Source organism: Gopherus evgoodei, chromosome 9 (assembly GCF_007399415.2).
Source record: "Gopherus evgoodei ecotype Sinaloan lineage chromosome 9, rGopEvg1_v1.p, whole genome shotgun sequence".
Lineage (NCBI taxonomy): Eukaryota > Metazoa > Chordata > Testudines > Testudinidae > Gopherus > Gopherus evgoodei.
Window position 1 is genome coordinate 106,794,093 of NC_044330.1, and position 71,189 is coordinate 106,865,281.

The following is a 71,189-nucleotide window of genomic DNA, read 5'->3' on the forward strand; positions in this document are numbered from 1 at the left end:
GAAATGTGCCTCTCTGGAGCCAAGAGATGAGCTAAACAACTCCTCTCCCACCATTTAAAAAGGCCTCAGTGAGAACAGGGTTTTTATATTGATAAGCAAAGATCTTGGGGACTGAATGCGGCAGTTCTTTGATGATCTGCCCATGGAAATGCACATCTGACTTGAGATGCCATTAAAACCAAGCTCTCAGACTGGCCATTGCTAGAAAAGCTGAATTCCAGCCCATGACTCATTGAGGCTCACGATGACCCTAAGTGCTTAATTTATGAATGCAGGGAAGGATTATATTTGTTGCAACATTTCTCCTCCTTATCACTTCCTCTTAACTCACTCTCCCTTCATGTTTCAAGCAATTGACTTGCTCAAAATGATGTGATTTGTGAATCTTAGTTGGAGCAGCCCCAGTCAGCTGGATCACAGATCATCTCCCATCCTTCCCAGTCTCCTTTGTCAGGTGAGCTGATCATCCTCAATAGGTGACCCTGGATCTCAAGCAGGTGACTTTGTTGCCAGGTGATCTCGCCCTTAATCAACCATTATCCTGAGTGGGAGCCAGCTTTTTGCCTAGGGTGCTTCTATTTGAAGAGAGGACCAGCAAGGTTTAATAACCCTTCTGGGGTGACCAGACAGCAAGTGTGAAAAATCAGGAGGGAGGTGGGAGGTAATAAGAACCTATATAAGAAAAAGACCCAAAAATCAGGACTGTCCCTATAAAATCAGGACATCTGGTCACCCTAAACTCTTCATTGTTAGCCCTTGGCCACTAACCCCTGAAATTACAGCCCAATCTGAAATAAACGGAGAAGTCAGACAAACCCTGTATTTAAAATGCAGCTTGCAGCTCAGTCAAGATATACACACAGAGAATTCATAAACTGTTCATAGAAAGATTCCCCAAATCGTTAGACCGCTGTGGTATCTGGTAGATACAGTTTACGGGCCAAGAGGTTTTATTACATTCTTTGTATTGCAGAGAATGAAATCTCTCAGGTTAAAAGCCGCCTCTAGGGATGTGTTTTTCAATTCCTTTGTATTTTTCATGCCTTAACAATGATCCCATTGACCTCAGAGGGCTTTGGATCAGGCCAAGTGATTTCAGTGACCACAGAAATTCCTTATCCACCATGTTGTTAATTCCTAATTGATGAGCTGAGTGCTTGCCTCCTCAGTGGCCCCTCACCACTCTGGAAGCAGCTGGCACCACGTCCTTGCGGCCCCTGGGGGGGGGTCAGAGGGCTCCGTGCGCTGCCCTTGCCTGCAGACACCGCTCCCCGCAGCTCCCATTGGCTGGGAACGGGGAACCGCAGTTCCCAGGGATATGGTGCTGGCTGCTTCCAGGAGCGGCGTAGGGCCGGAGCTGGGGGCGGAAGGCAGGGAGCCTGCCCTGGCCCTGCTGTATGCCGCTACCACTCTAGAGTCACTCCAGGTAAGCGGCGCCAGGCCGGAGCCTTCACCTCGAACCCCTCCTGCATTCTGCACCCGAACCCCCTATCCCGAGCCCCCTGCTGCACCTCAAACCCCCTGCCCTGAGCCATCTGCTGCACCCTGCACTCCCTCCTGCACCCCAACCCCCTGCCCTGAGCCTCCTTCTGCACCTTGCACCCCTCCTGCACCCTAGCCCCAAGTTCTGAGCCCCATCCTGCACTGTGCACCCCCTCCTGCACCCTGCACTCCTCCTCTGCCCCAACCCCTTGCCCTGAGCCCCTTCCTGCACACTGCACCCCCTCCCACACCTCACATCCCTCCTGCACCCCAACCCCCTGCCTCACTCTGCACTCCTCCCTGCACCACTGCCCTGAGCTCCCTCCCGCACTGTGACCCTCCCCTTGCACCCCAACGCCCTGCCCTGAGCCCCTTCCTGCACACCGCACCCTGCCCTGGCCCTACATTCCTGGCCCTGCAAGCAATTTCCTCACCCTGATGTGGCCCTCGGGCCAAAAATTTTGCCCACCCCTGCTCTAGAACCCTCTCTGCACCTCTGTGCTGCAGCAGCAGCAGCAGCAGCCTGTTGCTCAGGGCCCCGTCTTCCCCCCCCCCCCAGTGCCTTTGAACAGACTTCACTGCACCTACGGCAAAGTGCAAGGGACACAGATGCCACCTCGGCCAAAGACAGAGAATGGCATCCGGCTGAATAGGGGAAGATGGTTAAACTCCCCAGAGGGCAGCAGGCTCCCTGTCATGGTGATGGCCAAGTCAGTGTGCCCACACAGACAGCCTGAGCGTCATCTAGGATTCGTCTGGTGCGGCGAGCGTCCCTGTGACCAAGCCAACGTACAGTATCAAATAGGCAGCTCCGGGTTCTACTAGTGAAAACAATTGTGCTGTGTGTGGCGAGCGTTCCCCTGCTTTGACAGGTTGCCATGTCACCTAACCCCGTGCCGCATTTCTCCTTTGGGCAGTGCCAGTGAGGAGACAGCCAGGGTTGCAGGGTCAGATGTTTTGCTTGCACTGAGGCTCATGGAAACCCTGCTTGCAAATTTCTTAAGGTTTCTTGGATTGTGGAAATGCTTCTGTTTCTGTCAGTGCCGGCCTTTCACAGCACTCCTGAAGGGACGCCAGGACCAAGCAGGTGTCAAGTGATTAGAGAGGTCTTCATAAATTAAAAATTAATTTTGGATGTAAACTATCTGCAGCCCACAGAGCTTTCACCCCAAACACAACAGCCTGGTAACAGTATCTGTGAAGCGGGGAGGGGGACAGGTGTTTTGTATCTATATTTCAGTATTCAGGCAGAGGAAAATGCAAATGATAAACAACATAAGTAGTGACAGGTCAGGTCTGTGCTCCTCACTCAGGCAAAACTTCCAGTGACCCCAGCTAGAGAATAATGGTGTAGCTATTTGGACTGGTCCATTGGAAACAGAAATACAGTAAGCACTGGGTGGAGATTTGAGGTCGTTTCTCCTTCATGATTCCAGTAAAGAAGTGTTTTTCTGAAATCTTTTCAAAATACTCTGTTTTCTTACTGGCTGTCTGGGTAGCTGACAATAACCAATCCCTTGCAATATACATGCAGTCTCTATTAAAGCTGCCAGTTTGGCAGGTTGGGAAACACCAGCTGCAATTTTGGCCTTAGAACAGCCTCTATTGTTCCCAACATGAGAGAATCTGGAAACACGCAGACGTAACTGTTGCAGAAAAAGACCTTGAATTTGTTTTGATTCATCCAGGACACTCCAGCTCACGCAGATGGAAATGGATCATTTATACTGCAGCATCTTTGGACAGATCTCTGCAGCTTCTAGAGACACAAGAAGTGCTAGAATTTCTGAGTCCAGGGGATGATGATTATTACTGATCCCCAGGCCCCCAGTCCAGGGTCAGGGCTACAGGCGGGACAAATGAGTAATAAAAAGACATCCCTGCCTCAGAAGTACCAGAGCAGATTTATGACAATGTACCACGGGGATGAAATGGGTGACTGGAAGAGCGGGAGGGAGGGAGCAGGGTGGGGGGAGATGAAGTAACAGTGAAATGAGAGTGCATCTAACAGCTGCTCCAGCTTGCTAGCTGCACCAACATGCTCCAGAGGGGGCAGGTTTTTATGGGCACAGGGATTTGAAGGGGGTGTGTGTGAGGCAGTGGCTGTATGGATCTTTGGGGGGGAATCCCTCCCCCCCATGACTAGTGGAAGGAAGCCAGGAGGTGCTGGAGGGAGCAATGGGGGGTCACCGAGTGAATGCAGGGCTCAGGGCTGGTTGAGATCCTACAGCCGATAGGAAGGGCTGAATCCTGAGGGACCTCAGACTAGATCACCTGAAAGGGGAGAGAAGCAAATGACAAATCAAACGGGGGGGCGGGGGGTGGCAAGCTGTGTGTTACTTGGCAGCACGGTGGGTAGGGAGGTATGTCAGTGCCCCAGGGAAGGGGAATTTGAGATGAGAAATTTTAGACGTGCCGTTTGCTTCCCATCACAGTGAATAATCAGAGCACTCAAAAGATCTCTGTGCATTTACCCGGATATTTATAGCAGTGCTTAACACCAAGGCTTAACAAAAACAGGAGTTTCTGGATCTCCTGTCCCAACAACCAGCCTGGTCAAGGCTATGATCTTTTGACTATTGCAACATCATTACAATGGGTCACTCAGTTTTGCAGAGGGGAACAGATTAAAGCACTCTGACTCTGTGGAGATCTCCTAGTTCTTCAGACAACAGACTTATCAGCCACGGCACTGGAAAGAACACTCACTCCTGCTTTAGCCTCTGCTGCCAAACACACCCCAGGGCTCTAGGTAAGAATTTCTGCAGTTTTAAAATGTCCTTGAGTTTTAATGTGCATCTTAGTTTAGCTGTAGCTCATTGTACAAGTCTGTATTTCTTACAAACTAATTGCAATTATTTTTTACTAAAACCCACCTCATCTACTAAATGTTCCCTGTTGGCCATTTGTGCTTAATTCTTTAGCTGGGAAATGGAACTCACCCATGTAATTATTTCTGGTGGCTTTCTCATCTTCTGCAGATCAGTGCTACTCCCAGGGAAGGTTGTACCAGTCTCTCTCCTGACTCCTAAGTGTAAGGATCTTTCTGGTCCTGGAGCATAAGCACATACCAAGTCTGATGCGTTTTTCAACAGGACGCATTTTATCTTGTGAACACATATATTGTATTTGACTTTCCACAGACTAACTGCTCTCATTTACTGTGTGTAAATATCTGCCGGGTATTTCTTGACATCACACTAAAAATTGTACATTTCAGTGTTGTCTTCATTTAGATCCATAAACTAGAGCCACTCATATTCCTGTGGCTGTTGGCTTATGCTGGTCACTAACATTTATGTGAATGTCTTTGATTTTGGAACGTACGTGCTTCCTGGCTCTGTCATTGCATTCTCTGGCACCATTCTGTTCTCTTGTATTGTAGCAGAAACCACAAATTGCAATTATATTAGGCTTTTGATCCAAGCATGTCAAAGTACTTCACTAGTATAAGCTATCTGAGCCACACAATGCCCCTAGGAGACAGGGAGGGAATATAGAGGATAATTTCCCCACCACTGAAATGTAGAATGTAATACTTTTGAAACCAATAAAGTTACCTTTATAACTGATCTTGTTAAAAACCATTGATGTGTATTTAATAGACTCCTGCCGCTCCATCCTGTGTTTTTAACAGTAGGAATTCTTTACTGTTAGGATATTTTCTAACACCTGTCTTCAGTATCCCTTAATCTAGCATCAGGCTTTTATTTCTCTCCTACTACTCTAGTGTATAATCTCTTTCTGGCACTCTTAGATGTAAATAAATTGAGCAGAGTGCGAACTGGAACTGCCCAGGATCTGCTTTCTATTTACATGCCATCAGAGAAGCCCCATGCAAAGCAGCTCCAGGACAAATCCCAGGTTCTGGTCTGAAGGACAGCATTTGTTCAGTGGGTGGAGCGCTCTGTTACCTGCTCCAGGGGAGGTCACCTGTCGTGTGTGAGGGTTCTGGCTGCAATCAAGTTTGTTGGGTTTTTTTTAAGACAATGAGGTTTCTCCTCACTCCATCAGATACCCTGGTACCGCAATATTCTTGAGGGTGGTAGCAGAACCAAAAGGACAGACCCAACCCTTCCAGGCTCTATGGCATTGCAAGCTCTGGCTAGAAGCATACCAACCATGCCATCTCCTTCCTTTATTAGACTTGAGCAAACAAAGTTTGTGTGAATCCTTCTCAGGAGTGGCGCCAGGGTTTTTGGCGCCCTAGGCGGGGGTCCTTCCGCGCCCCCGGTCTTCGCGGCATTTCAGCGGTGGGTCCCGGAGCGAGTGAAGGACCTGCCGCAGAATTGCTGCAGAAGACCCAGAACATGGAAGGACCCCCCCCCCACCGCCGAATTGCAGCCGAGGATGGCATAATGCCACCCCCACCAAATCCTGGTGCCCTAGGATGGAAGCGCCGTCCCTGATTCTTCTACCATATCCAATCACAATGTCAACCAGTTCTGTTGTAGTGTGTGATTAGTTCATAGTCGTAAACAAGGCTACCTTAGGAAGGCAAATCCCAAGTTGCTCTGATGCTAGATTGCCAGCTTTCTAATAACCTGCCCCATGCCTCTGTCCTGTAAGTGGCTTGGACATGAATGCCTTATACACCTACGGGGAAACACTCCCCTATTTCACAGGGTTTGCAAGCCTAAATGAATTCCTGTGTAACCTTCTCTACACCCCCAGGTGGCTCTGAGGGTACAGACTCTGGGGTGCGCTTTATCTCCTCAGGTCTTGGCTCACTCTGTCCATCTGGGTCTCCCTGCTGAAGTCAGGACTTCTCCCCTGGTGGTGTCTCCTGGGAAACAATGGGTAATCCCCCGTCTCCCTGGGGACCGTACTCACTTCATAAAGCAGCACACAGTCCTCAAATTACCAAACACCCAATGAGCTTTATATAAACACTCGACATTATAAACACAAACAATGCAAAGAACAAGTGATATTAGCTGTAATACATGTGACTCTGGCTAGACTGTTAAAATATAGATACGCAGCCATCCGTGGAGTCTGCACTAAACCTTTTTTCTTTCATTTAACCATTCACGAAGTCTCCCTGACCTTAGTTGCTATGTCAGCTCTCTAACCTGCCAGCGGCCAGGCCAGGCACCTGTTGGCAGTGTATCTGTCGATGCAGTGGGTGCCTGTCTTGTCTGAGGGGTCCGAGGAACCGCAGAGGGTCTGGGTCTCAGCAGTAACTTTCCATGGGGTAGGCTACCGAGCTTAGAGATCAGCTGTCCACTTTACCTCCTGCCTGAGGCAGGTGACCAGATGTCCCGATTTTATAGGGGCAGTCTCGATTTTTGGGTCTTTTTTTTTATATAGGCTCCTATTACCCCCACACCGTCCCGATTTTTCACACTTGCTGTCTGGTCACCCTAGCCTGAGGTAACGGTCAGCGGCAGCTCAGCGGTGTGCCAGACAGCCACTCCCTGCCCAGTGGTGCGACAGGCTCTGTGGGAACCGAATTCGACCGTTTCCCACTTGAGGGTTGGGAAAACTGAAAAAACAGCTAATCGGTGAGGGGAGTGGGACGCTCCCTTCCTCTCTGTCTCTCTCATCTGTTCCCCCAGAAAGAGGGGAGGTTTCTGGGGTAAAGAACCAATCCAAGCTCCCCTCTGTTGAGACATATGGGGCTGCTCTAGTTCCCTCCCTCCGACCTCCTCTCTGTGTGGGGGAGGGTCGCCGGACAATGGGGCAGCAACGGTTCTGGGATGCCACCGTCAGCCCTGCCCAGGCCTGGGTGCGTTCTGGTGAGAGGTAAGGGCGGGTCACACTGGTAGGTCTGAGGAAAGCCCAAGGGAAAGCTATGTAAGAACAGACTGTTGTTCTTGGACTGAATCCCAGTCATGTTTGTCAGAGCCGAATATTTCAGACTGGGAGAAATTCTCAAATTCTGCAAGAAAGTGGAATTGGTGTTTACTGTAAGGACCTGGGTTTCCAAACTCTGCTGTAATGTTGCCCTTCAGTTGACTTTACAGTGGAACTTGCATCGGCTGGCACAGTAACTGGTTCCTTGCCATCAGTGCCGGTACCAGCGTAAGCAATCCTTACTAGTGTTCATGCCATCTTCTGCATTGGAATCCAGGTGAACTTTGTGGCTTTCCCCAGCGGTGGTCTGAAAGCAGTTTGCACTGATGCCATGTGGGATCCAGTTCCCAAGGGGAGTAGCCATTCCAAGAAATCGTTGGAATCAGCCTTGTGTCTCAGGGTGAGCTGGGTGATGCCTGCACCCCCTTCCCCAAAATTCCTCACCTCCTGGAGGGGGGTTGTCTGCTAAAGGGGGAGGGACGGGGGAGTGGAATGGATCTGGGTGTCTCTCCTGTTCCTGCCCTTTATTAATCCAGGATTTATTCAGGAACCCCTGATTGCTGTTCCCTTCCATCCCTACAGCTTCTTAAGTCTTCCCCTGGTTCTGCCTCCTCTGGGAGCCCCAGCTCCAGCCCCACTGTGTGGTCTGAGTGGGGGATTCATGTAGGGCAGGGGCTGGACTAGCTCATCTGATCCAGGCTATCTGGAAGAGCTGGGCAGGAAATGAGTTTTGTTTCCATGAAAATAATGATTTGTGTGTGTGTTTTGCTGAAATCTTTCTTCAAAAATGTCCATGTTTTCATTGAGAAACTGGAACCCAGAAAACAGAGGTTTGGTTTTGGTTTGTTTTGAGCCACCAAAATCTGAAATTCTGATCAAACGCTTGACGTTTTTGGGAGCTGGCTGAAATTTCTCGGTTTTCAGCTGCTCAAATCTGAAAAGTGTTCAGGTTTGGGGGTTTTCTGTTTCTGATGAAAACCCGAAAATGTTAACTAAAAATGGGCATTTTCTGCAGAAATCCTTGTGAGAGAGACAAGCTCACACAGGGCTCTTCTTCAGGTCTGTGTACACTTGAAAGGTCATCTCTTACCAACGGAAGTTGGTCAAATAAAAGCTATCCCCCCCCCCCCACCACCTTGTGTCTCCAATATCCTCTGACAGACATGGCTACAACCACACAGCATATAACATTGTAATTGGCATTTAGCATCTACATTGATAAACTGCTTGTAAGGTTGTTACTTGTGCTCACAAGGCAGGGGGAAATCTGCTTCTCTGGTGTGGCTGGTTTTACATCTTAACTAGTTTTCAACCTGGCTTATTTTGTAGGTTTCTCGTGTGCAAATGTTTTTCTGGCATAATACAGTTCCCAGTGGGAAGCTTTGAAGTCTTACACACCAATGGACATCAAATGGATTTGTGCTGTCACCATAATCCTAGCCTGGTTCTGCAGAGCTTCCTCGGCACACCAGACATCAGGTAAATCAAGGAGTGTTCATGATGACGCTATTGTCTAATGCTTGCCTCAGATTAAATAGTGTGCAGAATTTTACCAAGCTGTTTATAGAGCATAGGGCTAAAAGGGACTGCAAGGGACATCTAATCTTCCCCACCTGCCAAGATGCAGAATGTGCTAGGTCTAAAACAGTATGAGGATGATTCTTAGCTTTTCATGGCTTTGACCCTGGAAGCGGGCAGACCCCTGTGGAAGGGTTTACAATTGCAGGACTGGGCAAACATGCTACTGTGCTTAATGGGAGCTTTGCAATTAATTTCAGTGGAAGCAGGAACGGGCATCCAGTGCTGATGTACAATACATCTATTACATGTTGCTGTAATGTCTAAACACACCTTGGGTGTCCGAGAAAAATACTCCTCAATATTTCCCAGTGAAGCCAAATGTAGCAGATTAATCTGGTGGATGGGGCTAATTTACCACCTGAAGGGAACTGGCAATAAAATTGTTTCTTCTCATGAGGAATGTTTGTTTGCTATCAAAATGCAGTGCGTGCTTCCAATGATAAAAGAGAGGAACTGAAATCCTTCTGTTCCCCACTCAAAGAGAAATACCTTCAGGTGATTGAGCCACGTGACTTGGGGAGTCAGTGTTGCAGTCCTCTCCCACATGAAACTTCCAGGGGGCCAGATTCTCCAGAGCTGGCCAGGGAGGTGTAAATTACACCTGGGCACCAGGAAGGAGTCCCTGCGCATGAGGACATGTGGTGGCACCGTTATCTGCTCTGCTTCAGGGTATCCACCAAGTGGAGATAGCTCAGCAGAGGCTGCCTCGTAGCCTAGCTAAGGCAGAGCAAGCTGGAGTCTTCTCCTTCTTATGCATCACCAGCATGTAGCAAACAATTCAAGGCAATTACCTCTGTGCAACCTCACTGAAAGCAAGGGGGCTGCCCAGGAGGCTGCAAGGCATCATTTGACTATCTGAGATTGCACAAGTGTAACCAAAGCTCTTGATTTGGATGTAGGATTACTGGTGCTGGAAAGAGCCTAGCCTATCTCTCAGACCCCAGAGCTCTGCTCAGGCTGAGCGCACAGGGCTGATTTTACATCAAAAATGTCTTTCCCTGGCTGTGCGCACATGTGCTGGGAGGTGGCTGAGTCAGCCTGCAAGCATGAGAAACATTACGTTTTTCACAGGAACAGATTTAAGAACACTGGTGCCCTGTCCAAGTTACAATTACCCATGCCAAGCCTTGCCATTTCAATGGAGCCAACATTCTTAATTACCTGCCCTAAACTGTTGAGTCTTGTTTCTGAACTTTGTTAAAACACTTTTTGAATGGTGCCCAAGTAATTCGTGCTTAATCCTGGAGGCAGTGGCAGTTTTATGGTGGTGCAGTGACCTTGGTGCAAAGCATTTTGAGATTCTGTGGCTAAAAAGCAATTTGTCTTCTGTGCAATATCATAGTTTGAAATACCTGGTTTTTTTATTATTTCTCTAAAACAACTTATTTTATCCATCTGCTTTTTCTTTTTCAGTTGAACCTCCCCGCAATCTTCAGATAATTGACCCTGGACTTTTAGGCCATCTCTATATAGAATGGCAGCCTCCACCTTCCCTACTAACCCTTGATCAGTGTACAATAAAATATAAATTAAAATATCGTAGCACGGGCGATGCGGATTGGAAGGTAAGCTCAAGCATAGTTTGCTGTATAGCATATTGCTACTGCTTCCCATTTGTTTCATCTGTTGATTCCACCTTTTTTAAGTGAACGGTATGAAGTTGGTAAAAAAAAAATTGGTAATTAAAGCAACTTCCTTTGACAAGGCCAAACTGTCAACCAAACAGATGAATGATGTAGAAATGTAGGTCTGAGAATAGGATGAAAATATTTTACAGCTTAACAGCAGCAGCCAAAACCTTTGGGAGTGATCAAGGACCTGCTTCTAAAAAACACTTCCAACTGGGTGTAGCGCTGATTGCCAAGAGTAATTTCATAGTATTGAATGCACTAATAGTCAGTCTCTGCAGAACTGGGAGTCTGTAAAGTGCCTATGATCCTTTGGGATGAAAAGTGCTTTATAAATGTGAGATTATGTTTGATTCATTCTCATAACATTCTAACATTTTTTACCTACGGGTGGTATTTTTTATTACTGTTTACATTTATCTCTGCGAGATGGTCTGAACCGAAGTCATCCATAAAATAAAATTGCCCATCTTATCTCATTAAAAAGTAGCAAGGAGAAAGCAGATATGCCTGCTGCAAGGAGGATTGTTGAAATACTTGTCCATGGGCTGGGAGATAAGGCCCCCACATGGGTAAAAATGTAATGGACCCAGAGGAACAGACACTCAGTGCTCCAATTGCTCACTGTCAGATATTTAGAAGTGCCAAAAAAAAATCACACAATATTGTGTCGGACACACTTCTCTATCGGGCCATTTGCAAAACCTGTGGAAGACAAGAGGAGGCTTTTCAGTGACCTCAGTAGGCTCCTAGAGAACAGGACATAGAATCATAGAATATCAGAACTGGAAGGGACCCCAGGAAGTATCTAGTCCAACCCCCTTTTCAAAGCAAGACTAATGCCCACCTAAATCATCCCAGCCAGGGCTTTGTCAAGCCTGACCTTAAAAACCTCTATGGAAGGAGATTCCAACACTTCCCTAGGTAACCCATTCCAGTGCTTCACCACCCTCCTAGTGAAAAAGATTTTCCTAATATCCAACCTAAACCTCCCTCACTGCAACTTGAGACCATTACTCCTTGTTCTGTCATCTGGTACCACTGAGAACAGTCTAGATCCATCCTCTTTGGACCCCCACTTCAGGTAGTTGAGAGCAGCTATCAAATCCCCCTTCATTCTTCTCTTCTGCAGACTAAACAATCCCAGTTCCCTCAGCCTCTTCTCATAAGTCATGTGCTCCAGCCCCCTAATCATTTTTGTTGCCCTCCGCTGGACTCTTTCCAAGTTTTCCACATCCTTCTTGTAGTGTGGGGCCCAAAACTGGACACAGTACTCTAGATGAGGCCTCACCAATGTCAAATAAAGGGGAATGATCACGTTCCTCGATCTGCTGGCAATGCCTCTACTTATGCAGCCCAAAATGCCGTTAGCCTTCTTGGCAACAAGGGCACACCGTTGACTCATATCCAGCTTCTTGTCCACTGTAACCCCTAGGTCCTTTTCTGCAGAACTGCTGCCTAGCCACTCAGTACGTAGTCTGTAGCAGTGCATGGGATTCTTCTGTCCTAAGTGCAGGACTCTGCACTTGTCCTTGTTGAACCTCATCAGGTTTCTTTTGGCCCAGTCCTCTAATTTGTCTAGGTCCCTCTGTATCCTATCCCTATCCTCCAGTGTATCTACCACTCCTCCCAGTTTAGTGTCATCTGCAGGCTTGCTTATGGTGCAGTCCACGCCATCCTCCAGATCATTAATGAAGTTATTGAACAAAATCGGCCCCAGGACTGACCCTTGGGGCACTCCGCTTGAAACCGGCTGCCAACTAGACATGGAGCCATTGATCACTGCCCGTTGAGCCTGACGAGCTAGCCAGCTTTCTATCCACCTTATAGGCCATTCATCCAGCCCTTATTTCTTTAACTCGCCGGCAAGAATACTGTGGGAGACCGTATCAAAAACTTTGGTAAAGTCAAGGAATAACATGTCCACTGCTTTCCCCTCATCCACAGAGTAAGTTATCTCCTCATAGAAGGCAATTAGGTTAGTCAGGCATGACTTGCCCTTGGTGAATCCATGCTGACTGTTCCTGATCACTTTCCTCTCCTCTAAGTGCTTCAGAATGGATTCCTTGAGGGCATGGTCCATGATTTTTCCAGGGACTGAGAGGAGGCTGAGTGGCTTGTAGTTCCCCGGATCAGCTTCCTTCCCCTTTTTAAAGATGGACACTACATTAGCCTTTTTCCAGTCATCCAGGACCTCCCCCTATCACCATGAGTTTTCAAAGATAATGGCCAATGGCTCTGCAATCACATCCGCCAACTCCTTTAGCACCTTCGGACAGGGCTGCCCGGGCAGGGCAATTTGCCCCAGGCCCCACGCCCCTCAGGGGCCCCCATGAGAGTTTTTGGGGGCCCTGGAGCAAGGTCCTTCACTCACTCTGGGGGCCCAAGAAAACTCTCACAGGGCCCGGGCCCCCAGAGCTTCTTCTGCTCCGGATCTTTGGCGGCAATTCAATGGCAGGGGGTCCTTCTGCTCCAGAGCAGAAGGACCCCCCACCCCTGAATTACCGCCGAAGTGGGAGCCCCCTGCTGCCGAAGACCCCAGGCCCCCTGAATCCTCTGGGTGGCCCTGCCCTCGGATGCAGCACATCCACTCCATGGACTTGTGCTCGTCCAGCTTTTCTAAACAGTCTCAAACCACTTCTTTCTCCACAGAGGGCTGGTCACTTTCTCCCCATGCTGTGCTGCCCAGTGCAGCAGTCTGGGAGCTGACATTGTTCGTGAAGACAGAGGCAAAAAAAATTATCGAGTACATTAGCTTTTTCCACATCCTCTGTCACTAGGTTGCCTCCCTCATTCAGTAAGGGGCACACACTTTCCTTGACTTTCTTCTTGTTGCTAACATACCTTCTTGTTACTCTTAACATCTCTTGCTAGCGGCAACTAGGTCAAGTTGATAGGTGAAAAGGATAGAAAGTGGAATATCAACGTGCAGCCCATAGCCTGTCAACCAGCCATGCTGCCACTGCCGGACAGTTTCGTCTACACTGGGCACGAGCTGTCATGCTGCCATTAGCGCTAGGCCCCAGACTTGTCTGGCTGACTATTCAGAGGAGAGTCCTAAAGCAGGGAAGAGCTCTATGAACCAATCCCCACTGCTTGGAGGGATTGAATAGGTCGTGAAAGGGGAATGCACTGCTAAGTGTGTGTCTGGGTTTCTCCACTTTGGTCAGGGGAAGTCAGAGAAGAAAGAAAAAGAAATTTTTGAAGAAAAAAGTCCGACTTCTCTAAATTAGCAAAGCTAACAAAGAAGAAATAAAGAGACAGACTAGAAGAGCAGGAGTGGACTCAGATGAAGCAGCAAAAGTATCTTGTAAAATGCAGATCAGGAAGAAAGACTGACAGATAACATAATCGTGTGAAATATCGGTACTTAGTGTCCTGCCAAAAGATTTGACACAGACAGGGCTTATTAACTAACTCACTCTTTTGGCAGCCCCGAGTACACAGAAGAAATGAAAGATGAAGTCACAAAAGCGGAGCATGTGCCAACAGGGAGCAGCTTGTGTAAAAGGCTGCGTGAGTGTCAGACCCGTCGGGTAGTGAGATTACTCAGAGGTTGCTCAGAAGCACATGGCTCAAGAGACTTTTTTATATTCTTGAGCTACTAACAAAAAGTGCAAGGGCAGGGGCTGGGTTCATCCATTGCAGTGATGCAGGTGGGACAGGAATCGGTCTTTGCTGTTACTCTTACTTTTCTTTAAATAAATCCCATTTCTTGGTCTTTCATTTTAATCCTTCTCAATTTGTTTTTCTTTTTTGTTTTTTAAATTTAAATTTCATTTGTTTGTTTTCAAGTTACTTGGTGATATAATTTTTTTTCCAAGTTCAGGACAATATTAAATGCTCAAAAAATTGTCAGTGTCCCAGATTTGGTGGGATTAATTCCCAGCAAACTAGGAATTCCTAGCTCCTTCTCCCTGACTTGGGGAGATTGGTTGCACTTTGCCACATGAAGAATCAGTTAAAAGGGAAGGCAGATTTGCGTGACTCATCTCCTTCTGCTGGTAAATCCTTCTAATCTGCGCTGGCACTTTTTATCGCATCTCTGCTAAACGCTGCACGCTGCAAAGGGACACCTGCCCTAGAGACCCCTGCCTCTTCTTTAAGATGGTCCCCTGTTGTAGTGAGAGACCCATACAAATGAGAAAGCAACTGATTAAGGGGCAACATACATTGGTCACAGTAAGGAAAAATCTTTCCTTCTGGGCAGGTTGTTCCAGAATTGTCTATTTGGGAGTTTTCACACCTTCCCCTGTAATATCTGGTGCTGGCTACTGTTTGAGATGGACACAAGAAACAGTTGGATCACAGGATTAGATTGGATGAATTTCAGTGTTTCATTCCAGTGCCGTGAAGGATATCCATCCCCATAGTGGGAAGTGCAGAGGAGTGAAATGTTGGGTGCTGGATAAGCATTGGACAGGGCAAATTTGATAGGAATGTAAAAGATCTGGATTGTGTCCACAGGAAACGTGTGTGTGTGTGTGTGTGTGTGTGTGTGTGTGTGTAAGTAACCCTATGGTGTGTATATATAACACAGTACAGTGTACCGAACAAGCACGCATACAATATAAACACCAAAAGTTGATTACAGTGTTGTTTGTCTTACACCAGGTTGTTTTTACTAAGAAATTAAAATATGGCGATGGATTTGATCTCAGCAAGAGAACTGAAGCGAAGGTCCAGACGCTGCTGGAAGGACATTGTACGAATGAATCTGAAGTGAAGAGTGACTGGACTCACACTACCTTCCAGCTGCCGTCACAAGGTAAGGCTCAGGCTGCCGTTCCCCACGCAACCTTTCCAGGCCATTCGCCTTCCTGGAAAAATGTGTTGACCTGACGGAAAGGTTCCACAACCAAGTTATTGCTGCCCCAGTACAGCTCCATCACCTGAGGTGCCTTAGGCACAGCAGAGCCTGTCAGGCTACTAGATGCAAAAACTTCTTTGCAAGGTAGGCCATTTTTTTGCTTAGTAAATTGTCATTGTTTGAGGGTTGTATTCTTAGGGTCTGTCTACACTGCAGTTAGACGCCCCCAGCTGGTGCATGCCAGCTGACTCGGGCTCTCGGGGCTGTTTCATGGCTTTTAGGCTTGGGCTGCAGCCAGAGCCAACAAGTCTACACGGCAGTTAAATGGCCCACGAGCCTGAGCCGGCTGGCACGGGCCAGCTGCAGGTTTTTAATCGCAGCGTAGACACATCCTTAAACGCCTGTCGTCCCATGCCCATGCCCTGATAGCAGCACTCTGGCTCGACCTCGCACATGTGCATGCATGCATCCTCTCTGCAGTCCCTGGACAAGAGAACTCTGGCTCCATCTCCCCCACCATGCCCTGACAGGAGGGGAGAATGCAACTGAACTTCCCCATCAGCGAATAGTACTGTCTAGCTTGCACGCTGCCTTTCCCCTCCGGCTCGCAAAATCCTTTGCAGAGTATTGCAGAGCTGTGAAGTGAGTTGTCTGAGAACACGCATCAAGTCATAGACTGAGTCAGAAGCAGGGGCTGGCCACCTGCCGTGTGACCCTGCCTCCCTTAGCTGAAATTTGCTCAACTGCTCAGACAAATCACCTCTGAATAATTAAGCCAGGGTCACTTATTCACCCTTCCATTGCAAATAAATACATGTAAATAGGGTTTGCTATACAAAAGGTCACTTAAAATGAAGTGTTTGCCGAGACAGCGAGTCCCTCTGGCATGTTGCTATCGAATTAGCCTGACTGGTCTGTTTACACGAGCCAGCATGATGGTGCAGAGAAACCAAATGGGCTGGCAAGGCTATTTCTCAGCTCAGCCCAAACGGGGCCTTTCAGATAATAACATCATTCTTTCCTTTTCCTTTAACAGGAGAGCTGGAGTCACAGATCCGAGACTTCCACTGTGTCTATTACAATTGGGAGCACCTCACATGCACTTGGCAGCTGGGCCAACTAGCTCCTCCTGGGGCGCGTTATGAGTTATATTATTGGTACGTACCAGCTCGACGGGGAAGCATTTGGGTGCCAGGTGAGCAGTCTCACAGGGCAAACAGCACACTAGAGTCACACAAAGAAACAGCTATCGCAATTCTGTTTTTGTTGCTGGTGTCCCCATTACATGACTCATAGGTAAATGTCACACACAGATGTTAGCACCAAGACATGGGGAACAAAGCATGAACCCTGAAAGCCAAGGTCTGGGACTCCTGAAAACAGCCTTTGTATCAAATTATTCTAGCAGAGATGTGCCCAAAGCAAAAGCCTAGGTTGGAATCCCCTCAAACTTTGGATCTGGAGCCAAACCTTGCAGCTTGGAGCCCTGTCTCTAAACTTGTCTGTACCAAACCCCAGGTCTCAATGGCCCTAGGAAAGTTTGGGTCTGGGTCTGGAATCTGCGGCTCTCTAAATCATTATTACTGTCCTACAGTTAGCACTGAATACTTTAATAGGGAAGAATTCGTATTCTGCTGCCTGGGATTCTGTGACATTCCCCAGGGTCTGGACTGACAGACAATCTGGACTGACAAAGAGCTGTGTCCCCTAAATTCTCCAGCCCCCATCAGCAAACTCCCAGTCCCAGACTTTCCCCCAGAAATGTGCCTTTTGTACTGCCCAGCCACTTCCTGGATGATACAAGCTCATATAAGATCTGTCATTTATTAATAGAAAATGAGATGCACAAATCTGGTTATCCCAAATGGAGTTTCCCAAACATTTCATTGGTTTAGATAAAACAAGAAAACAAATTTATTAACTACAAAAAGATTTTAAGTGATTACAAATAATGAGGTGTAAAGGTCAGAATTGGTTACATGAAAATAAAAGGTAAAATGCACTTAACATCTAACTTAACAAGCTAGATGAATTCAAAGCAAAGGTGTTTCTCACCACATGCTTTAGCAGTCTTACTGGATAGAATCCTACCAGTCAAGACCACTCCCCCACATCAGCATTAATTTCCTTGTCCTTCAGATGATGGTGATGCCCTGGCAGAGAGAAAAGGAAGAGTATTTTGGGACCTCTGTTCCCCTTTCTTATAGTTGTCTTTTTCTTTGAAAATCATCTCCAGCTGAGGTTCAGGAGACAGAAAATATGTGAGGACCAGAACCACCTGCTATTTCTTTGCCAAAATGTAAATTTCTTGCTCATGCCCCTTTTCCTGCCAAAGAATGGTCACTTAACCTGGTGATAGACCATTTGATTTTGTTGACACTTGGCTGAAGCATCAGTTTTGTCTTTGAGGAACTGATAATGTGTCTGCTTTTCTAAACATGGAATATGTCTCAATAATGTTATTCAGTAGAATCTTATAGCTTCACATACAAAGTTGCCACACACATTTTACCAGGACAGTAATGATCAGCAAGTTATGAGTTTTCAAACGATATCTCACAAAGCACAATTTGTACAAAATTCATCACAGCCTTGTAAAAAAGATGAACATGAGGCTACAAACTGTCACAGATTCACAGTCACACTTAAACAAATGGCTTAAAAAAGACTAAACTTTTCAAGATTCAAAATTGACTGAAGAGGGGCCCCTTCTGGCTGCCTTCAGGGTAACCTGGGACAGCTCTTAAAGATGAGATCACTTCTTCCCACAGAGATGGGCAGTAGCAGAACAGAGTGGGTGGGGTTTACCCTCCCCACTCAGCAGAATGGCTAGGGGGTTAGCCATAGGACCAGGGACATTGGGGAATTCACTGCCTCTGCCCCCTTCCCCCCCAGCCCCTATGTCAGCCACTACCCTGGATCCTCCTGTAGGGAGGTTACAGAGCGTGGAGAGGCTCAGCGGAGATGCTAATTGTTCCTGCAGCTGAGTTTGGGCGGGGGGGAAAGGTACCTCAGTCTGGGCATATCCCTCTTATGCCACCAATAGCGCCACGCCCTGCAGTCTGCAGAGCCCCGTCCTCACCTAGCCCCCGAGACGGGGCATCCGCCGTGGAGAGAACTGCACACACAGATCCAGACCCCGGCCCTAGTTTGTAAATGCAGACTCCTGGTGAGGGTTCCCTTTCATCGCAGGGGTTGTGCTTTCTGCACCTGCTGTGTGTATTTGCATTTGTGTGTTGCACCTTGAAGCCCCTGCCTTTCCCATCAGAACTAAAGCATGTCAGCCACGCATTTCGGCTCTCCATAAAGTCAGGTAAATCTGACTGTTGTGGGAATTGGCTTGAGTTCACCAGTCCTAGTAAGCAGCAAGTCTGAAGGTTCATGCATCTAGGCATTTGTCTTCTTTTGCACCCCGGCGACTCTGGGTCCCTGAATGCGTATCTCACAAAAGTTAGGGGCTGTTAAAGTGTAGTGGTGCCAGCCCATTCAGAAAAGTGCAGTTAATTCATGCATGGTCCAGCAATTTCTTCCATTTAGTTAATCCTATTGACCTGCTGCAGAGTGCCACATAGGCTTCTTTTCTTTAGGAAAAACAAGGTTGGACTTTTGGATCAAAGTAAATTAATAACATACTATCACATTTGTAATAAGTAATGCAAAAGTGAGCCAGTGAATTACTGGTAAGGCATTGTTTTTATTTTCCCCATGCAAATGAGACACCGACATCTATCCAGTTGTTGGTTTCCACATGCTTTTAGCAACTTTGCCAAAAAACATCAAAACTGATTAGAAGTTGTTTTAGAAACAATAATGCCAAAGCTCTGTTTGAAAACTATGACCGTGAATTGGAAACCTCATCACAGAAACAAACACCTGGAGCTGGACTGTGCTCCAGTTAACACAGCAGCTGCACCAAGGTCATTTTTCAAATTGCAGGAGTTGTTTGTTTATTTATAAAGCAACGTCCAGTGAAGAGAGGGACCTTTCCCGGATAAAGTATTCTGCACAGGGACACCCACTGGGCTTTGAACAGAATGGCCAAATTCAGTCCTCCTGCAAACTTCCTGGAAGGACTCCAAGCAAGTGGGAAGACGGGGTACCAGCCCTGCCCTAGCAGCAAAGGACCCACTAGAGGAACATCCAGGATCTGGGCAGGAAGGAGGGTTCCCTCCCTGGAGTGTGGGATGTTTAGGACTGTATTGGAGCTCAGTGTTAGGAAGTATTAGGGGAGGCGTACGTCCCTGGGAATCCAGAGGGGCAACACCCGCCGAGCCTATAATCCCCTAGCTGGGCTGGGAAGGGGCATGTGCCAGTGGCCACGTGTACAAAGTCAGCCCTCCGCCAGCACAGCCACCAACCAGTACACAGAGGGGTCAGGGCTAGCTCCATGTCCCTGCTCTGCCCCCTCCCTGCCGGGAATGTACATCCTGCTGGCAGCACTGGCCAGGGCCCAGCATTCCTGCAATGCAAGCAGCCAGGTGAGCAGGAGACCCCGGCGTGAGCCCACAGCAGAGTGCAGGCCTGCTTTGGCCCTGGCTGGAGGAGTGTTCCTGGCACAGGTGTGGGGAGGGATTCCTGATGCTGCACTAGGCTGTGATTTCCTTGGGAAATGTAACCATGCAGGTACTTACTGTGACAGAGAACGAGGTACCCCCAGCTGCTGGGTCAAGGCACCACCTCCTCCCCAAAAGCTGCTGGCTCCGGTGTTGCGGACACCAGGGTTCAGTACGTGCCATGCTTCCTCTGGAGGAGCTGGGCTCAGAGGCTCAGGGGGAGCTTCTCCGCTAGCTCTGCTGGTAGAGGCTGGGATTCGTAACCCTGGGATGAATCCCTGCCCCTGACCTATGGTAGCAGTTGTTACACTAGTATCTCCCAGGGTGCAGTAGCTGGAAAGAAAGAGTGTGCGCCTCTTCGGCTTAGAGTCCATTCAGTGACCAGACCTTCCAGGATTTCCAGCAGACTGACGCACTTCGCTGCCTTGTGTCAGGGGACATGTTACTTTGCAAGCTTCCTGCACCATGTGACCTCATCACAAAAGGGAACGTTCTGTATATTTGGCTCCACGTGGCAAAAGCTGTAGCCTCCATCTTCTAACGCTCAGCCATATGGCACCTCATCAGTCCTCAAGAGTGACTCCCTGATGGCTTACCCGATAACCTGGGTGTGCCCCTTTCCAAGAATGCTGCAGTGCTAGTCACCAGACTTTGACTGAGTCACGGCCTTCTTTGTAAACAGATTTTTAATTTGGTTTAGCTTGAAACTTTAGAGAAGAGCAGATCAAAATACAAGACTTTTCTTCGGCCTCCTTGCCCTACTCATTAATTAGTTGCAATTTTTTTTAACCCTCAATCTTGTAAAGCAGGAAATGAAACACAATTTCTTTTTCAGTTCCAAATGCTTTTTCACCATAGCCAGCCCGGGAACAAAAAGGATTCATGTTCAATACTATGGGTGCTTTTATATGATCATAAAATAGTGATATTAATATTTATTCACTCTGACTCGTGATTTAAAGGCCATTCTGGTATAGATCTTGATTGATCTCGCATATTTATTTCACCGAATAATTGGATCATGAATACTATTTTAGTTAAGGACCTGTCAGACCTTTCTGAAGAATAAAACACAGTGCAAATATTTAAAACATCCCTGATTTAAATAGGGCATGTAACAGAACTCTCCTACTTTATGCATAGGTACGAAGGGCTGGATCACGCAGTGCAATGTAGTGACTATATTCAGACTCATGGAAGAAATACTGGATGCAATTTGCAAAACCTGAGGCAGGCAGAATATATTGATTTCAACGTCTGTGTTAATGGTTCTTCAGAGTCCACACAGCTGAGACCTTCCTACTTCACATTCCGTCTTCAGAACCTAGGTAATGACAACAGCCCGATCTACTTTTGCAGGCTTGGGGGGAAAGATGCGGATTCTTACATGGTCTAGTAGCTCCTGGGATGAGTCAGTAGCTGTCTTGGGACCAGGTTTCAGTGGTTTGTAAGTACGATGGTAATTAACTATCAGAACTGCTTACCAAAGGATGTGGTACAGTCTCCATCATTGGCCATCTTTAAATCAAGCCTGGCTGTCTTGGTAAAAGATCTCCAGTTCAACCTCAAATTATTGTGGTAGTTGCAGGATTCACAGGGGGAGGGTTCCCTGCCCTGGGCTTTACAGGATGTCAGAGGGTTGCCAGATGGCCAGTTTTCAACCGAACACCCAGTCAAAAAGGGACCCTCCCCAGCCCCATGAAAACGAGCAAGTGAGTGAGGGTGGGGGAGAGAGAGCAGCAGAGGGACGAGGGAAGATGGAGTGGGTGAAACCTCGGGGACAGGGTGGGGCAAGGTTGTTCGGTTTTGTTCAGTCAGAAAGTTGGCAACCCTAGAAAACTTTCACATCTATGAACAGAAAGCAAAGAAGCTTCGCTTCTCTACACCAGCTGAGGATCTGGGTGGGGTAGTCTTATGGTCTTGGCTCGGCAGACCTAATAACTGGGTAATTTAGGTGTTGAACTGAACTCTTCAAACTTTGCAGTAACTACTGTGTGCGTTAAAGGCGCTGACAGCGTGGAGAAAGTGCTGGGCACATTTTTTAAAAATCAGCTACAGGTTCACTTACAAGAAGGTTCTAATCCAGACTAAGGGCCAAATTCAATGTCTCAGTAAACAGTGGCAACTGAGGCTGTCCTAACAGTTGCATTGAGGATGCTGGAAGTAGGTGTAAGTCACGTGAACTTATCCTCCCCCTCAGACTTCTGGATTTGGCCCTAAATGTGATAACCAGTCTACAACGGTGTTTCCTAGTGCCATCCTAATGGCCACATTAAGGGAGAATTTTGTAAATAACCATGGAAAGAAACAGACTGTTGCAGATACTGGGAAAAAGTGTGGAGGTGGGTTCTTGCTCACAGGACAGGTGTTTTCCCCTCTTTCACCTAGTGACTGTGTTACTTTCTGGCCCTTCAGATGATTGTCACCTGAGAACGATGGGGCAGCACTGACGGAAGTCAGTGCTGGTGGGAGCAAAAACTCCATTCGGTATTGTGCAGATAGTACCTGATGCAACATATTACTGGCTGTGGGTGATGTAATAAGAATTGCCATTGGAACAGAAACAGCTTCTCTGTGTCTTAATACAACCCGTGATAATTCAGAAAAGTGCAGGGACCTTTCAGCTTTTTATTAAAACCAAGAGATACACAACTGGATGCAGTATGACGGTTACTGTTAGACTTTTTGGCTAAAACCATAAGTGAGTTTAGAGGGAGCTGCAGCCCAGGCGACCAAAAACAGGAGTGTGGCTTGGACAGCTAATAGAAGAGAGTATAAATGTGCTCGATTGCCCCTTGGTAGGGCCTCCTAGCATGGAAATCACACCAGGCTAAGTTCCCTTACTCTCACACAAATATGTTGGTCCAAGGGAGGAAGCTGCCAGATGCTTCCTGTATGACTTTATTCAAGTCACATAATATTAGAACTAGGCAGAAGTTTTTGCCCGAAACATTTTGTGCCAAAAACTGCAGATTCAGGCTGATAGAAACATTTTGCAAATTTGTGCTGAATTTGCCAAATTACTTTTATTTGGCAGGGAGGGGGGTGGAAAAAGTCTGAAAACAAACTGAAAAAAATCTAAACCTTTTTTTCCAACACTTTCAAAATGAAACATTTTGATTTTTCAATTTGAAATGACTTTTTGTTCAGAAAATTTCTTACATTTCGTAAAAAATTAAAAATGTTTTAAAAGGCTTGAGAATGAAAAGGAACATTTTGACCCAAAACAAATTTTACTCTTTGGTTTGCTGAAAATATCTGTTTCAAGTTGACCTGAATTTGGTTTATTTAACAGACAGTGAACTGAAAAATCAGTTCCCCTCTCTGCACTCTACTCACTAGCTCTGTAGCCCTGTTTGCCCATCCGTAATATGAGGACAATGGGCTCTCTCTCCCTCCTGGGAGTGTCCCAAGGATGAAGTCATTAAAGCGTGTGAGAAGACAGTCAGGATTTGAGTGGTGGGGGAGACACATCGGGATATAGGTTGTGTAATAGAGTAGGGGCTGTACTGGGTTTTGTTTACCATTTTACACATCAGCTATGAATTTAGCTCCTTTTAGCTATCATTATATTTGAAGGAAATTTAGAAATGTTTCTATCTAGGAAGTTTGCATGTGACTGGGATTAATTTATCTCTTCGGTATTAACACTTCTGATTGATATGCTGCTGGGCTTGGGAACAACCGTAATGACTCCAGAGTGAGGCTGGCCAACGTTTTTCATTTGAAAGTCTTTTTCTGATGAAAATCAGCCTTTTTTAAATATAAAATTACTGGTGAAAGCTCTTTCTTTCTATCTAAATTTTCCATACTTACCAGGGTTCTCTTCCACCTCTAATTTCTGTGATTGCAAGCAATTGCTTTATTTTAGAGAGCACAGATAAGCTTGCTGCTGTTCTGCAATATGTAACTTCATGACACAAAGCTGATTTGACCAAAGGATAATCTTAAGTCCTGGAACATTTACCACTGAAGCCAAAGCTCTAGGTCTTATGGACTGTATTATGCCATAGGTTTTTAAGGCGAATACTCTCACAATGTACAGTCATTAATTTTAATGTGAAAATCTGCTTAAAAATCTCTCTGGCACAGTATGGGTCCATGATAGACCCTCACTTATGAAGGGAGCAACCATTAACAATTCCTATAGTAGAAGAACATGGATCATGTTGTCGCTTCCCCCCAGGAGGCACGAAATGCTGTGACTCACCACGCTCAGACCCCAAATGTACACAAGAGAACGTAAAGCCTCTGGAAGAGGGTGGATGTTCCCTTGGTGTTTGGACATCTCTGCACCCAGGTTCACAACAGCAAGCTAACGCAAACCCGGGTGCAGTTAGTGCAAGATGGAGATTTGCTACAAGCTTTTGCACAGTGACAGATGATGTGCTGATGGTGGCAATATCCTGGACAAACCTTAATGAATTAAATGAATGTATCATTGTGAGCCAGGCATTGTGCAGAATTCCATGGGGAGGGGATCACACCCTGCCAGGGATTAAGAACAGTGGTGGGTGGTTAGGCAAATTCACTTGGGTTGCAATATTGTCCAAGCGGTACCACCACCTGGAGAAAGGCTCCCATGGATTCTCCAATGACCATCAGACAGAGAAAGGACTTAGGTTAAATAACTTGACTCCAGCTCTTCGTTCTGATCCAGCAAATGGACAGGTTCCAGTCTTTGCTGCGAAGAGTTGGAATGACTCGTTCCGTCTGTTCTTGTTCTGAGCCAAAGGGGTTATGACCCAGTAACTGCAGGAAAACCCTCTGGGGAGGGGGCTGAAGGGCTGCTTAAAGCCCTTGTTGGCACTGAGGTGTTGTCTGGTAAGCTCATTATCATGCCCATAGGTTCTTTTACTGTTTTTTCTGTAATGCTTTTACCTTCGGAATATGTGCTTGCTTAAAAGGAGCTGTGTGGTATTTCAACCATGGCAGCTCCAGTGTCTTGTGTCTGAGGAGGAAATTAAAGCAGCCCTTATGTTGCTGGGGAATTCAGAGTGTAGGCAGGGAGCTTGGCAGCCTGAAAATACCTTGGTCAGGAGGGAGAGAGAAGCATGTCTCCACCCAAGAGAGGTGTCGCCTGAAGAGCCAGAAGCCTAAATATGGGTGCCGTTGCTGGACCCTGGAGGCAAATACAGGTCCAGTTGCCCTGAACTGTGATGCTGACCAATGCCATTTCACCTACAATAACATCTCAAAGTACTTGCCATGCGTTAAGGAGCTTTAAGTACCAAACCCCATGTTTCAGAGGCAGAATCTAATTCGCAGTTCGGAATTAAGTGTAATGGCGTACATCTGTCTTCAAGGTAGCCCACCTCCATGCAGCTGGTTGTTAGGGCCAGGGCCGGCTCCAGGCACCAGCCAAGCAAGCTCGTGCTTGGGGCAGCAGATTCTAAAGGGCGGCTTCTGCCCAATCCCAGGGCGGCACGGCCGCCTTTTTCTTTCTTTGTTCGCCGCTCTGGCCACCCTGCAGGGGTGGCAATGCGGAGGAGGGGAGTGCCCTGCTGGGAGACGGCTGCGCACTCTGTCTGCCCCAGCCAGTGCCAGGTCTGCAGCAAGCCCGGCAGCCCACGTCCTTCCCTCCCCGCTGACCAGAGCGAGACGGCGGGAGGGGCCGAGTGGTGAGCGCCCCGGCTGAAGGAAGCCCTGGCTGCCCCTGCTTCTCTCTCTCCCTCCCCACTCGCGCCCCCCCCCGCTAGCCGGGGCATGCACGCCACTGCCCAGGGCACATCTGCAGTGCAGGGAGTCCCGCTAGCCGAAAGTTTGCACCTTGGCTCCGGCCGCCCCGCAGGTTTATTTATTTATTTGCTTCGATGCTCCAGCCACCCAGCAGGTTTTTGGGATTTTTTTGCTTGGGGCGGCAAAAAAGCCAGAGCCGGCCCTGGTCAGGATGCCAGTGGGCACTGGCTACCGTCTCAGGAGAAGCCACTGAAATTCTACCAGGCCTGAAAGGAGCAATGATTCCCCACTGGAAGGTCTGATCATGTCTCTCTCCTTTTCAGTCAAACCTTCTCCGCCTGAGAAGCTGTCGGTTTCCATTTCTGCCTATGAGGAAATTCATGTGGCGTGGAGTCCTCCTGCTGGGGGTACCCCCCCGCACTGCCTGGACTACGAGGTGCAGCTGACAGAGCATGATGGCGATGCTGATGCTCCCTGGACGGTATGCGACGCACACGGTTGTTGATAACCAGCTTTTTTACACAGGCTCTAGTTTAAGATGAGCAAGGAGGTTGCTCATTGTGAAGCCTGTTCCATTCCCTTGCCATCAGGATGGGATGGGAGGGCCGGCAGCTGAAGCAGGCAGGGAACAGCCCTGAACTGAATGGTGGGAAGGCTCATTAGCTGCCACCAGTTTGTAAAAGCTGGTGAAGAGTGAGGGTTTATGGGTGCCATCCGGCAAAGTTTGACCAGCTGCAGAGAGAGACCTTGCTCAAGCCTGCTCCAGGCATACAGTGGTGTAACAGAGGGCAGGATCTGACCTCTACAGCTGCAATATAAGGTGACAGATAAAAAGATCCAATCTTGTGCCTTCTGGATTGGCTTGTAAGATCTGCGAGGGGCAGAGAGACGTGGCTGGCAGGTTCTCCATCGTGCCTGCGCATGGATGTAAACGCATGTCATTCCTTCCCCCAGCTAAGCTTTCTGCCCCAGGACTCTGGCTTTTCCATAGCTTCACCTCAGCTGACTAGCCCTGAGACAGGACTCGAATGGATGGGAGGCAACGGGAGCAGGCTATCGTGCCCAGCTCCCCTGGCTTCCACGGGTGAAGAGCTGCCTGCGCCACGCTCCTCACAGTGCTTGACTGGGTGGCAGAGATGCTATTGCACGCGACCTCCCTGCGTGGTGCCTGAATGGGAAGCAGACGGCAGAGATTGTTATGCCAGACCCTACTTCTTATTGCTAGCTCTTGGAGAGAAGAGAACGGAGGCTTTAAAAAGGGAACAGACGTCTGTTTTGGAGAGGAGCCATATAATCACTTCTAGGGGCAACTGTACCATCAGATGTTCATTTCTTTCTGGGTGAGGCCTGGTTTTATAGCTATGGCCCCTAATTAGGATTTAGGAGATCTGGGTTCGAATCTAGTGTTTACCCAGACTCCACGTGTTACCGCAAGCAAGTCGCTTCATCTCTCTGGGGCTCAGTTTTCCATTCCTCCCAGCTCCTCTGGCCAGTCTGTATAGACTGGAGTCTCTTCAGGGCACGGTGCTGTGCACTGCCCCTGGCAAAATGGGGCCCTGGTTTCTCCTGAGGCCCCAGGAGATACTTTAACAACTTTCCAATTCAAGCATCCAAAATATGAATTGTGTCAATCCTGCAGCCTGCGCCTGGCAAAGCTTTCCATGGAATCCACAGGTGTTTTGCCTGAGCAAGGACTTAGGATTTGGCCCAAGGCAAGTGTAATTTTAATTTCTTCAAAGAAGTGGTGACGAACACACCTTGGCACTGTCTAGCCCGTGTAACTAGGGCCTTGGCTACACTGGTGCTTGACAGCGCTGCAACTTTCTCGCTCAGGGGTGTGAAAAAACACTCCCCCTCTGAGTGCAGCAAGTTACAGCGCTGCAAAGCGCCAGTGTAAACAGTGCCCCAGCGCTGGGAGAGCGGCTCCCAGCGTTGTAAGCTAATCCTCACGGTGGAGTGCCTGCAGCGCTGGGAGAGCTCTCTCCCAGTGCTGGCGCTGCGACCACACTCGCACTTCAAAGTGCTCCCGCAGCAGCGCTTTGAAGTTGCAAGTGTAGCCGTACCCTGAGTAGCTCAGGGGTGTGGAACGACACGGATATACCGATGTCAGTTTCGAGTGTAGAGACCTGGTCTAACTCCTGTAGCACGTAATCAATCAACCTTCTTTATTCTGCATGTTCACCTCTTTCTCAGGCTGTCTCAACCCAAGTGGAAACCACCTTTACCTTCTCCCAGGCCAATCGCAGCCGCGCCACATGCGTCCGTGTACGAGGGAAAACAAACATGTTCTGCGCCAACAAGGGCTTTTGGAGTGAATGGACACGGAAGTGTTTCTACGGTAGGAGGCAGTAAAAGAAACGAGTGCTGTTGGGTCCCCTTTATGGGGCTGTCTTGGAACTGAGAACTGGGGATCTGGCCCAGAGATGATTTTGCATCTTCAAAGCACATTGCAAACATGGGCTATTTAACCTTCACCAAAAACATCCCCACCCTCCGTTTTACAGGCAGGAAACTGCCTCTTGGTGGGGAGAGGGATAGCTCAGTGGTTTGAGCACTGGCCTGCTAAACCCAGGGTTGTGAGTTCAATCCTTGAGGGACCCACTTAGGGATCTGGGGCAAAAATTGGTCCTGCTAGTGAAGGCAGGGGGCTGGACTCAATGACCTTTCAAGGTCCCTTCCAGCTCTAGGAGATTGGTATATTTCCAATTATTACCTTTACCATTACACAGTGCTCTGCTGGTTACAGAACTGAAACAGTTTTGCTGGACAGGGGCTAATTTTGCAGATCTGACTACAAGGAGTATGCCCCAGTATGCCATGCAGCCCACTTCCATGAGAAATCTTTCCAAGTCTCCGTGGGGCAGGATTTGGGGACCAGGGACAGGAGGTGCTGTGCTGTCCATGGGTCCATTGGCCACTGTTTGTTCTGAGTACAGGACCATGCAGCCTCAGGAAGCAGTAAACTGTGGAGAACCACATCCTGGGGGCAGGTTTCCTTCCCCGCTCAGCAGGGAGACCCATCTGCAACGCCCAGCGTCATGACCTTGGCGTGGAAGGCGAGGGTTTAGCTGACAGGGGATTTCTGGTTGCTGAAATGGGGCTGGGGAGGAGAGGGCTCTAAGAGGATGAGCACTTCTCTGAGACGCAAAGAGGCAGCACGTGGATACAGCCCTCCTCTTGCTACAAAGCAGGTGTGTAGAGCAAATCACTTCCCAGGCTGGGCCACAGCCATGGCATTTCTGGATCTGGTCACTTCAGGACAGCACCAGTCATGAGATTAGCGAGTAAACCCACTTATCAATGCGGTGACACACCACTTCTGGGATGCAGCATGTGAGGGAGCTTGGTTTAATTGGTGGTGACAGCCGCAGTCTGAATGAATGCAGGGACAGTGGACCACTCCAGCAGGCTGGTGGGGCTTTGGTCAGACTCAGCTGCGGGGAATAGCTGGCTCTAAGCTCATGTTGCAGGGGGCTCAGGCTCACACTCCATTCCCTGGAATGTGTGTCTCATCCCACGTACTCAGACTGCCTCCATCTGCACACTGGCTGCTAGCAGGCTGCGGTGAGAGCTCCATAGGCTGCTGCTTTCCCAGCCAATATGCTGTACCCTCGGGGGTGGAGGTCGTAACGGGGACCCCCACAGGAAGAGGGGAGGAAGTCAGCAAAATCTTAGTGTTGCTAGGAACCTGCCCTGCCTTCTGCTGCGGCCTCCCCACTTCCTGCCTCAGAACCAGCCCCGGCTCTCAGCTCTGGGCCTGAGACAGCTGAGTTGCTAGGACGGGGAGAAGGAGACCAGCATCCCTCACCCAAGAGTTTTCCCATGAACTAAATCCCAGCAGCCTTTGCAACCACGAAGGATTGTGAGATGAGGAGGGAGGCATGATGGCTTTTGGGGGGCGAGGGGGTTACACATTAATACATTCAAGCCACACTGGGTTATCATTGGATGCAAGTGACCAATCGTATTGTTTCTGTGACCTGGTTACATGAATGTCATGGTTACAGTGGGACTTTCTGCACTGACTTTAAAATCCATTTCATTAGGTTAGTTGTTCTGAGTCCTGATTTTAAAAAGCCGCTAAGTGCCCTGTACAGCACATGATTAGAGAGGGCCCCAGAATCAGGGCTTGGCTGTGCCACAGGCTTCCTGTGTATTCTTGGGCGGGTCAGGTAACCCCTCTAGGCCTCACGTCCTTATCTGTGACATGGGGATGCCAGTCATTTCTGTCTCCCCTCTGTCTGCCGGGCTACTCAGATTGGGAATGTTTTGCGGGAGGCGCTTCCTTTCCTTGGCAATTGGAAAAGCTAAAACAAGAATTGTGAAAATGTGAATTCCCTTCGTAAACACACATTATCACCCCAATTCCAACACACTGCTGCAAATCTAAAGTAACACCCCAGACTCTCACAGCATGCGTGAGTTCAGAACTGGGCTGGCTGCCTCAAAGCTTGGGAAAGATGGGTCCCTCCTGAAGTGAGTGGGCGATAAAATCTCAGTGCAGCAAAGAACAGCACCGGTGGATAAAATACATCCACAGCTGGGCATAATGTGTCTAAACCTAAAATATGTGCAAGGACTAATGGACGTGTGCAGCATGTTAAATTTAATAATATACTAGCCCATATAATGAGAAAATGGGATTTTGTACTTGGCTCCAGTCTGGTTGCAGTGTAATATAATTACTGATGAATGGAGAAATTCCTTTAATGCTTTGTGGTTTGTCTTCGCAGTGTCCAGAAAAGATGAAAAGCAGCTGTTCATCCTCATTGCAGTAGTCTTAAGTTTTCTGACTGTCATCATCATATTTATATTTGCTGCACAGCACAAGAAAAGGTAAATGCTAAGGCAACTTGCAAGCGACATACGTCTGTCTAGCTTTTTCAGCTCGTACAGTTAGAAATGAAATGAAGTAAAGTATGACTGCTATAATGGCATATTCTATCGCCATTGCCAGTGACCTGAGACCAGAACTTGTGCCTTAGACTGGGATTAAACAAATTGTTTCACACTCTAGCAATGACTATTAAGTTTAGTACAATATTAACAGTTACTGTTAACCAACACCTCTATTGTGCACAAATGTATAGCTTTCCTTAGCACACAAATGGCGAAATAAGAGTGACAGTTTTTGTGTCGGCTTCATGATATAAAACGTATTAGAAAGGCCCAAGGAATGAGCAGGTACCGTTTTCTCCTAACTGTCGAGGTCAAATTCAGCTGATGTAAGTTACACTTCTGATCAGATTTTCCTGTTATCCCAATGGAATTCTCAACTGTTTCCATTTGTTCCAGTGGAGTTACTCCCAGCTTACACTAGTGGAACTAATGCCAGCATCTGTGCCCAAAGCCATGGGGGCAGATCTTCTACCCCACGGTAAATTTGTCTGAGCTGTACTGGAACTATGTCAGTTCACACGGCGGTGCTGTTCCACTCTTTTGATGCCAATAGCTCTTAACATGCATTGTTGGGTAGACATTTTCCCATATTAATGATTGCACAGAGGGAAGCAGGTCTGGTAAATTAATTACCCACATCCTAGTTAATTCAATATTCTTTGGGTCAGAAATATCCCTTAGGATCTGTATCAAGCAAATTACCCATGAAACCTATGGTTAGAATCACTATGACCACATAATCTCAAAGCACATGGATAGTCTGCTGCTGTTTTTACTCATGCAGGTGTCAATAGACAGGAAGAGTTAGCTATAGAAATATTGTCACTCTACTAATAGATAGATCAATTATTGGGATGTCCTGGCTTTTATACATACCTACATGTTGATATTTCTGTTTTTTATTTGCCTTTTATATTTTTAAGAACAAATGGAGAGAAAAATATATCACCTACAGCTCTATATTTGGAATAATTCCTAAACAAACTGATTTCCAGAGATGCCCTTTGAGATGTCAGCGGAACTTGTGGCTGCACTATGCACATGTTATTGATGTCCATAATAAAGACCCACGCCAACTTCCGGTTCCTAGTGTTCTTGGCAAATTTCATGCTCCAGTGGGATGCTAATGCTGCAAATGGACTTGTTGTGCAGCTTGTGTCCAATGGATTGCCCTTAGCATGTCCTCCCAAGAACAGACATGAAACCTGACTTCTTACGAGTCTTTTCTACTTCCCCACCCCAACTTAGTATGCTTCTATAGTCCAACAACGCGAAGGTCAGAGAAGTTTATTGACTGATGCTAGAATAATTTTTTATGATAAAATAACGGGGCAAAAAAGGAGGCAGTGGAGACTGTGATGAATAATATCGACAGGTCTGCTGTGTGTGTTTATAAGAATGAGTGGAAACACTGTTAACATGATGGAAACTCAGTGGAAGATCAAGATTACACCCACCAGCCTAGGAAAGGTTGCTAGATGCTATCGTCCATAGTCAGCTGAGCACCATACGGTATATTTCCCTGCTGGCTCCCTCACTACCTTCTTTCAGTCCCCTGTTCGTTTTTAAACAGTGAATGTTAGTTACCGGCATTTATTTAATCATGTCATCTACCACGCCACAGTTACTTGTGAAAGAGGAGACCTTGAAACAGTTTTTTGCTGGGAATGGCTGTGCTTACAAATACAGTGCATGGCAGATGGCTCATGGGAGGAACAAATCCTAAGGCTACGCTGTCAAGTGCTGGAAGGGGATGTCCTGCAGGACTTGGACATGGAAAACACAGCTGTTCAAAGCACCCAGAGGCTCCTAGATCTGAAAGACCTTTATGCAAAGGAATGCCCAGCAGAGGAAATGGCTGACCAGTTTTAAATGAAGCCCGTGGAGTAAAAACAGCCCAGTGCTGATCATGGACAAATCACATTGCATCGGTGCTCCTGGAGCTTGCTGTGGGAGTAATCTCACTTTCCACAACTCTCTGTGAACATATTTCCTTGGAGGAGGGGTCAGAAGAAGGAGGGACCTCTCAGTGACTAGCTGATGCTTGGAAAGGTGAATTTCAAATCACCACAAACTTGAGTCCAACAGCTGCCTTCATCCGATCAGAAAATCATAACGTCGTATGGGCAAAAGGCTGAACCTGCACCCTCCCCCATGCCATGGGAACTGTGTGCGGTGGGGCTCAGAGACAGAAGTGCAGCTGGGGGAAAAACGATGTTTTGCGTATGGTGCATGCTTGCTTTGTAACTCCATGATTGGGCCTTTGTAACAGAGAAGGGAGCCGTCCTGGACTTGACAATATAGCACAGAAAAGGTGAACACGGGCGCAAGGCACGGGATGGAATCAGAAATAACTAAATGCTGGCTCTGAGCTGACATGCTCAGTACCAATCCACCATGTCCCTTCATGCAGAAGTGTTTGGCTCATGGATGTTTCTAAAATACACTGGCAGCGGGAGTAGTACACGTGAATGCTGTCAGGAATGTTTGTTTAAAAGCACACTGGCTCATTCTTTACTCTGATTTTCAGACAGCACACATGCACACTAACAATGTGTGTCAAACTGCATGTCAGTCAGGCGTGTGTGCAAGCAAGGGTCCTGCTGGGTGCATAACCAATGACTTGCACATGCAATGCAATTAAATGTAAATGCAAAAAAAAAATGTAAATTAGGTACAGGATTGCATGCGCAAATGGGAAATGTTTAATTTTCAATAAGACATTTTGAGACAAATGCCCAACTGCTACAACAAACAAATATTGAGCTGGCCAACTTCCCCACCCAGCTGGCTTGGTGTGATATGTCAGTCTTGCTCCACGACGGGGACCAAAAGCTATAAATGTATTTTGCTTTTATCCTGCACACTATCACTATGATCCCGAGGCCTGATCAATTTTTGCCAGCGAAAGGACAGGGAGCAGCTCTCATCAGGCCACCTCCAAAATCCAAGGCTTCCCTGCAGGGCTAACAATCAGTCACCAGGAATGGCTCCAGGCTCATGGGCACAGATAGCCACATTTGAAACGTTTGGCTGTAACATCCATGACCGTTTTTTTTTTGTTTTTTTTTTAATAAACTGGCCTTGACTTCAGTCTGGGCTTTACTTGTCTTTATAACAGCAACTCGACCAACCCAGAGAGCCATTTCCCTCTGGGTTACACCAGCCAGCCAGTGCCTTAAAATGCAGCATCAGTCAGGCTGCAGGTATAATCCTGGTGCACAAAGATGGCAGCAGGCACAAACTGCCAGTTTTCAGAGTCTTAGAACCTGTTTGCCTGTGATGGCAGGAAGCCGGCACTCAGCACCAGCCGGCAGAGCTGCCTTTCCCTGTGAGAGTCGCTCTGCCGCTCATGCGCTGCGAGAGCCGAGGTGCTAAATACCCTTTTTGCCATCCTCCAAGGGGGAGGCAAGGTCAGTCCCAGACAGGAGCTCACCCAGTCACAAAAGGCCGGGTGTGGTGCTGGAGGATGAAAGCACCAGTCGGGAGGCAGAAAGCGCCCTCTGCCCTGCCTGCGGCAAGCGCCACTTTCTCTCCTCCGAGCTGGGCGTTGTACCCTGCTGAGCTGAGCTGCAGCTGGCTGCGAGTTTGCTGCTGTTACAGGCTGGCGCGTGGGCCAGGGCTGTGTTCTGCGATGTGCAGGGGGTCAGCAGAGATGATCCCACTGCTCCCGCCTGCCCTAGGGGCTGGGAGTGTGTGGGGAGGGCAGGGGGTCACCTCCACACCTCACATACAAGTGCTGCTAACCTCTGTCATAACAGGGCTACTGCTGCTACACTGCCTCCATCACGGCCAAACCGTCATTCGTCACCACTGAGGACGCTCCGCGCACTAGTGTCTAATCCTGGGGTGAACCCCACCCCCAGCCTCCTCGCAGGCCACAGAACTAACCATATTGCTGGGTGCAGGGAGTGCATTCGCAGCCGCCCTGCCCTGTACAGACGGAGCCTGACACTGGCTGGCTACACCAGTGTAGCCCCAGCCACATTACTCGCAGCCCAGGTGCCCCCGGCTGAGAATGCAGGGGTAGCTGTGCTGGATGCAGCCATCGCACACCTCCGCCTTGCCCTGCAGCCGGGCAGCCTCAGGGAGCCTGGTACAGAACATGTTTGGCCCGCGTGAGCCAGCCGGGTTAGCTTTGGGCTCCCAGCAGGCCACGCTGGGGGTTGGGTGTGGTTGCGAGAGGCCAGTGTGGGGCTGTCATTAACCAGGCGTAGTGTGTTTGCACCCAGCGTGAGTGGAAACACACTGTGTGCATTGCAGTACAGGATCAAGGTTACACTCGGTCACCTTTAGCTAAAAGGCTCACGGCTGCTCGTACAAAGAACAGGCTCATAACCTGGGTTGCTGATGCCATTCAGCCCTTTGAGTAACGCCCCAAACAAGTCTCAAGTGCACTGCCCCAGTAGTACCGTCAGGCCAAGTTACTTATCAGTGACGGGCAGGGGACGGGGAGAGAGACACACAGAGTGAACTAGGCTGGCCAGGTGTTTGACCAGAACGTCTGATTGGAAAGAGAACCTGGCGGTGGTACCTCTTCCATGGGGTGGGGTGGGGAGATGCAGCTGCTGCTGGAGCTTGGAGGAGCAGCTTCCCCTGCCCCCAGCCTGCCAGGGACCAAGCTGCAAAGACAAAACCAGTGCCATGGCAGGGGTGGGGGAGAGAGGAAAACCTGTCTGACCCCCCTGTACCTCAGTTTCCTCACCTGGCCATTGTGCCAGGGACCCACATCTGCCCTGCTGTGGCTCGCTTTCCCCAGCCCCTTGCCCCCTCCCTGTTGTGCCTCGATTTCCCCACCCTAATCCTTTCCTCTGAGGGGTCTGACCCCCACCCCCCGACTGTGCCCCAGTTGGGCCACCAGGCAGGCACCACATCAGCTCCTCCCTGCCCAGTGCTACAGGCAGCGGTGATACCTGGGGGATGAGGGAGCGAGTGACGTGGCCAGGGGCGGCGTGGGAAATGGAGACAGCTGGGGCAGGGAGCGCGGCCTTGGTGAAAGAGGCGGGGTAGGGGACAGGCTTCCTGAGTGTGTTCTCTCTGGCCCCAGTCACCCATTCGCTTCCACTCTCCAGCCGGACAGCGGTTTGGCCTCTTCCATCGACCTGCTCCCAGCCAGGCTCCTTCAGCTGGATCCCCTCGGCAGACACGTTGGGCAAGGCAGCTGCTGCGGGTGCATGCACCCCTCCCGGGACTGCCAGTATGACGAGCATGGCCCCATGCAAGCAGAACCCCCAGCACTGCACAGCGCTCTGTGCTTGGCCATGAATGGCTCTGCCAGGTGGCTTTGCCTAGGAAACAGTGGGAAGCAGGGACAGCTGCCTTCCTATGGGTGTCCAAAAAACGAGTTAACCTCATTTGAAAGAGCCATCCCTCTATGTTATGGCTCGGGGGGGCGGGGAGGGGGGGTCACCTAGTGCCTGGGTGGCACAGTGATTCTGGAACTGGCATGGCCACTAACCTTACACAATTGGAAAGTGTTGATATTTATACTTGGCACGTTTGCACTGAAGGACCCCCGTAATAGTAAAACCAATCAATCAGCAATAAAATAATTGTTAGCTAGTAAACCACCCAAGCCCTTTGGGTAGTCAGTAAATATGGTGTTACTTGACCCAGTTTTCATGTAGGGAAACAGAGTCACAGGGAGGTGCGGGCGGAGTCACAGCACAAGATAGGGGCAGAGCTGGTAGCCCCGACTCGTAGGGCCCTGTGACACTTGTGTTTTAAGTGAAAGGGAAATAATTGTGTGCTGAATGTCGGGGCCTCAGTAATGGAACCTCCCCTGCCCCACATCTTCCCCTCAAAGCTCTGCCACTCCCCTCTCAAGCACCTACCTTGCCCCCATCTTCTCCCCTCTCCCCTCACTCACTACTCTTCCCCGCCCCGCTGCCTGGCTCGGCCGGGACTCTCCTGCAGGAGTCCCCATGCGGGTAGGAGGCAGGCCTGGCTGAGGAGGGGCTGGTGCCGGTGATGACCCAGCCCCTCCCCTGCCTGCAGTAACTGGCCAGGGCAATAGCTCTCACCAGACACTGTCAGATCCCCCTTTTGACGGGACTTTCCAGTCAAAAACCAGGCACCTGGCCACCCTGAAGGGGCCGACAGTTCCCGCCCATGCCCCACACCACAGACAAACGGCCGGTGACCGCCAGCCTTTCAGCCCGCAGGGGTCTAACTGCCAGACAATGGGGATATTCTCCATGCTGGCCGGGCAGGCTGACTGGGAAACAGAACAGTCAGAGCCCAAAGTGAAATATCACCCCAGGCCCTGTAACAAAAAGGCATTGGACAACGTGGCCTGGGCTCGGGCCGTGGGCTCAGGGAGAAGTGTCTCTAGGGCAGGAAAGGGGGGGGGCCTCACACACCCTGTTGCTGGCCAATGGCATCCCCCGAGCTGCAGCAGGACTGGACTTGGGGTCAGGCAACCGCTTGGGGTGCCAGGCTTGCAGGGTGCCAGGCTTGGGGGCACCAAGCCGGGGGTGCTGGTTCTGTTGTTAGTGACAAAAGGGAAAATGGAATGTTTGAAGTAACATGGTTCAGGTATTCCGCCTTTGGATTCACTTTTCATTAGCCTCCTAGAATGCTCTGGACCTTAGCAGAATCTCATGGAACTTTCCAGACTTTTTGAGAACGACATTTTCCTCGAATCTCCTAGCATGGCATGTAGGCTCAGTTTACCAAACAGAATAAAGTCAGCAAAGTTCTTATGTCCCGTGGCAGGCAAGCAAAACCAGAGCTGGCTCTAAATTTTTTGCCGCCCCAAGTGAAAAAAAAAGAGTGCCATCCCGCCATAACACCCCCCCGTGAGTGCCGAGCCACTGAACCCCCCCAGTGCTGTGCCGCCGAAGGCTCTGCCTCCCCCAGCACCGCACCATTGTAACACCCCCCCAGCGCCGTGCCGCCAAAACCCCCGAGCACTGCGCCACCGAACCCCCTCCAGCACCGTGCCGTGGAAATCCCCGCCTCCCCTTACCACCGCGCTGCCAACCCCCCCCAGTGCCGCACCGCCGAACCCCGTCCAGCGCTGCACCGCCGAAGCCCCTGCCTCCCCAGTGCCGTAACATCCCCCACCCCCTCCAGCGCTGCACCACCGTAACACCCCCTCGTGAGCACCGCACCACTGAACCCCCCCCAGCACTGTGCCACGGAAAACCCTGCCCCCCCTTACCGCTGCACTGCCAACCCCCCCCAAGGGCTGTGCCACTGAAACCCGTGCCCCCCCGGAGCACCATGCCACCCCGCCATAACATCCCCCCGTGAGCGACCCCCCCCGAAAACTGCACCACGGAAACTGCACCCTCCCCAGCGCCATGCCGCCAAAACCCCCGAGTGCCACACCATCGAACCCCCTACCAGCACCGCACCACAGAAACCTCTGCCCCCCCCTTACTGCCACACTGCCAAAAGCCCTGAGTGCTGCGCCGCCAAAACCCCAGCCTGCCCTGAGTGCCGTGCCACCCCGACATAACACCCCCCCCATGAGTGTCATGCCATCGAACCCCCTCCAGCGCCGTGCTGCAGAAACCCTCTCCCAGCGCTGCACCACCGTAACACCCCCTCGCATGCACCTCCCCCCCGAAAACCATGCCGTGAAAATCCCCACCCCTCTGAGCGCCGTGCCACTGCAGCTGCCCCCAGCGCTGCACTGCCGAACCCTCCGACACCCCAGTGCCATGCCGCCAAAAGCCCTGAGCACCACACCACCGAACCCTACCCCCAGCACCATGCTGTGGAAACTCCCGCCCCCCACTTACTGCCGCGCTGCCAAAACCCCCACCCCCCCAGCGCCACACCGCCGTAACCCCCCCGCCCACCCCTGAAAACTGTGCCGCGGAAACGCTTGCCCCCCGAGCACTGCGCCGCTGAAGCACTCGTCCCTCCCAAGCGCCGCCGAAACCCAGTCCCTTGAGTGCCACGCTGTGCCACCACAAAGACCCCAGCGGCCCGAGCACCACGCCGCCCGAAGCCCCCGCACCCTGAGCGCCGAGCCGCCCAAGCCCCTGCCCCCTCTGAGTGCCGCCTAACAAAAACAAATAGACAAAACCCTCCAGCGCTGCCCTGCCAAACCAAAAAAACCCCCTGAGCGCTGCCCCACCCCAAGGTGCTGCCCCAAGCACGTGCTTGGTTGGCTGGTGCCTGGAGCCAGCCCTGACCACAACCCATGCCAGCAAATACCTCCCCGCTCCCCCAACTTTAGGCATGAAGTAACCCCAGGTGGCTGCTTTTTCAGTCAGTCCAAGCTCGGGTGACCAGACAGTGAGATAAATCGGACAGGGGGTGGGGGGTAATCAGCACCTATATAAAACAAAGCCCCAAATATAGAGACTGTCCCTACAAAATCAGGCCATCTGGTCACCCTAGTCTGAGCTCGCGACAATGCCCTCAGCATGGAGCAAACTCCACTGTCGTAACACTTGGCAAAGCATAGCTGGGGCGCTCATCACCCCTTGTTTGTTGGGCGTGTTGACATTCCCCCGGCTGAACCTCTCACAGTGATTATGGCTTTTTTCTTACTTGGATTGATAAAGTCTTAACACCATTAAAATACAACCCACATGACATGATTGTTCCTAAGGGTCTGTCCCTGGGGAGCATCAGTCCTTGCCAAATACTTGAAAACAAGAGGCTGCAGGGGAATGACAAATCAATCAGGGTGTCTGTCACTGCCTAACGGCACTTGATTTGGTAAGTAACAAAGCTGAAGGGGCAAATGTCGTTATACTAACAGTACCTGACTGCAGGGCTGAAAAGCACCTGAACAGACTTCACTGCATAGAACCCCGTGGCCAAGCGCTGGTTTCTCACCACAGCAACAGCAGCTGCTAGAAGAGCCCATACCTTTCATTCGATCCTGTGCAGCCCTCGGTGGCCTGGTCTACACTACGTGTGTATACCGAATTTAGCAGCGTTAAACCGATTTAACCCTGCACCCATCCACACAACGAAGCCCTTTATATCGATATAAAGGGCTCTTTAAACCGGTTTCTGTACTCCTCCCCGACGAGGGGAGTAGCACTGAAATCAGTATTGCCATGTCAGATTAGGGTTAGTGTGGCCGCAAATCGACGGTATTGGCCTCCGGGCGGTATCCCACAGTGCACCATTGTGACTGCTCTGGAAAGTCATCTGAACTCGGATGCACTGGCCAGGTAGACAGGAAAAGTCCAGCGAACTTTTGAATTTCATTTCCTGTTTGGCCAGCGTGGAGCTCTGATCAGCACAGGTGACCACGCAGAGCTCATCAGCACAGGTAACAATGCAGTCTCCTGAGAATCGAAAAAGAGCTCCAGCAGGGACCGCACGGGAGGTACTGGATCTGATCGCTATATGGGGAGAGGATTCAGTGCTAACAGAACTCCATTCCAAAAGACGAAATGAAAAAACATTTGAAAAAATGTCAAAGGCCATGATGGAGAAAGATCACATCAGGGATTCAGTGCAGTGCCGTGTGAAAGTTAAGGAGCTCAGACAAGCCTACCAGAAAACCAAAGGAGGAAACGGAAGGTCTGGGGCAGGGCCGAAAACATGCCGCTTCTACGCTGAGCTGCATGCAGTTCTAGGGGGGGTCCTCCACCACTACCCCCACCCCTGTCCATGGATTCCAAGGTAGGGGTGGTAATCTCAGCCATGGCTGAGGATTCTGCGGACGGGGAAGTGAGGAGGAGTAAGAGGAGGACAAGCTTGCAGAGAGCACACAGCACTCCGTTCTCCCCAACAGCCAGGAGCTTTTTCTCACCCAGACAGAATTACCCTCCCAGCCCCCCAAAGCCACTATCCCAGACAATGAAGCCATGGAAGGGACCTCTGATGAGTGTATCTTGTAAATATAAAACATGGTCTAAAAGCAAGCATTTTTTAATGATTAATTTGCCCTGAGGACTTGGGATGCATTCGCGGCCAGTAAAGTTATTGGAAAAGTCTGTTAACATGTCTGGGGGGTGGAGCGGAAATCCTCCAGGGACATCTCCATGAAGCTCTCCTGGAGGTACTCCAAAAGCCTTTGCAGAAGGTTTCTGGACAGGGCAGGCTTATTCCGTCCTCCATGGTAGGACACTTGACCACGCCATGCATGTAGCAAGTAATCTGGTATCATTGCATGACAAAGCCTAGCTGCATATGGTCCCAGTGTTTGCTGGCATTCCAGCAACATCCGTTCTTTATCTCGCTGTGTTATCCTCAGGAAAGTGATATCATTTATGGTACCCTGGTTGAAATTCAGGAATTTAATTAAGGAGATGGAGATGGTTGGGCTGTTTGTCTGTGGCTTAAAAGAAATCCTTCCCTGCATTTAGCCAAGCAGGAGGAGGGGGTGATTGGCTCTGAGCTTTTTCGCATTTGGCTAGCCGGGATCTTCCCTGCTACCAGCCATGCGGTGTGGGAAGGGGTAAAGCGATCATCCCAGAGAATCGGATGAGGGTGGTTCTGGTGCTGCACATTAACAGGAAAGAAGCAGCATTCAATGGGCTTTGCTTGCTATTTGGAAAGGAGGGCGCTGGATATATGAAGGCTGCAGAAGCCGAAAGACAATGGCTTATCATGGCCCCATGCAAGCCGAATTCTGATGCCTGGACCTGCGTCTGTGATCTCTAACACCAGAGCCGCAGGGACTCAATATTAAGATGCAAAATGCGACCTTGTAGTGAGATCACGTGCTATGTAAGGTGAATAGTGTTGTTCACCATGAAAGAGTATAACCATTGTTCTGTAAAATGTATCTTTTAAAATACTTCTCTCTCTTTTTTCCCTCCCTCCTGCAGCTGCAAATTTTTCAAGTCTCCCTCCTTCATCCCGAAGGCTAGCTCAGATAAGGTGGTGGAAAAAAAAGACGAGAGATGAAATGTTCTCAGAAATTATAGAAGTGACCCACAATGAAAGAGCTCATCTGAATGAGTGGAAGGACATGGTATCAAAGTACAGGAAAGATGCCAGTGAACGTGAGGACAGGAGGAACCAACGTGAGGACAGGAGGGATGCTCGAGATGAGAGGTGGCAGCAGGAAGATCAGAGGTGTAGGCAGGAAGATCAGCGGTGGCGGGATGCAAGGCTGGGCTGCTGCGTGATCAAACTGACATGCTCTGGCATTTGGTGGAGCTTCAGGAATGGCAGCAGGATCACAGAGTGCCGCTGCAGCCCCTCTATAACCGCCCTCACCACTCACCATGTTCCTTAGCCTCCTCACCCAGACGAGTAAGAACGTGTGGGGGGAAGCTCCGTGCACCCACCCACTCCACCCCAGTGGACAGCCCAGCCAAAGGCTGTCATTATTTTGAAAATTTTTTAGTGGCCTTTTCCTTCCCTCCTATCCTCCTCCCAAACCACACCTGGGATACCTTGTCAGTTCTTGCTCTTTTTTAATAATTAATTAATAAAGAATACATGATTTTTAAACAAGAATGATTTTATTTCCTTAGGAAGCAAGCGGTAATCAAAGGGGGAGGGTGGGTGGCTTACAGGGAATGAGTCAATCAAGGGGGAGGGGAGCTTCATCAAGGAGAAACAAACACAACAGTCACACCTTGGCCCGTGATGAAACTGGTTTTCAAAGCTTCTCTGATGCGCACCGCTTCGTGGTGTGCTCTTCTAATCGCCCTGGTGTCTGGCTGTGCATAATTAGCAGCCAGATGATGTGCCTCAGCCTCCCACCCCACCATAAAGGTCTCCCCCTTACTCTCACAGAGATTGTGGAGCACACAGCAAGCAACAATAACAAAGGGGACATTGGTTTGGCTGAGGTCTGAGCAAGTCAGTAATGTGCGCCAGCGCGCCTTTAAACGGCCAAATGCACATTCTACCACCATTCTGCACTTGCTCAGCCTGTAATTGAACAACTCCTGACTACTGTCCAGGCTGCCTGTGTATGGCTTCATAAGCCATGGCATCAAGGGGTAGGCTGGGTCACCCAGGATAACTACAGGCATTTCAACATCCCCAACTGTTATTTTCTGGTCTGGGAAGTAAGTCCCTTGCTGCAGCCATTTAAACAGAGTAGTGTTCTTGAAGACGCGAGCGTCATGAACCCTTCCCGGCCATCCCACGTGGATGTTGGTGAAACTTCCCTTGTGATCGACCAGTGCTTGCAGCACCATTGAAAAGTACCCCTTGCGGTTTACGTACTGGGTGCCCTGGTGCTCCGGTGCCAAGATAGGGATATGGGTTCCATCTATCGCCCCCCCCCCCACAGTTAGGGAATCCCATTGCAGCAAAGCCATCCACTATGACCTGCACATTTCCCAGAGTCACAACCTTTCGTAGCAGCAGCTTAATGATTGCTTTGGCTACTTGCATCACAGCAGCCCCCACAGTAGATCTGCCCACTGCAAATTGATTCCCGACTGACTGGTAGCTGTCTGGCGTTGCAAGCTTCCAGAGGGCTATTGCTACTCGCTTCTCAACTGTGAGGGCTGCTCTCATCTTGTTATTCTGGCATTTCAGGGCAGGGGAAATCAAGTCACAAAGTTCCATGAAAGTGCCCTTATGCATGAGAAAGTTTTGCAGTCACTGGGAATTGTCCCACACTTGCAACACTATGCGGTCCCACCAGTCTGTGCTTGTTTCCCGGGCCCAAAATCAGCGTTCAATGGCTAGAACCTGCCCCATTACTAGTATGATCTCCAAAGCGCAGGGGCCCGCGGTTTGAGAGAATTCTGTGTCCATGTCCTCATCACTCTCATCATGGCACTGCCATAGCCACCTCCTCCTCGACTGGTTTTGCAGGTCCTGGTTCAGGATTGATTGCATGAGAATGTGTGAGGTGTTTACAACATCCATGACTGTGGTCTTGATCTGAGCAGGGGCCATGCTATGGCGTCTGCACAGTTCACCCAGGGAAAAAGGTGCAAAACGGTTGTCTGCTACTTGCATTGGGGGGGAGGCGGGGGGGTGGGGAGGCTGTACCCAGAACCACCCGCGACAATGATTTTTGCCCCATCAGGCACTGGGATCTCAACCCAGAATTCCAATGGGTGGAGGAGACTGTGGGAACTATGGGATAGCTATGGGATAGCTACCCACAGTCCAATGCTCTGGAAATCGTCACTAGCCTCGGTATGTGGATGCACTCCGCCGAATTAATGTGCTTAGTGTGGCCGCGTGCACTCGACTTTATACAATCTGTTTTAAAAAAAAAAACCAGTTTCTGTAAAATCGAAATAATCCTGTAGCATGGACATACCCAGTGACTCTCTTTTTCCTGGCTGAGTCACCGTGGGCACCCAGGGAATCATTTTACAGTGGGTTGAGGTGTAGAGCCTGAGCCATGAGAAAAATGCATTGAAACAAGTCAGCACCGGTCAGTAAGAGGCTTTTCACTCCGGTGGTGTGTAAGGGAATGAAGAAGGCAGACAGACGCTCTATTGCAGACTGCTATGGAGCAGTTGGCTGGGTAAAAGGGAGCTCTTATAGGAGCTAAATGGGCATGACCACTGGGTGTCAGCATTTGTACTTGAATTCAAACGATGAGAATAAAGCAGAGCTGCAGTCATTCTACAAGGCCAGAATTTGGTATTTAGTTCACTAAAGTTAAATGGAAGCAAATTTTTCGCTGCAGCTGAGGTCTGCTCAGTAAGGGCTCCCCAGCTCCTTGATTCTCTGCCCCAAACCTGTTCCAGGCATGGACTAGAGCTGCTAAATCCCTTGGGATGTGGAGGCTGCAGGGGTGTCCACTGCATCAGCCGTACACCTGCGGGAGAGAGGGCCAGACAGTATCTCAGCTCTTTGCAGTGCTGAGCGGACCCAATTGCAGGCGATGGCTAAAGGATTGTTATTTAGCAATGGCTTCTGGGGAGGAATGTGACCAATTTCTAGTTTGTGGCCAAATATAAACAAAGGCAGCTTCGAGCAAGCGGGGGTGGTGGGGAGCATCTCCCATGGAAGCCTCTATGCTCGCATCAAGGAGAGTGGACCAGTGGTGTAAGTGACACCCAGGAAAGCTTCGGCTCAGGCTGGTGTAAATCTGGAGTAAGTCCATTACAGTGAATGGACACACCGGGGCTACAGTTACACACTGGTTTAGGTGAGCCTGTAAGTGGCAACACGTACCTTGCACCCTTCTGGCATCCAGCGTGTGCAAAGTGCGTGTAGGGCACACGCTGGGGCAGGGCCGCCCAGAGGGGGGGCAAGGGGGCAATTTGCCCCAGGCCCCGGACTCTGCAGGGGCCCCCACGAAAGTTTTTCGGAGCCCCTGGAGCGAGTCCTTCACTCGCTCGGGGGCCCCAGAAAACTCTTGCGGGGCCGGGCCCCGGAGCTTCTTCCACTCCTGGTCTTTGCTGGCGGGGGAGTCCTTCCGCTCCAGGGGGAAGGACCCCCGCCATCGCATTACCGCCGAAGTGGGACCTGCCGCCAAAGTGCAACCCGGTCTTCGGCGGTAATTCGGCGGCGAGGGGCCCTTCCGTTCCGGGACCCGCCGCCGAAATGCCCCGAAGACCCGCGGCAGGGCCCCCCCGCCGCCGAAGTACTGCCGAAGAGCGGGATGCACTTTGGCAGCGGGTCCCTTCGGTGGTAATTCACCGGCGGGGGGCCCCCGCCGTGGGTCTTTGGGGCACTTCAGCGGCGGGTCCCAGAACAGAAGGGCCCCCCGCCGCCGAACAGGGCCGGCTCTAGACATTTCGCCACACGGGGGGCGCCCTGCCGCTTGCCGGTCCCAAGGCTCCGGTGGACCTCCTGCAGGCGTGGCTGTGGATGCTCCACCGGAGCTGCAGGACCAGCGGACCCTCCACAGGCACGCCTGAGGGAGTTCCACCAGAGCCGCCTGCCGCCGATGGCCCCAGGCCCCCGGAATCCTCTGGGCGACCCTGCACTGGGGCTGCTGCAGGGGGAGTGTAAGGAAATACAACTAAGGAAGCAGTAAGAGAAAGCAGTTCCCCCCCTCACACAAAAAAACGCTCCCCCCTATGCAGGTGATGCCCGCACCATCCCCAACGGGCCCAAGGGCCAACCTCACCCGTGGGGGAAAACTCTCACTGACGGAATAATTGCGTTCATATCTGACTCTCAGCTCCTGTTCCAGGCACGCCAGCCCCCAAAGAACGGGCCATGTATGTTTTCCTGGCACCAGGCTGAGTACCGCTGACTGAACAGCCGGAGGCGACGTGTCTCTTCTTTAAGGGACAGCCCTGAGATAATGCTGAAGGCCTCCTAAAAGCACATGTGACATCATACCAGCCTTCAGCACCGACTTGGGCCATTGTCAAACAAGCACCTCTGTGCATTGGCCCACGCTGCACCCTATAAACGGACTCATCAGCCTCCTTCAAATCCCGCCTCAAGGCTCTCCTTTGCAGTAATGCTGACAAAAACCCAAAAATTGTGACTAGGTTGCTGGGATGCTGAGCCCAGTGTATGTGCTGCTGCCCAGTGTTGGTTCATTGGTTGCTTCTGCCCTCACCCCTCCCGTTCACCTGTACCCATCTGTTGTCTCTTGGCTTATGCTCAGATTGTAAACTCCCTGGGGCAGAGGGCTCTCTGTTTGGTGTTTGTAAAGCACCTAGCATAACGGGCCCCTGGGCCCTGACTGGGGCTTAGGGGCTCTGATAATATCAATAATAATGGCCAGGGTAGCTGCTGCTGGTAGGATAATCTCCCATGGCGGCTTCAGAGGATGAAATATACAGTTATTTTAGCAGCTGTCACAGAGCTGATTTACACACTGAAATAACAAATTGTGTGAACCAAAACCAGTGCAGTCATTTCTGTGTGGGTCTCTGTGCTACCGGCCTGCACTGAATCAGCTAAGGATTTCCACTCCCAGGTTCACACTGATGTTGCTGACTCAGGTCTAGCTCTCTTTAGTCCTGCTGCTCTCTCTCCTGGCTGGATCTCCCTCCCCTAGATCTCCTCCTCCACCCAAGCTCCCTCCCCAAGCCTTAGGCAGGTGTGGGGGGGCAGAGTTTGGGCAGCATGAGTGACATTATTGGCCCGCTGGTGGGATTTGAGGACTGACACTGGCTCTAAAGTAAAGTGAGTTTGAGACCCCTGGCTTAGAGGCAAACAGACACATGGGATTCCCGTCCCTAACAAATACAGCACCAGGCAACAGTTTGCAAATGAACCATTTGAATGGTGGAAATTGCTCTGCAAACATCGTGTGTCAAACTCACCCTATGAACATGCAGAGAAATAAAACCACCGGGTGTGGAACAACAACCACCCGAAGCTTTATACCAAAATCAATATTAATTTTCTTGCCTTTCCAGGTGCTGGTCTCCTCTTGGGGCTAATGTCGTTCAGGCATGATGTAGAAATATTGCTCAAGGGATCCAACCAATAAATAAACCTCTGCGTTAACAGCTATTATGCCAGAGGCATTTCAAAAGGTAAAGCAATTCATAAACCCTAGGCAGAGGCAGTGGCACAGACATTTCTCCTTTTGTCAGCTCCATTCAGCTGGACAAAGCTGTTTAGACTGGTGTTTGCACCAATGTAAGTGGTATCAGATATGGGCCCTGAGCGTTAACAAGCAAAACTGCCTCGTTCTAACTTACACTGGGAAGCTTTGAATGAAAAGGTGTCTTGTTTCCTTCTGCCATTGCTCTTTACTTGCCTGTCAAGTCCCTCTGCCCCTGTGGTGGTGGCTTCACCTCTGCAACGTGATCCCCTCACTAGTGTGGGCTGCTGAGCCTCAGTTGTACTACACTTTTAACAGCTCTTCCTTTCTCCGTCTTGACCAACCCCCGTGTGACTGTCAGCACCATGTGTCGGAGAAGGAAGCGACTCCAAAAGGCGTCCAGCCTTCTCCATTCCCCCTCCACCAAGGTCTCCTGTGTACTAGCTGTCTGCACCTGGACATCCTACTTGTCCTCACTAAGCTAGTTTATTGTGGCCACTTTTTCTGACACTGGTGTCCTGCTCTAGCTCACCTGCTGAGCAGTGGCAGAATTCCAGGGCCTTGCAGGCCAGCTTTCGAGTGGAGAAGAAATCAGTGATCCGTGTATATTCTAAGTGTAATTTGCTTTATTTGCCCATGTACACCAGCCCTGAACTGAGATGATCAAATAGCATGCAGGCAATCCCTACTTCCAGAAATCTCAGCCCAACACTGATGATTTGATGGCCAGCAACTCTGCACCAAGTAGTGATTCTAGCACAGAGCAAACCTTCTTGCTGCTTTCAATTGCTTCGACTACAGCAAATCTTGCAGTCAAACCTCCAACAACACAAGCATTTCTTCAACGACTAACAACTTGCTTACCTGCTAAGAAAAAGAACGTGGACTATGTGTAACAGTGCCACCTGGTGACACTTGCCATAACACTATTTTAAGTTTTCCAAAGTGCTCATCAACCTAATATCACAATACTAATTTCCGCATCCGTAAAGGTCCATCTTTCACTAGCATTGCCCCTGTACAGCTTTCTTATGACCCGACATCTGTTGAAATCCCCAACTGTGCTTTTATCTTCTGTCAACTTCATTTCTCTCCCATCGTTGTCCTTTCCATGATATATGCAAAAAGATGGTTCTCCTCTGCTCTCATGTAACAACCACTCCATTGTCAGACACATCTCTACTGGAGCCCCATTCATTTCAGGAGCTGGTTCAAAATGGTTTTAGATTTTCTCCATCTATTGATTGTCTCTCTCTTTACTGCCCTCTCCAATCTCCCCTCATCCCTTCCACTCAGCTGCATCTGTCTCCTTTCTGTTCCTTTCCACAACTGTGCCAGTGCTGGGTTGAGTACCATCTCTGACCACCTCCGTGAACTTTCCTGGCTCTCTCTGCAACACGACCATCTCTTTTCTATAACATTCCCTTTCGCTCTTGTCCATGCCTCTTAGCTCCTCTCTTTGCAGTGGAACACTTTCCATGTGTGCATCAGACACAGTTTAGACATCTCTGTTTCCTGTCGTTTGTTGCAGTGTCACTCTGGGATTTAATCTGGTGAAGCACTGGCAGATGCATTTTGTGTGAAAGAAGCTAGACCCAGTAGCTCTGCAGGCCTGGGTGGAACAGCAGCCCCTGAGAGGCCATCTCTCACCTGGATGCCACAATGCCACCATTGAGATGAGATGAGTGCGTGAGCTGGAGATCTCTCAGTATAAACAGGACAGGTTGTTGGGCAGGCATTCGTTGGGAGGGACCCTGCCTTGTGCCACCACAGCCTGGATTTGTCATCCTCCAGGAATGCTGCGTTTCCCAGGTTCTGGGGAGTGCTGAGGGATTCTGGGGCATGTTTCAGGGCACTGTTTTTTATATTCTTATATACTGTGTACTTCAGTTTCCAGGATGGGCTCATCGGGTGAGATTTTCAGAAGTGCCTAAGAGAATTAGGCATCTCAACGGGAGATGACACATGACTCCAGTGGTGCTGTTGGAGATACCACCCCAACGTGGGCCAGGCCAGGTGGCTGGAGGGATTCATTTGAAAGGCAAAATAAAAATATAAAATAAAAACAGCTTGAGATAATTTAATTTCATCTCCCCCAGACACATTTACACATATTTAAAGAACTAACACAACAGAATGTACTTCGCTGGAATTCACACAAGGAAAGTGCAAACTAGAATAATAATTAGCAACACAGTTTCCTAGAGAAAGGTTTATGTTTCAAGGTTAAACTCTATAAACAGGCCAATCCTTCAGCACCTCCATGAATAGCTTAGAGTCACTCTATGAGCATTGAAGACCAATTTATCTGTCTTGAACTAGAGATCAAGGATCTGATGGAACATATGCCAGATAAACATAAAACATTGAAAGCCTGGGTAAAAGGGTCTTCGCTATATGTATCTACTTTGACGAGCATTAGTCCGCTTCTAAAGAGCTGATATCATCTGCCTGGCTGGCGAGTCCTGCCGGCATTTCAAGGATGCATTCTCTGCTGCTCTACTACGGTACGTGCAAAAATTGCTTCCTTGCAAATATTAAGGCCTTGCATCTGCCCTTGAATACACAGCCTCAAAATAATCTCACACTGAGTGACTGTGGCACACGAATGCTACTGTCAGTCACAACAAAGACACCTAGCCCACCTAGTAAAGAGTTGCCAATCACTTAGTTTTCTTCCTGAGTTGGCTCAGCGTAAATGAACAAGGAGAAGGTTTCAGGGTCCATCAGTCCTGCCCTTGGCTCCAGGCAGCCCCTTGCAGAGACAATGCAAGTCCACTGACAGAGCTCTGACTGCAGCATTTGAAGGGCATTTACATTGTTAAAAGATTGCTATTTAATGTGTTTGTTCTATTGTATTTGTTTTTATTCTTTTGACCAGGGCCTTAGGCACTTCGCAGTGGCTAAAGGACATATCTGAATTCAGTAATTATACTATCATTACAAGCACGTCGATGCTGTGATAATGGGGGCCACATGAAGCCCCAAGAGAGATTAAATAGGATAAACCAGTGGTTTAACCAGCCTCCTGCCAGCTGTCTCCTTCTGACAGTTCATGTTTACACACGTCTGGTTTGTCCTTTCATAGTCCTCAGCTGCTTTTCTGCATATGCATCCACCGGCTTTGCTAATGACAGACTTACTGGCATCACAGAGTGAAGACTCAGGGTCTCTATCATTACCTGGATGTAGATCTGTCATAGCATTCCCTCTCAGATCTGAACCTTAGAGTTCAGAAAATGAGATACTAGCACCTGAATCCTCTAAGCTTAATTACCAGCTTAGATCTGATAGGCTGCCACCACCCAAAAATATAGTGTTTTGGGACACTCTGACCTCCCCAACTTTCCCTGGGGACCCCAAGAACCCAGATCCCTTGGGTTCTTAAAACAAGGAGAAATAAACCATTCCCCCCACCTTCCCCCCACTCAGAATTTCCCTCCCTGAGCTATCCTGAGAGATACTGATCCAACCTCTAAATCACCATACAGAGAAGCATCTCCCTTCCCTTCCACAAAGAGGCAAACAGATTCAAGGAAAACAGAGAGAGACTCTGTCTCTCCCCCCTCCCGTCTCCCCCACCCGTCCTGGTGAGTTATCCGAATCCCCTGGAATAAAACAAGGGAAACAAGAAAAAAAAATCAATCAGATTCTCTAAAAAGAAACTTTTATAATAAAAGAAAGGAAAAAGTAAAGAATTATCTCTGTAACTTCAAGATGTAAATATTACAGGGTCCTATAGCTTACAGACACCAGAAAGAGACTTTCCCCCCAGTACCACTACAAATCAAAATATTCCCAGCAACTACACATATAAAAGTTAACCAGCCAGATCCACAATTGCAAATAGAGTAAAACAATCAAAAAGCCTAAACCGCCTGTTTTTACTTACTATTTGAAAAGAAACTTAGAGAGCCTGTAGTAATGTCTGGTCTCTCTCAGACCCTCCGAGAGAAGAACACACAACGGACAAAGAACACACACAAAAACTTCCCTCCACCCAAATTTAAAAGTATCTTGTCTTCTGATTGGTCTTCTGGTCAGGTGTTCAGTTCCCTGCTTGTAACCTTTTACAGGTACAAGAGACATTAACTCTTAACAATCTGTTTATGACAGGACCAACACAGGCCGGTGCACCTAATACTCATTTTGAGGTTACACCCATTAATAACTCAATCTTCAAGAATGCACTGGAGAAAGAAGGGGCCACATCCAGCAGTGAGGTAAATGGTGGTGTATATTACGCCTATGGCACAGCAGATTTAGATTAAATCTCAGGAAAAACTTCCGAGCTGTGAGAACAGCAGGACAGTGGAGCAGATGCCTCAGGAGGGTGTGGAAGCTCCTTCACTGGAGGTTTGCAAAAGGAGGCTGGATAACCACCTGTCTTGAATGGTTCAGACATAACAAATACTGCCTCTTGGCAGACTAGATGACCCTTTTGGTCCCTGCTAACCCTGTGGCTCTATCATTCTGTATTACATTGCAGGTGAATGTTTGTCATAAAACTGGTGTTTGAGTTCCAGGTTTTCTCAGAAGCCATTTTATGGCATCCAGATTGTACTGATCTCATAGATAGAAGAATGTGCATCTCCAAGACAGATGGCCAGAGATCTTTCTGCTCTGAAGTTACACTTCCCTTCTCTCATGAAAACACTGTGATGTGTGACGAAATGTGCGACCAGGAGAAACATGTAGGAGATATGGCAACACATTCCCAACAAAATGCTTCAATGGAGCTCTCTGTCACTGAGCTGGAGCTGGTGCCTTTGAGTAAAATCTTAGTTGCCTATGAATGGAATCTTTAACAACCCTCCAATTTTGCTAGGTGTTAAATTCTCCAGTAAGAAGTGGCGTTAAATATTTAAGTAGAGAAATTTCTGAACATAAATGTAAAATACTTCTATAAAGTAAAGAAACAAATCCAAACCAGGCATTATTCTAACAGGAGTTAGGTGACAGATTGCCTTTGGAGAAATATTTGAAATAGTTCAAACCATCCACAAAGAGGTTCTATGAAAGCCAATTGAATAATAAGGCTGTAGTACACTCAAATAGTAATCCAGTTTAGCTGTAACCTAATTACCATTTGACACAGAGGAAGGTTCAGAACAGCGGATTTAATTTACTCCTCTGTGATATTGTGTGATTGCTCCATTTGACAGCATTCCCTTCCTCATGCTCCCTAATGAAAACAGGTGTCGGTAGGCCAACGGCCCCATGTTCCGGCAGGAGCGAAACAGCAGCCATCGTCCCATTAACTTCCTGACAATGTTTGATTTAAATACCAGGAGAGCTGTATGTACTTGGGAAAGGGAAGCTAAGCACCGTCCATAGGAGAGGAAATGACTCACCCATTATTGCTCTTCATTTCAATCCCCCCAAATTTCTCTTTGCTCCATTGCACACAGTAATTTTTCACCATCATCACCAGCCCAGAGCAATTAGAGTTTCTGCAATCCTGTCACTAGGCACCTGTCTGCTTCTTTACGCACCTACATTCCTTTGAAAAGCTGACCCTAGGTGTCTCGCCATTTGTAACTGTTTTACCATTGAAGATTTTGGTTCTTTGAGAAGACTGCACCTCAGCAGCATTCGGCAGAATGGCACAATCATTACTGGACCCGACTGCTGTAAGGAAATGAATTAAAACAATTTCTGGTCTGGTCACTATAGCAGTGCAGTAAGATGCCAGTGATCGTGGCGAGCTCGCGAAGTGCTGCCTGCACTAGGAATGTGACACGCTGCTAACAGAGCATGCAGCCAGACACAGTTTAACTGTCATGTGGAGACAAGCGCAAACCCAGTCCTGTTCAGCCTGCTTGCAGAATCCATCTTTGCTTTGGAAATGGCTGGGGCCCAGTGGGGCAAGAGTGAAACCTGCTAGGGAACCATGCTCACTAATAATAGAACAGGAGTACTTGTGGCACCTTAGAGACTAACAAATTTATTTCAGCATGAGCTTTCGTGAGCTACAGCTCACTTCTTCAGATGCACAGAATGGAGCACACAGACAGGAGATATTTATACATACAGAGAACATGAAAAGGTGGAAGTATGCATACCAACAGGAAGAGTCTAATCAGCTGAGATGAGATGAGCTATCATCAGCAGGGGAAAAAAAACTTTTGAAGTGATAATTAAGATGACCCATAGAAGGTGTGAGGAGAACTTAACACAGCGAAATAGATTCAATTAGTGTAATGAGCCAACCATTCCCAGTCTCTGTTAAGGCCTGAGTTAATTGTGTCTAATTTGCATATTAATTCGAGTTCAGCAGTCTCTCTTTGGAGTCTGTTTCTGAAGTTTTTTTGTTGCAAAATTGCCTTCAAGTCTGTCACTGAGTGGTTAGAGAGGTTGAAGTGTTTGTTTTTGTCTCCTGCTGAGGATAGCTCATCTCAGTTGATTAGACTCTTCCTGTTGGTATGCACACTTCCCTCTTTTCATGTTCTCTGTATGTATAAATATCTCCTGTCTGTGTGCTCCATTCTGTGCATCTGAAGAAGTGAGTTGTAGCTCACGAAAGCTCATGCTGAAATAAATTTGTTAGTCTCTAAGGTGCCACAAGTACTCCTGTTCTTTTTGCGGATACAGACTAACATGGCTGCTACTCTGAAACAACTAATAATAGACTGAGTCAAGCATTATCATAATGTCACCCTTAAATAGCAGCCAATAGGAAGTGATGCAGCTATTGATGGAGTGTCGTCTGCCAGGAGGAGAAAACCGCCCCAGACACCGGGTGCGGGCTTCCGTGTGGCTGAAAACATCATAATACTTCAAAGTGTCAATCATGACATCAGAATCAGCATCACAGGACTGGAAGGGACCTCGAGAGGTCTCTAGCCCAGTCCCTTGCACTCATGGCAGGACTAAGCATTATCTAGACCATCCCTGACAGGTGTTTGTCCAACCCGCTCTTAAAAACCTCCAATGATGGAGATTCCACAACCTCCCTGGGCAATTTATTCCAGTGTTTAACCATCCTGACAGTTAGGACGTTTTTCCTAATGTCCAGCCTAGACCCCCCTTGCTGCAATTTAAGCCCATTGCTTCTTATCCTGTCCTCAGAGGTTAAGGAGAACAATTTTTCTCCTTCCTCCTTGTAACAACCTTTTATGTACTTGAAAACTGTTATTACGTCCCCTCTCAGCCGTCTCTTCTCCAGACTAAACCAATCCAGTTTTTTCAATCTTCCCTCATAGGTTATGTTTTCTAGACCTTGAATCATTTCTGTTGTTTCTTTCTGGACTTTCTCCAGTTTGTCCACATCTTTCCTGAACTGTGGTGCCCAGAACTGGATACAATGCTCCAGTTCAGGCCTATTCAGTGCAGAGTAGAGCAGACGAATTATGGCTCATGTCTTGCTTACAACACTCCTGGCTAATACAGTCCAGAATGATGTTCGTTTTTTTTTGTTTGGCAACAGTGTTACACTGTTGACTCATATTTAGCTTGTGATCCACGTTCCCCCTCCTCCGATCCCTTTCTGCAGTGCTCCTTCCAAGGCCGTCATTGCCCATTTTGTGTTCCTTCCTAAGTGGAATACTTGGCATTTTTCCTCATTGAATTTCATCTTATTTACTTCAGACCATTTCTCCAGGTTGATGCAATGAAAAATCTCTGTGGCACATGCTACAATGACACGCCTATACTCTTGCTGCTCAGGCTGCCTGAGCTGCCTTTTACTCTTTTCAGAAAGGAACTTTACTATGTACCTGGTGTTGCACTGATCAGGGGCAGCCCAGCCAGGTGACATTTTTCTGCAGGGGTGGCAAGAGACAGCTCCATCTTCACCCTGGGATGGTCACTGCTCTTGGCATGTCAGTAGGGGATGATTTTGGTTATAAAATGTAAAGCCCCCTCAGAAGCTCTCACAGGGAGGATCTTTCTATAAGGGAGAGGCTGCTTGCTGTGTAATGTCTTTTCTTGAGAATACAATGTCACTGAGTAACGGCTTCACTCTTGCGTGAATCAACATTTGTATGACCTGGCCCTTAGCTCCCAAAGCATTAAACGTTTGAGACAGTAACATGAATTCTTAGCACCACACAGTGTCCTGCTTGGAATAAGCATTCGTGGTCTCTAGTGAGAGCATTTAATAACCTTGAGTAAGTGCAGGGACAGACAGTAGACAATTTGTGGGCACATCTCCACTGCAGCGGCAGATGTAATTGCCAGCTCGTAAACATGCCAGTCGGCACCCTGCTCAAGCTAGCATGGCTGTGTCCACTTCCAGTGCCAGTGTAGATGGACCCTGTGGGTAAGGCTCTGTGTAAAATGCTGGCATCCTATGGCAGCCCAGGACAGCAGCGAAGGGCCACAGAAGGGTGGGTGGCGGCATTCAGGGAATTTCTGTGTTAACATTTCTTGTCCCAGTGGCCCAGCTGAACAGTATGGCGTGTGTGAAGTGGGCTCACTGGGGCTCATCTAGCCGATGCCAACGTGAAAGCTGCTGGGTGAAGCTTGTCTCACAACAGTGGGCAGGCAAGGCCCCAGGACAATGTCCCCAAAGTCTCCTGAAATCTCATCAGCAAAGCTATTCAATTGCAATGTCACGCCCTTTGACCGGGCTCAAAGAAAAGTCTGCATCTCTCCCATCTGCTCTGAAAGTGAGAGGTGCTAAGATCAGCACGTTTATTCCCCATTAACATTGCCAAGGAACTGTTGCTGTTTTACCTTAACAACAGAGTTAAAAAAAAGAAATCATTCACTGTGCTTATAAAGCAAACCAGACCTGAGCAGAGATTTGGGGACCCAAACTAAACCCCTTCCTCCTGGCAGACATGTCCACCACACACCTCCAGATCGAGGTTCTTACGCAGTACAATAGTGAACTGCTGGAATTTAGGAAAAATAGTGTTGTTCTGAGGACAAGTCCATCTTTGTTAAGGCACAGAAGAATAAATCCACTTTTTTGGCATCACCTAAATTCATGTAATTCACATCTGACAGTAGTAGAGGTTCATGTTCCTCAGGATTTCATTGCGCTTTCTGTGTTTTGGGGAATGGACCGGTACAGACATTTGCAGGAGCTAATGTTTTGGCTTAAGTTACTATGCAACAGCCATAGGAATGGAAGAAAAAAATTAAATACATTCTGCGGATATTAGGTTTTTGGGTAGGATACATTTTAATTGGGGATGGGCAGAGGAGAGAAGAAAACAAAGTGAATATTTTCTTATCAAAAGACCGTGAAAATAATTAAATAAGAATTATTAAACCAACAATGTTTCTTTAATAAATTAATAGCAGCATCACAAAACCCTGGGGGTGAATGACCAGAAAGAAGTTGGGAGGTGACAGCATTCAACCATTCACAAAGATGTTCCCATCTGCTGGCAGGGAGGGAACGTGGGGGCCATAAGGCTGTCCTCTCGTACGGTTATCTGAACAGGTAATATACATCCAAATGGTTTCAGCTGAGTAGCAATGGTCACCGGACATACAAGTTTCAGGGTGAAAGTCTCTTTTTTAAACATTTATAAAAGTATTGTAGCATCTATGTTCAATTCTCAGTATTTACATCCAAATGCAGGAGGTTCCCTTTGTGTCATAACTACTGTACTTGCATGAACAGGATGGAAGGCTCCTAATCAAGGATGATCCCTGCATGTGGACTCTGCTAAATACTAGGATGCCATGACATATGAACTGTTTATACATGTGCTATAAGCTAGTATCATTCAACTTATTGCTAGTACTTTCAAAGTTTGTGGTTGCTTTTTAAAAAATCTAGATAGAGAGATTTATTTTTGGAAAAGATGTGCTGTGAATTCACCCTGCAAAAATACTCAACAAAAGGAAACACACAGTTCTGATCCCCTCCAGCACGTGCAGTATGTCAAACCTGAGCTAGAGAAAAGGGCAGCCCCCCAAGGAGGGAGGTGGTGTCATTGTCCAGCCCCAATGCTACCAGCTATGATGACTGTGTAGAAATGCAAATGGACGCATGAGTGAGGAGACATACTGAACATTCAGGCCAGTGCCTGCGTAGCTGCAGAATACATGCTGCATGCATGCATGCTGCCTTCCTGCAAAGCGGGAGCTAGATTCACCACAGCAGCACTCTGGTCCTATGCCAGTGGAAGAACTGCAGATTTACACTGACATGAATGAGAGGTGAATCAGGCCCAGGGACTTCAGTGGGATTGCATCAGAGTCACACGGGAGTAATACAGTGGTGGATCAAGCCATGGCTGTGGATTCCTGTAAGGGCCACAATCAGATAATTGCTGTCAAGTGCAATTCAACAGTGTAACCCCTTCACTAAAGCAACAGCTCCATTCTGCACTTCCTTTGTGGTTCCAGCTGGTGCCTAAGAACATGAAAACCAGTTCACATTAAGCAAATGCAACTCATCCTTGACATGCATCACCCTTGCTATTCTCGGTCTTTTCATAAGCAGAGACTGCCAGTCACAGCAAAGACACCTACTTCACAGGGATGTCGTTAGGTTTGTTAATTAGTTACAGAAGATCTAAGCTGCTAAAGGCTAGCTCTGGCATGATGCAGAGTTCGGAGTCAGCAGCACTCCAGAGCCTCACCCGAGTCATAGTTCCTCACCTACTTCCTCATATAGGAACGCCCCACTTAACGTCCTCCCACTTAACATTGTTTTGACGTTACGTTGCTGCTCCATTAGGGAACATGCTCATTTAAAGTTGTGCAATGCTCCCTTCTAACGTCGTTTGGCTGCCTGCTCTGTCCACTGCTTGTAGGATTCTGTGGAAGAGCTGTGACTTTACAAGGGAGCATTGCCCAAGTTCCTCTTCTCCGCCTCCTCCCCCTTCCTCCCTCCCAGTGCTTCCCCCACCGCCAAACAGGTAGTGCTTAGGACTTTCTGGGACAGAAAGGGAGGAGCGGAGATGTGGCTGCTCCGGAGAGGAGGTGGATGGGGGGTGGGAGGAGGTGGGCCTGGAGAATACCCTGGCAAAGTCAATACCTGTTCTTCTCCGGGGAAGCTGCCACTGCTGCTGCGCAAGGTACTTCCTAGCGTCCTTGCCTGCAGCAGGCTGTGTCTGTGTGGGGTAAGCCAGGGACGCGCCTCCTAACACAGTACAGTACTGTACAGTATATAATGCCTTTTGTCTACCCCCCAAAAAAATTTCCTTGGAACCTAACCCCTTGCATTTACATTAAATCTTATGGGAAAATTGGATTAGTTTAAGATCGTTTCACTGGAAGTTGCATTTTTCAGGAACAGAACTACAGCGTTAAGCGAGGAGTTACTGTAGCTCTTGGGGCCAGTCGCTTACTCTTGGTTTACACCAGGTGGGTTGGTGCTTAGCCCGTTCCCAGGATGGAACAAGCAATGGCCTCGCTTACACTGATGCACCTTGGCTCACGGGGCTGGGAGGGTTCTTTCGCCCTCGGGGAGGCTCACAGTCCGAGCAGCAGCCCTCCCAACACAAGCACGAAATCAGGTTTGCGGTGGCAGGATGCGCAGAAGAAAGCAGTGCTGTCTCTCCAGAACTGTGACACCGCCCATCTCAGGCTGCCGAGAAAACGAACATGTGAATGAACAAGGAAATGCGAGACTGCTGAGAGCAAGAGGCTAGGAAAGATGAAACTGAGAGCCCCAATGAAACCAAAGCCCACTTCTCGAAGTAAAGCACATGACTGAGCCCGATGACATGCCACTCAAAGCAAACAGCCTGACCCAGCAGCAAGCGAAGGGCACTCGGCTGATCTAGGAGCTGTAAATAATAGACTGCTTGCAACTCTTCCCTGCACTAGTGTGGTGTAAAAGACCTGAACAGGAGCTAACAGCTGCTTCAGAGCCAGACACTGAGCCAAACTCTGTTCACCTTTCTCATGTGAGCCACATCACACGCCCATCAGACAACAGGCAGGAGAAAGCGGAGCAGAGCCTGGCCCACTGCTAGCTCGGCATCTGGTTATTTTTAGGGTTCAGGGCAGAGTCAGAGACACTCTATTTACAAAGGAAGGGCCAAGAGAGTTTTCTGGTTTTAATGGTGCCATGAGAGTTCAGGATCCCAGGGTCAAATGGCCCTGAAAGAAGAAGCGCACTGCAATCACGTTCCCTAGTAGTGAGGCATGAACAAGCATCTGCTAGGGACCAAGATGTGACTGCCAATCTCAGCGCACTTGGAAATGAAATCAGAACTGAAAACAGCTCTCCAGGGTGAAAGGTCACCCTGCACACACCCCCATGTGAGCAGTCTGGTTAGCCAACTGTTCCGTTGCAATACTGCGATGCTTGGCAGAGGAATCCCTTCCAGGATTCTGGTAAGACTTGGTGTTGCACTGTTGCATGGGCACATAACTTGGGTGAGGATTTAAAGTGTATATTTACTGTCAACTTGAAAAAGTTTTCCTGATCAAGTCCATTTCCATGGACTTGATCTCTAACTATGAATGAGCCACTCTGGACTCCAGCAAATGCCACCTGGGTAAGTATTCAGCATTTTTGTTCATACACTGGAAGAAAATGTCAGCATTTTGTCCATGATGTAAGCAAAATACTTGATATTTTTGATCTAGTAGGAACAGTAAATATAGAACTTTAAACCTCCCCTCAGTGTATGTACGATTTAAAGCACTGGGCTGGAAAGCTGAATTTTTTTAAAAAAGCTTTGTTCAGGATGCAGTATTTACATTGTTCTTTGACACGCACATTTTTACACAGGTATATTTCAGCTGCAGAACCTCGGGTGAGACTCGATTACACACAGCTCACCCTTTCGCTTACAACATTGCAGCTGTTTATCGACAGCTCTGAAGTCCCCGGTTGCATTTCTAAGCCCTCCTCAGTTTCATCCAGCTCCACGCTGTTGAGTTCATTGCCATTTCGGTAGCTATTTACAGCAAGGTCTTTCCCGTACGAAGCTGTGGAAGCGACATTCAGACACTGGTTTTGTTGCAATGCTGATTTTTTACTGGGTTTGTACTGGCAGCAGATATAGTTGGCAAAAGCCCTGCGATAGGTTTTATTGAAGAGTGTGTACACCAGGGGGTTAATCCCAGAACAAATGTAACCAACCCAAACAAACACGTCCATGAGTTCGCCCAGGAGGCTCCTATCACAGGCTTCCTTGCAAAGAACGGACATGATGTTAGTGATGAAAAATGGACACCACAGGATAAGAAACAAAAAGAAGACAATGCCCAGGACCTTGGAGGCTCTGCGCTCGTTGTTGATAGACTGCATGGTCCCTTTCCGAAAGAGCACAGCTTCCTTATTTACGGGAGAGTTCAAGTGGGAGGCTGCCTCGTGGTTCTGGAGCATCGAGATGTTCTCTGTGTTGTTTTCTTTTTTGAGGCAGTTCATGCTGCTCCTTCGCTGCTTGGGCACCTCGCCGTACATGAACACCGTTGCTTGCTTCTGCAGCACCTGGACAGTCAGGCAGTATGAGATCACCATGATGATGAGCGGGATAAAGAATGCCACGAAGGACCCAAAAAGGACAAAGTTTTCATCATTCAGAATGCAGCTCCCATTCACAAACACCCTGGAGTCATCCTGCAATCCTATGACTGGAATGGGCATGGATATCCCTGGAAAAGAGAGAGCGAAAGCAGACTGTTACTAAAGCAGACAAGGACTCCGGAGAGAGTGTGTAAATGATTCGTGCCTCACCGACACCGCATTTCACCCCATGCCTACAGCTGTGCCACAGACAAGCCAGTATCCCCAGGAGGAACGAGAACCTCTGTTGTAATGCTCAACCCCACTAGGCGGCAGCACGGCTCTAGTGACAAAAAGACCTGCTGTCTCGGAACATCGTGCAGGCATATTGGACTCCAGCGCCGATGCAATGAATCACCTCTCCAAGGTTTCAGTATAACTCCGTTCCTGGGCTGCTATTTCTAATGCTAATTCCGACTCGCAGACGCTGTCGACAAGGTGGCTATTTCCTACACCAAAGAGCTTTGCTATACTCAACCTGGCACCCAGGTTTGGGGCAAAGTGGAGGACAGACACACCGAATTTCTGAGGCAGGCTCAGGCCAAACACAAGAAAGTGACAACCAGCTAGCTCGTGTGGCCAATCTGTGAAACAATATTACAATGATTGTAAGAGAAAACCAGCCTCGTTCTTCCTAGCACTCTGGGGGAAGCACATGCTATTTTCTGGTCTCATCCTGAGCGGAGCTGACCTCAGTGATAGTTCTGGGTGCTCAGCACCTTTCAGGATCAAGCTTCTTGTCTGTATTTGTTAGAGGAGAGCAGGGATCTCTGTAAGCCGCACACCCCATGTGTCTCCAGCTACAGGGGCTATCTGCAGTGTATACCTGGCAGTCATTATACAGGCAGTCTTCTCTGAAGCCTTAGAATGAAGCAATTGTGAAGTCTAATGATGAGGCATTTATCAAATAATGTGTCTGATTCCTGTCCCTAGGACCAGAATGCAACAGGCTACGAGTGTGTACAGGCTGCCATGGGAGGTACGCCTGTGAGAACAGAGAGGGCGGAGGGAACTGCACCCCCTTGGTGTCAGTGAAGGGGTTGTTAGAGGCGGTTGTGAATGGGCCAGTCTCAGAGCTGAAGTCAGAGGCACACAAATATGGCTTTTGGCTGAGACGGGAAGCCCACTTTAAATGAATACATTAAATTTTACTAGGGTGCATTTTCCAACTTCCCCAACTACTAGGTCTGCTGACAAAACGACAGGAATCCCTGTATTTTTTTTTTCTATTCCAAAACTAATTTATCAAGGTATTAGAGACGCTATGCCAGGGGGGTTCCCTTGCTCTCTGCACTCATCAACGGTTTGGGCCTGGTCCACACTACGCAGTTAAATCGATTTAAACAGCATTAAATCGATTTAACGCTGTACCCGTCCACACTACAATGCACTTTAAATTGATTTTAAGGGCTCTTAAAATCGATTTCTGTAATCCTCCCCAAAGAGAGGAGTAACGCTAAAATCGATATTACTATATCGATTAAGGGTTAGTGTGGATGCAAATCGACATTATTGGCCTCATTCTTTTACAGTAGCTACCTACAGTGCACCGCTCCAGAAATCGACGCTAGCCTAGGACCATGGACGCACACCACCGAATTAATGTGCCCTAGTTTAGACGCATAAAATCGACTTTATAATATCGGTATTATAAAACCGGTTTTAGTTAATTCGAAATTATGCTGTAGTGTAGACGTACCCTTAGATTGAGATAGTGGCACAGAGAGCACACTTATAAAGTGCGCGGACGATACCAAGCGGGGAGTAGTTGCAAGTGCTGAATAATCACAGCGAACACTGAAAAGATCAATAATTGATTAAATATGTGCGGAAGCCAGTCTGCTGCTGGCTGCTAAGCCACCCCCTGCTGCTCCTAGTTGTGTTTAGATCACCAGCAAGATCACCCTAGGTTTATACTGTATGTACAGTATCATCTTACTGGGTGATTATAATCTGGGGGGAAAACACTTTGCAATACTAGGACCTTTGTATATAAATTACATATCCATTGTCTTGTGTGTGTCATGTTCTAGAAGTCCAAAATCTTTATCTAAAAGCAGAGAGCGAAATGTGCTGTTAAGCATGGCGTTCTTTTCCTGCCTTTGCTAAGCGACTCCAGAATCCTGAAGAATACATCTGAGAACTGTCAGCATCGTACATTTACTGTTTGCCAGTAGGTTAGTGAGGGAATTTCTGCCGGAAAGCAACGACGCCTATAAATGCTTCACATACCTAACGCTTGTCCTTCATTGTCCTGAGCTACATCTACATTATCCAGCCATCTCGCTCTCTCTGCAGACTGCCAAAGTTCACATCCAGGCTCTCATCATCTCATGTCTTCACCAATGTAATCGCCTCCTCTCTCACCTTAACTATGACAACCTTAACTCTCTCAAGTCCATTTAACACCCTGCTACTAAAAACCAGCTTCTTAGTTTCTTGGTTAGGTAGCTTCATAGCTATTTAACAATTACTGGGTCAGATCCTGCAGCCCTTCCACACGTGAGTAATCCAAATGAAATCAATGGAGTTATATCAGAATAAAACCAGGATAGTGCACATCTGAACAGATTTTTTGCTACAAGTTGTTAGTAAGAAACAAGCCCACTGTATTCAGAAAATAACAAGGGGCCAAATTCAAGCATGGTGCAACTTCACTGAATTCAATGGAGTTCCACCAGAGTTGGATTTAGCCCACAGTGATTAGATGAACATTCAGGGTGTCATTATGATCACATAACTAGGCAATGCTTTTGTATATTATGGAACATAATTCCCTTCTCAGTAACACTTGCATGGATCAGGAATATATTTATATCCTGTATTTATATTTTAAGTAAAAGCTGATAGCTCTGCGGAAAAATAACAACTGCAGTCCTATTTTGATATCAATAACTGCAAGTGAAAAATGTTTGTGAAAAAAGTTTTAAAGAATTCTTCTTGGGATATGCTGTTACCCTGAAGAATGATTGGTTGGCAAACAGGATGGGTCAGGCAGGCCTGTTGCTCTTCTAAAAACGTTTGTAACTTTCACATCTATTAAAATGAACTTAAACATACCTAAATTCTGATGGCTGACAAGTATATTCTACTCTGGATGCATCTGATCGGAGTCATCTTCCTTAATAACAGCTGAATATTTAATTTTGTGATGCAGCAAAGCCAGTTGTTGCAGGAACCATTTGATGGCAGGGAAAGGGAAAATCTCCATTCTGAGAAGGGGAAATGAAATGACTTGAGAACTGGTGCCAGTGTCAGACTCTATTTCAGAGCTTGAGATGTCCAGGGTCAGGAATGAGTCCGATTGTAAAGCCAAATGAGACCATTAGCTCATCCAGTCTGACCACCTGTATAACACAGGCCATTAAATGTCACCTGCTTATGCCTATACTGCGCTCAGTGTTCGATTAAAGCATGTCTTCCAGAAAGGGAACCTGTCTTCATTTGAAAGTATCAAGAGATGGAGGAGAGTCCACCACTTCCCTGGGGAGTTTGTTCCAATGGTTAATCACTGTCTCTGTTAAACATTTGTTCCCAGTCTGTAATTTGAAATTCTCTGGCTTCAGCTTCCAGCTATGTGCTCTTCTGCTGCCTTTCTCTGCTAGAGTAAAGAGCCCTTTGGTACTCGGCCTCTTCTTCCCAGGAAGGTACCAACACACTTAATGTCACCTCTCTATAGGTGATCAGAATGAGCTCCATAAGTCTCTCACTGTCAGGTATCTTCTCCAACCCTCGAATAATTTTTGTGGTTCTCTTCTGGTCCCTCTTCTGTTTTTCAACATCCTTTTTCAGATGTGGGCACTGGACCTGGACTCAGTGTTCCAGGATCAGTCTCACCAGTGCCACATACAGAGGTAAAATCACCTCCCTGCTCTGACTCCCTATTCCCCTTTGTCTACAACCCACCCACGGCATCGCCCTGGGAACTCATGTTCAGTCCACTATGACCCCGTAATCCCTCCCAGAGTCCCTGCTTTCCAGGATACAGTCCCTCATTCTGTAGGGATGGCCTGAGTTCTTTGTTCCTAGATGTAGAACTTCGCACTTGGCTATATTAAATCATGTTGTGTGTGAGTGGGCGCTGCTTGCCAAATGATCCAGATTGCTCTGATTGACTGCCTCGTCCTCATCATTGTTTACCACCACTCCGCCAGTCTGTGTCATCTGCACATTTTATTTTATATTTTGTTGGAGATTACTGCTGAAAATTACAGGCCTAGTACTGATCCCTGCAGAACCCCTCTAGAAACACCTCCATTTGATGATGGGTCCTCATAGACAACGACTTTTTGAAATCTGTCCAGTAGCCAGTTCTTAACCATTTCATATGCTCTCTCGATACTCCACAGTGGTCAGAGATGGCAGATGATTCGGAAAGCCTGGGATTATGACAGATTCCAGTTTCTAGGAGGGCACTTATACATTGCCTTTTAAGAAGAAAGGTTAGAAAAGCACAATGAACACAATAACTGTAGCATGGAGAACGTCGGAGCTTTCCAAAGACTGAAACAAAGAGATCTTTAGAAGTTGATTAAAATATGCAAATGTTTCCGCATGAATTCCTTGCTTTAATCAACCCTCGCTGTCCTGGTTTCGAGGTTTTACAGGAGTGCTCCTTTCTCCCCGTCTGTCTCAAGGCCCAATACTGCAGCACTTTACTGGGTAGCAGAGGCAGATCCTTTGACTTATGGATGCTGTGGATGCGAGTGGGCAGGAGAGCGCTCGCCCTCGGTTAGTCTCTAGCAGCGTGTTACAGAGCGACAGGACAGCAGGTTTCTATTAGGGAGCGGGTGAATCAGTTCAGTTAAGATAAAAAACACCCTGTATCCCAAACATTGCCCCATCATTCACAGATATCCTCTTTTGGGCTGTAAGGGCCTTCATCCCTGAACAGTCCTCCCTCCAGCCTGGTACCATCTGGGCTGCTTGGTTGGGAGAAACCTCCCAGCTCCTGCTACCCTCTAAGTAGTGGTTAGCCCAGCTAACTCTGCACTGCCAGGCATAATTCTGCTCTCATTCAGTCTTTGTGCACCGGTGCTTCACTGGAGCTATTCCTTATTCACAGCCCAGTGGCTGAGACCAGGATGAGGGCCAGAGGCAGATTTTGAGGGCACCCAGATAGGCCACTCCAATACCTGTTCTGTAGCTCAGTCAGGGGCCACCGCTGAATCTGCACCTTACTCAGGACTCACCTTCTGGGAGTGGCCAAGTGACATCCCCCTTCTCCTCTATTCCACCTTCCCCCATTTCTCCCAACCACAGCCATCCTCCCCATCCCCCAGCCTCCATCATCTCTTCAGGCTCCAAAGAAGAGACCTATCACACAGCTTAACAAAGCCCCATCATTTCAGGCTCAGGATCACATCAATCCACTTTCACTTTTCTGTCACTTCTTTTCTGTGCACCACATTTGTTATTTTCATGAATTACGTTTTATTTTGGTTTTCTGCAGATGCAAGGTTTCCTGTCTCATTAGAATTCCTTCACTGGGCGCCAATCAGAGGGTCTGTGAGAGGATTTAATGAACAACCAAGACATAGTGGGGGCAACGTCTTTTTTCAATTGGCCAGCGTATTAGAGCAGAGCTCCTTTTAGGATGAAATTCTGAACCTGCATCTGCTTTTCAGTCCTTGACTTGAACGCTCTGCTATCTTTGGGCCAGATCTTAAGCTGGGATATGTCCGCATAGCCTCACTGTAGACAATGGTGCTATGCCCATCTACAGCAGCTGAGGAACAAGTCCTATATACGCAGAAAGAAGGTCTCCATTAGCAGTCAGTATTACAGAATACTGGAGACAAGAGACCAGCTGAAGCCACATTTTCAGCTGGTCCAAATTGATGAAGCTCTAATACTTTAATGGAGATGCAACAATTTATGCCAATTATGTGATAATTGGGTCTACAAATTTACTCTAATTGTGAGTTGAACTGTAAAAAGTATGTGAAAGTTCCTGAGATGTTACACTAACCGATAATAACAAATATTGATGGGAGCCAGATAGACTAAATTTGTCGTAACAAAAAGGCCCCCAGGACTGTGTTAAGGTCAGACTTGATGAACAAGAAAATGGTGGGACTGGAAATCAGTGAACCAAAATTGGAGTGTTGGAAGTAGGCCTAAGTGGTGGACAAAACAACAAGGGGATCGGCTGTTCCACCCATCGCCCCTTGTGGGGTCTTTAAAGAAAGAGACTTTGAGCGGAAAATAGGGAATAACAGACAGAGGCTACCGGAGTGAGCTTCAATTATGGCTGCCACTGGCATTTCCTCCTGGTACCCTGGGCCTTCATGTCAGCCTGATCCTGAGATATGTCCTGACCAGACTGGGCCAGAGAGAGGAGCCAGATGACATCGCCGTCCATGCCAGATTGAGCTGAATCCCGAACACCAGCTGGGATGAAATGGAGACTTAACAACAACAGTTCCAGCCCATCTCAACTACCTTCTTCTCATCTCCCAGCGGGACAGCTATGACTACCGAAGAGCCTGTCAGACAAGGAGTGGGGTTCCTTGCAGGGCTCTCTTCAGCTAAAGGGGAAGGCAAGAAGGGCAGGTGTGGAAAGGAAAGCCTCATTCAATGCTTTACATTTCAAAGGCTGTCACAGTATTTTCTTCTTTTCTGGATCTGTAATAAAAGGTTGAAAGGATTTGTAATGGAGTGTTTGCCGTGGTGCTAAGCAGGCTGAGGTCTCTGTATTCCAAACCCCAAACCTCGGTTAACATTGTTTAATGTTGGAAAGTGACTGGGTGACATAAACACCTTGGGCCTATTTATTCCATCTAAATTAACACAACAGCTCTCACCCAGCATGTGAAGCCGAACAAAAACTTTTGGCCACAGTGAGGGTCAAACAGAATCTTCGTGTCCATAGACATTCTCACGACTGAGGTAACAGTACTGCGTTCCCCCAGATCTGGGGGTGTGTGTGAACGCCCTGTACGCACTTTCATTTACATGCTGTCACTTCACTTTTTCAGTAATACTATTGATGTGCCTGCCACAGAAGGAGCACTTCCAGGCAGCCTACCTTGATTCAAAGAGTTGGGTAAAGGCCCAGTAACACATTTAGACTTCCCATCTGTCATCCTGCCCATTAGACACATTCTTCCCAGATTTTTCCTTGTAACATGTGTCCTCAGCTCTGTTTGCTAACTTAGGGCCCAAGTATGCAAACAGATTCATGTTTGTGCAGCGTCCCAGGGCACGGAGGGTCCATGGGGGCTGTTTCTCTGATCCAGCCGTCCCTACCATAAAGAATTCCTTGCTGAGAAAGTTATTAAATGTTAATAAAAAACACTTCATGGCACAAATTCAAATCAAATCCAAGTAACGTGAATTTACTCTAAAAGCCTGACACACAAAAAGATGAAGGGCAAATATATCAAGTTCCACTAGTCTTCCCTTTACTTTTATATGTAACCTGCTCTCATGAGCTGGAAAACTTCTGAATAAAGAATACGACTGCCTTTAGTCCTTGGGGCCCCATTCTGCCAGTGTTCCCCAGATCGAGTAAGACCATACTCCATGAGTAATCCTACTGAGATCAATAGGGCTTTGAGGTGCTACCTAGAGGCCTAGAAGATGACTTCACTGGAACAACTTGCAGAGTAAAGTTCTACTCAGTGTGAGTAAGGATGGAAGCCTCAGACCCTCAACAGGAGACTATTATAAAATACAGTGGAATGTCGCTTAAGGTGAGATAAGCACGTACTTCACCTGTTCCTTTAGGTGTAAGTTTTCATATTCCTATAAATAAAGCTCAGTGATAAAAGAGATGAAACGCCGAGACAGTTAAATGTGGGTATGAAATCCTTTTTAAAGGTGAATGCTTTATTGCATTGATAAACAGGATACCAATCTAAAGCCTAAAGCATAACATAGTATGTGATCATGGGGACTGATCTTGTTTTAACATAGTCCATGTCATACCCCAGCCATTACTTGACTACACACTCGACTGTGTTTTGTTTTTCTTTAGTTATTTGTCAAGTTTTCAATCCACAGAAGTTTTGCTTGGCAAGGGGATCATCTTGAAATGTTAAAAACTCATGATGTTCACAATTAATACGACATCAACAAGACATGTGGAGGTCTGCGGCTCATTAAGACATAATGTCAGGATGCCATGGAGAAGTCACAGCTGCTACCTGCTATGCAGAACATGTGCAGGAGGTGCCAATTACTTTGTTCTCATGCAGTGCCAGAGACCTCGTTGTCCTTATGCCAGCCTGAAATGGTGTCGTGCGAACAGGCAGGTTGAGAGATTGCCAGCCAGGCAAGCTGTGTAACCAAGCTTCTTCTGAAACTGGAACGAGGGATGGATAAAGAAGAGCAGCACTGAGTCTCAACGGGAACAGAGCAAATGGGGGACTTGCAGTTTTGTTGCTATTATTAATACGCTGGGTTAGGGACGCTAGAGAAACAGAAAAACTCATACCTACCAAGAAACTAGATGTTCTTCCACAGCAAGAAGCCCTGCTGCCGGAGGTTCGCTACAGATCTCACAGCAGCAGGAGAAGTTAGAAAAGACCTGCTCTAACTTCTTCTGGGGGTGGGTGGCTGAGGATCAGGCTGCCACTAACCACTACCTACCACATCTGAGTAGCTTTGACGTAGTGGAGAACAGGGCCCCGGGAGAATTCCCACAAACCCACACTGCCGGGGGTCATGCTCACTCTCACAAACAGTTCTGTTGGCGCCAATAAGTAAGGTAACAAACAAGAAACTCAAATGGCATTTCTGTTAGCAGTCAGTGAGAGTCAGGACAAAGGACAGGAAGGGCAATGAGTGTGAAGCTGGATTTAAGGGTGTATTGTTCTGACACAAAATTACATTGCTGATGTGAAAGTCTGCATTACACTGAGTTTTGGGATCCTAACATTGGCTCAAATCCTGAAGTTCTCTTTCAAGTTTTTCTCAGTCCTTACTGAGGGGAAAACTCCCTTGACCTATGCAAGGACTGAGTTGAAAAGCTCAATGTATTCTTGCAGCCGTGTGTAAATCCACTTCAGGATTCCAACAGGCAATTTCTTTTTGAGTAATATTACCTTGTCTAGTATCAGAGGGGTAGCTGTGTTAGTCTGGATCATGACATGCATCTGACGAAGTGGGTATTCACCCACAAAAGCTCATGCTTCAAAACGTCTGTTAGTCTATAAGGTGCCACAGGATTCTTTGCTACTATTACCTTGTTTGTGCTTTTTCCCACCTGACAGCAATAGGACAACATAGTGTATTTAGAGCTGTTCTGCATCCTGCTCATGTTCTACATACAACTGCAACTGAGATGCTTCTCTGTATGAAAATCAACTGGAAAAATGTGGCACAACTCTGGCATAAAGCCACTGAGTGAGAACAGGAGCTGGCAGTCAGGGCACTTAGCTCCGTAGCCCTGCCACTGACTAGCTTTGTCATTGGGGATGAGGAATTAACCTCTTCATGCCTCTGTTTCTCCATCTGTGAAATGGGGACATTACCTACTTTCATAAGATCTGAAGATACAAGGTGCTTTATTAGTACCAAATACTATTATCACAAAACAATTGTCATAACGCCCATGCTCTGGTCTTAGACTCATTCAAAATTCCAACTGACCTTCCTGACATCTGCCTCAGCTATGTTTTATGGAGGTTGACTGTCTTTTGATGACAGCAACAAAATGATTAACGAAAGCAACAAAATGCCAACATACTAGGAGCTTTTTCCCCTCTCTCCTAAACTCGGCCCCCAGAACAAGCTTCAGTGGGTAGACAGGCCCATGGCAACGTGCCCTGAAGGTGCTGAGAATCTAGCTGTGTTCAAGGTTGCTAGGGGATGTGAATTCCAGAGTTGAAGGCACCCCCCCCCCACCCAACCCCTGGACACAGAACTACAGTGACTGTCAGCTCTGGTCTCGGCTGAGCTCAGCTGCTGAATGAGAGGAGAGGAAAGGTTCTGAGTCAGCCAGGACCCAACCAACACCTTGAGTGACACCCAGAAACCAAGGGGCAGCCAGTGCAGCTCTGGCAGCACCAAGCCAGTATTCTCCAAGCACAAGTTAGATTGTACCTATGCACAGTGCAGAGGCAGAGGCTTCCCACCCCAGGAGCAGCCTGGGAGACACTGTGCATTGGAGACACCCCACTGAGTCACGTTTCCTCCCTGGGTTCCACCTCACTGGTAGGGTAGTGGGGCCAGGCCCGTCTTGCCTTGCCCACTCCTGCCCCTGACTCCAGCAGGCAGCCTCACTCACTCCCATGTGCTAATGAAGAGACTGCAGAAGTATGTTATAATAAATAAGACATGGTAATTGATAAGGGGCATCTTATAATCAAATTCTGTTCAATAACTGAAAAAGAATATATGTTGTTGACAAGGTTTTCTGTGATTTATGAAATAATGACCCATTGAAAGATGTTTTTAACTCATTAGGAAGTGCTTATTAGAACAGGTGCTCTTAATAATAATGATTGATTTAGAAATTCTTTAAGCTTATCAGTCATGTAAACTAAGACACCATAAAGAAATTCCATAAGTAACGAGGTAAAATAAGATACTGAAAACAGTACATATCTCAGGAAAGTAATTTTTCCCTCCAAAAAGAAACTGCTTTGTCTCACGCCCTATCAAAGGCGAGAGATTTGGGGGGTTAGACTTGGAATGAAAACTGTCAGCATCCCATCACTTACAGAGGAAGGAAACAGGGGCCAGCTCTTCACCCTACATACAGAGTGGTGACGTACATTTTCTTTCTGTATAATGCGGTAGTAATCTTTGACTGACAATCTTTGATTAAATAATTCCATTTGAGCCTGTTATTCGATGATCTTGAATCATTATTACAAATTATATATTCAAACATGCAACATCATTATCTGTCATTTTCTGTAGCTCCATGGCCAGCCCTTACGAAGTGGCCTGTACAGCACTGTAGATGTGTGTCATCATCTTCATTCCAGTGAAGGATAGCTTTGTGCATAGGGTCCCTGATGAGGGAGGCCTTGCAGGAGTTCAAGAACCAAGATAC

General features: G+C 48.1%; 2 protein-coding genes across 11 annotated transcripts in view; one reads left to right on the forward strand and one right to left on the reverse strand.

Moving 5' to 3' along the window:
* Window positions 1-3,918: 3,918 nt before the first annotated feature.
* IL13RA2 (interleukin 13 receptor subunit alpha 2) lies at window positions 3,919-31,511 on the forward strand. 2 transcript variants are annotated; one of them, XM_030576585.1, is made up of 10 exons: window positions 3,919-4,234; window positions 8,611-8,760; window positions 10,276-10,427; window positions 15,105-15,258; window positions 16,337-16,457; window positions 20,997-21,181; window positions 25,856-26,013; window positions 27,726-27,870; window positions 30,266-30,368; window positions 31,355-31,511. In XM_030576585.1, exons 2-10 carry the CDS (start codon window positions 8,682-8,684, stop codon window positions 31,401-31,403), a joined length of 1,146 nt encoding a protein of 381 aa, XP_030432445.1. In that variant the 5' UTR covers window positions 3,919-4,234; window positions 8,611-8,681; the 3' UTR covers window positions 31,404-31,511. The 2 variants fall into 2 exon arrangements, with proteins under 2 accessions (XP_030432445.1, XP_030432446.1); XM_030576586.1 differs by lacking the exon at window positions 3,919-4,234 and adding an exon at window positions 7,622-7,681.
* Window positions 31,512-57,919: 26,408 nt separating this feature from the next.
* HTR2C (5-hydroxytryptamine receptor 2C) overlaps window positions 57,920-71,189 on the reverse strand; it is a 436,533-nt gene continuing 423,263 nt past the window's right edge. For all 9 annotated transcript variants that reach the window (XM_030574618.1, XM_030574616.1, XM_030574619.1 and 6 more), the window contains one exon: window positions 57,920-60,270. In XM_030574618.1, coding sequence (XP_030430478.1) covers window positions 59,438-60,270 — 833 coding nt within the window. In that variant the 3' untranslated portion in view covers window positions 57,920-59,437. The remainder of the gene's footprint in view (window positions 60,271-71,189) is intronic.

Excerpts from the sequence above, each read along its gene's own strand:
- IL13RA2 (XM_030576585.1), top strand. The coding sequence starts at position 8,682 with ATGGACATCAAATGGATTTGTGCTGTCACCATAATCCTAGCCTGGTTC. Across the intron at positions 16,458-20,996 it reads CGTTATGAGTTATATTATTG|GTACGAAGGGCTGGATCACG; the intron begins GTACGTACCAGC and ends CTTTATGCATAG. Across the intron at positions 30,369-31,354 it reads GCTGCACAGCACAAGAAAAG|AACAAATGGAGAGAAAAATA; the intron begins GTAAATGCTAAG and ends TATATTTTTAAG.